Consider the following 72,089-nt stretch of genomic DNA (forward strand, 5'->3'; position numbering starts at 1 on the left):
ATTCCAGATGTTATAAACTATATTAAATTATTGTAGCTAAGCCTCAAGTCTTTATTTACTTCCATTTACCAATGGTTGATTTTCCAATGAAACACTACTGATTTCTAATCCAAGTTATATGTAGTAGGGGGCTGTCAAACTTGCGGCCCAAGGGCCAGATGTATCATATTCTGGCCATGCCCACGACTGGTTTAGCAAAGGGAAAAATGTCCCGATACATGACGATGCCATTATGATGCGAGTTTGACACCCCTGATGTAGTGGATGCTCTGAAATATCAGCACAGGAGTCCAACTGTAATTAAACATTTCTAGAATGACAATACTTAGCTCTACAGAAATCAAGGGGGTAGCTGTAACTTATTTGCATACTTAGGACTTCATAAAACACATTCTGAACACATATCCATAAATGTGAAGTGAATTTCAAGTGAAACAATCAAATGTATGTCTTCCTTGCAATGTCCTCATGCACAGAGAATGTCAGGCCAACAGATAGGATGTAACATTTTTTTAATCTAAATTTGAAATTAAAATGTTTGAAATGAATCTATAATAGTATGGAATCTCCTTTCATTAAAACATGACAAATGATACCAGTGAAAAAGTAACAACAGTATTCATTAAAAAATAGCAAACAGATTTAAGACATTTTTACTGTAAAAAGAGACACGCACAAATTAAATACCTTCCCCCTCTACAATCTTGAAACTTTCCCCCCATTGTTAGCATACAAAGTTGGTTTCCAGTCAGGTAAAAACTTTGCTCTTGTAAAAGTAGGAAAAATGTTTGCAATTATGTAATTCTAGTTTATTTGGGGAGATGGAACAGAATCTTTTGCACACTCACTCAGGATTCCTGGACATGTGGACATCTTTCCACATAAATGCACAACAATTATTTGGATAATTAGTTATGCTGAGTAGATGGCGATAAATTGGCCACAAGAATTCCTTGTTGTCCCAATATAAGAACCGCACAGTGGACAGCAGGAGAGGAAGACAGGCCAGTTTTTGTTTCAGCTTGCCATGAGCATCCACTGAGATCACCTGTTTTCCTTCTCCCTGTCTCTTGACCAGTGCTGTATGGTTGCATAGTTCCCACAGCCATAGCATTTGATGTCTAACTTTTGCAATTTTTGAGTGACCTCTTTGGTGATTGAGCTGCAAGGAAGAGGGGATTTCAAGAAACTGTAGTTATGACAGCTACAAATTCAGTAGGTCAAGAGAAGCAGGCAGATGGGCATTATGTATTGAGACTGTTTGCAGGGAATGGGCTAATAAAATATACATAACTGCATCTGCAAGCTTCATGATCAAAAAGTCTGCACAACTCAATTTCAAATTACGATATGCTGGGGAAGAAGAGGGGTAGAGCTATGTCATTATCATTAGAATATTGCTCTGGGAATGGGTAATATAAAGATTTAAAAATTACTCCACCTGTAAAGTAGTGATTTACATGAGGAGTAAAAGCTAATATTGTCAGAGAGATTTAAAAATCCCTTCACCATGGTCTTAATTCTAACTCTGTCTTCTTCCAGGAAGTGGAAACACACATTCATATACAAACATGTATACAAATAAGGCCAAACCATGGATTAATGTTTCTTTAAGTGTGATCGTCAAACAAAGTTGCTAAAAACAGCAAGGAAGACCAATAAATTACAGAGGTTTAAACTTTTTAGGTAGCTGGATCACAGGTTTATTTTGCTTGGTGAGAAGAAAACCAGTCTTTCAAATGTTTCAGTTAATTGAAGGACTTAGAGCCATCCTCTGTTCTTGATTTCCAAAAGGACCGATTCATAGCACTGTCTGACAGTATGTTCCAGTTGAATTAGTTGGCCACATCCAACTGATAGCCGTGTTCTGGGGAGGAAATGAGAAAATGTAGGATTGAAGAAAAAATGCAATCTGCTAAGTCTAGCCCAGTCCCCTCTGTTATGACTTTCTGTAGCAGTTTTTCAAAATGCACAAGATTATTTTCTTCTAAGGGTTGGACTAGCTTCCATTGTGGGTATTGATTTAAAGTACTCTTTATAGCCTTTAAAGCTCTAAGCAGCATGTTATATCTGGAGGAATGTCACTTTCAATATGAAGGTATCTGTACCTTTCAAGAAACCTTGTTCTACAGATCTTGACAACTTCGGCAGTGCATCGAGTGAAGATATAGGAAAAGGATTTACAACGCAGTACTCCCTCCTAAGGAAGGACCGACATATAAACTGTCAGCTGGTTGCCAAGTGGCAATCACCATTTTACTTTCAGCAGGCTTCCAGCTTGCTGGGGAGATAAATTTTGATCAAGGCTGTCTTACTATTTGGCATAATGTATTGGTCTTTATCGGTGGCTATTAGTTACCTCAATGTATGTTTTTGGGGAGAGACCAGGGGCGGGTTTCAAAACCTGTTGCTACTGGTTCACTCGTGGGTGTGCGCGCGCTCAAGCACATGCGTGACGCTTCTGTGCATTGGGCAGGTGGGCAGAGCCTCCCACTGCCGCCACTATTTGTTCGCCCGATTCGGTGTAAACCAGTAGCAACCCACCACTGGGAGAGACTAACTTTTATGAGGACTTTTTGTTAAGATTCTTTGGAATTTATTATCACATAAATGAATATTGAAACTTGGAATAAAGAAATCATGCTTAATCACACTCTTTTATTAGAAACTGCATCAAGTATATCTTGTATGCTTTGGAATTGGAATTTCTCAAAATTGCAATTTAAAGGTATTTGTAGAGAAAGCAATAATGACAAGATATATTAAACAAACTGTTATAGGGGTGTCATAGTACCTTTCCTTTTTAAATACTGCTGACATCCGTTTAGCATTCCATCAGATTAGGTAAAAATGTACATCTGGGCATATAAAAATGCAAATCTCACCAGTGAGCCATTATTTCTACATACCGTACTTATTACTTCCTTTTCCAAAAATAGCACATCCCCACTTTTTTAGAATTGTTAATGTAATGTTAGAATTAGTTATATAGCAAACTATTTTCTTCTCTCAGAATGCATTATTTTGGATCTCTTAGATTAGACTGTCATTTTTTCAGAAGTGTTCCTTCTAGAACTGGAAGTAATTCATAGTATTTTAGATGTGATACTACTGTTCCTTAAATAAATGCATGCACTCAACATGATTTAATAATGTTAAAGGGGGATTATCAATCCATTTTAAAGATCTTGTCTAGAAAATGAATTAAACTTCTAGTTCTTTCATTTGATACACCCTCCCTTCCCATCAAAAAGTCACTTTTTCATCAATGGAAAACCAATCTCTTTATATCAGGTGAATGACCACAATTCACAAATACTACTTACCTTCCAGTTTCCTTAGCATATGAAACTACCTTAGCATATTCATTCATGTTATCAGTATAGAAGTCACTGTCATATAAGACATAGGGTACAGTCTCTGCTACATTCCAGTGATTATTAGAACAAAATTATAAACCCATGACAAATTTAAAATTATCCCAGAATCTGGAAGTTACTATTGAATAATTATGTCCTGGACTAGACAATTATTTCCTCAGATCTTCATCTCAGTAAGGATCAAGATTCAGCCCTACAGATATGCCATCAAATTAAACTAGATAATTATCTATGTTGTAGCCAGACCTCTGATGAAAACATGGGATGGGGAGATTCATTCAAGAATTATATGACTGTATTTGATTTCTGCCCAGAATCCTCAAAATTGATTTCAGACATCATTAAGAAAATAATTACATTTTTAGGATGAAATTAATTACCTTGGTCACCAGTGGCAGGATTCAAATTTTTTTACTACTGGTTCTGTGGGCATGGCTTGGTGGATGTGGCTTGGTGGGCATGGCAGGGGAAGGATACTGTAAAATCGCCATTCCCACCCCACTCCAGGGGAAGGTTACTGCAAAATCCCCATTCCCACCCCACACCAGGGGAAGGTTACTGCAAAATTCCCACTTCCTCCTGATCAGCTGGGACTCAGGAGGCAGAGAATAGATGGGGGCGGGGCCAGTCAGAGGTGGTATTTATCGGTTCTCTGAACTACTCAAAATTTCTGCTACCGGTTGTCCAGAACTGGTCAGAACCTGCTGAAACCCACCTCTGTTGGTCACCCAAAATATGCACTAGCCTTATCTATATTAGGAAATCGTGCGAGGCACTTTTGAAAACAGCACTAGCAAAAAATCAGCCTTCCCAAATATAACGATCTCAAGGCACCGTGAAATCCAAAAAGGTGACATATGCATAGTGTACATATATCCTTTTTACCTTTGGGCTTGCTATTATTGCAACAATAACTTTTATGAGCTTTTTTAATTTAAAAAGGTACCGTCTGACAATTGCTAACACAGGATGTCATGTAATGCCTCTTGGTCTGAAACATTCTGTGCTCTTCTGATTTCATTCTTTGCTTTTATATATTTTTGGACAGTTTTCCTATGTTGTTATATTTTAATTATGGGTTGTTTTATTGTTGTATTTGATTTCATTAAGTCTAACAAACTAGAATTAGAATTGGCCAAGTGTGATTAGACACACAAGGAATTTGACTCTGATACATAAGCTCTCAGTGTACATACAATAGATCCTTAAAATAATGATAATCATCAAAACAATTGGAAAAGAAAAAATATTCTTCCTAATATATTTACTTTCTTCAAGCTACACTGATACTCTTTTTTTCTCTTAATGATTTAATATTAAAAAGTTATATAGGTAGTCCTCACCTTACGATTGGTAGCTTAGCTACTGATCAAAGTTACGATCCATCCAAAAAAGGAAAATTACAACCTGGATTCGTACTTTGGAATGTTGGGCTCCCTCCTCTATCATGTGATCGGACTTGGGTACTTAGCATCACGGCCACATTTATCACGACCATTTGCATCATCCTGAAGTCACATGACGGCATATTACAACTGTTTTGCTAAAAACCAGCACTTATTTCTGGATTTTGGTTTGTTTTTATTATTTTTTTTTGCAAAACTACACTCATAGTGAACCATTGGATCATTTAACACTCAGGGGATTTGCTTACCATATTTTTCGGAGTATAAGACACACCTTTTCCCCCCCAAAAAAGAGGGTGAAAATCTGGGTGCGTCTTATACTCCGAATGTAGCCCCGCCCAGCTTGTCAAACGGAGGTTTCAGAGGCTGAAAAAAGCATCAGAAACGAAGCTTCAGTAAAGAAGTCCCCAAACAGAGCTTTAGAAAAGAAGCCCCCAAACAGAGCTTCAGAGGCTTTTTTCCTGAAGCTCTGTTTCGGAGGCTTTCAGAGGCAGGGAAAAAAGTTTTTTCTGAAACGGAGTTTCAGAGGCAGAAAAAAAAAAAAGCAAAAAAAAAAAAGCAAGGCCAGAGCTCACAACCAAGGAACCTGTTGCTAAAATTCACCTCTGGGAACAGCTGATTGGGGGTATTCCGGGAGGCCAATCCACCTGCCAATCAGCTTTTTTCTTATTTTCCTCTCCAAAAACTAAGGTGCGTCTTATACTCCGGTGTGTCTTATACTCTGAAAAATAAGGTAATACCCATGTTCACTTAATGCCCAAGAAGTCTGCTTATTGCCTATGGCATTTGCTTAATATCTGTGAAGCAGGTTCCATTACAGTTTTATGTCGAGGCTACTTCTAATGCTCCAAAGTAGCTGCACAGAAAAAAATATAGCTGCTAATTGTTTGCTAATTTAGGCCAATATACCATCATGAATTTGGAAAAGGAATCAGATTATTTGATAAGCATAAGAAACTTCTCTGAAACAGTCTTGGGAAATTTATATAAATTTAATAAACAAACAAGCAAACAAATATGCAACAGGTAGTTACAAGAGTATATAATATTCATATTTAATTATAGCCTTTTAAATGTTTGTTAAAATGCTACTTTACCCTCTAAGTAATAGGATTAACAAAAACAGATTTTGCATAGACTGTTGCATGGGAAGGTTATGAAAAACATTTAATATTGATTTATTTTTGTTCCTTTTTTAAAAAAGCTTACCTGTATATTTCTTGGGAAATACAGTCATAAAGTTCCTCAGCAGTAAATTTTGTACTATTATTTACCTATGAATTAAAAAGACACCAACTTACTAATGTAGGAAAACTCATTCTCAAATACTAATGTTATATACTGGAAACTGTTTGTTGTTGCAATAAAAACAAATAAAAGCTTCAAATTCGTTAAAAAATTAACTCTTATGAATTGCCCCACAAATCTTATACCAGTATTAACACTGTAGACAGCAACATCTGCAGCAAAAGAATTTGATGGAAGACAATTTTAGCGAACCCTGAGAGTTTGAAAAAGCTTCCCCTTTCTGATAATCTTAATGCATGTGCAAATGCTGTTTGCAGTGGGAAAAGAATGGTTTAATCAAGATTGTGGGAGGATCTTATATAAGCTTTTGTCAGGTGTGAAGGATCAGGGCCATATGTTAAGTTGCAGCACAGATTTATTCAAGCCTATACAGAAGAATCTAGTCTAGTAACAGTCAGCACTAAATTGATGCTAGATAAGAGTCAACAGAATTCAAAAGGGCCTCGACTTGGATTTTTTGTGCAAGAACTTTAAACTGATGACGAGTTTAACTGCCTATTCTTCGTCTACAGTTTTGACTAGTATATCAGTGCTAAGCCAGACATGCATTTTATTAGTTACTATGTAACTATGTAACTTCCTCCCCATATATTTTTGCTCTGTTTGAACCAGAGCAATTCTTTTGTACCCAAGGGACATTGGGGGAGAACTTTTTAAGGCCTGATTTGAACACAGAGGATATGGCCTGTCATGATATGAACTCATAAGAGGGAATTTAATTTAATCATTCAGAGCAAAATGGGTGCCCTAAGTTTTGCATATTTAAAATACTTGTTTTTCTGCTTAACCTTGCCCAAATGATTAATAATTTTGTCTTGTCAAATTTGAGGATACTTTGTACAGCCAATGAGTCACCAACCCTGACCCATTTATGACTTGATAACCAAAATGGCATTTTCATTTGACTACAATTCAACAGGTACAATATATCTCTATACATTATGAATTCAACAAATTCATAATACATAGTGAAGTGCATTTAAATAATTGTGTAGGCCTTTCCAAAGTACATACATAAACCTTTATATTTTTAAAAAATATGTACCAGACTGCTTTGAAATCTTTATCCAAAATTTCTGTCTTTTCTATCATAGACAATTTAACAACAACAAACGTACCAAATACTTGAAAGTTAAATAACTCACCTCATTATTAGTTAAGAATCTATACAAGGCCCAAACATCTTGAAAGCTACTATTTGGCACTAAGATTCTGGAAAAAAAGAAACAGATATAGAAAATTAAAGGATTTTTAACACACTAATGTTAACAATGTTATGGCATACCCCCTTTCTCGACAATTTTATACACATATAAAAATAGATATGAGATTTAAATTCTAAACCTAACCTGATCCCAGAAAACACTAGTAAGAAGATGAAAAGGTAACTTTGTACATATTTATACTGGTCTACCCTTATGTTGCTTCTGTTGGGCAAGAAATAAATATATCACTTTTATTATATTTTAATCTCTGTATCATCTATGTGTCAAACTGGGTGATCTGCCATTGACACTAGACTTGTGCAGACAAACTAAGTAGCACAGCTCAGAGCAGCCCAGAGTGGTTTCACTCTGCCAGTGCAAAGCTAATCAGTATTATTTTCACAATTATCATCTCTAATTGTTTGTGTCTTACTTGAGGACACCAAACCACAAACTGAACTTGGCCCAGGCTCTGTGCAATGTAAAAATTGGATAGCCTGTTCAGTAACTATTAACAAGCAGAACCACTAATTATATTTGTAGGGGGCTGATCAATCCTAAAAAGAAGGAAGTTAAAAAGCAGTTGTCTGTTTGAGGGCAAAAGGGGGATTTAGGAAATAGCTGATGGAGAGGCAGGATCTAGTTAAAACAAGCAGTCCTGGATTGCTGTTTAAGAGCTAATTCCTTAAATGCTGCAAATTGGTCTTAAGTAACAGTCTCAACATCTTTTTTACATCATGGTGACCAAAACTGGATGCAGTATTCCAAGTGTGGCTTTACCAAGGCATTATAAACTGGTATTAACACTTCACATGATCTTGATTCTATCCCTCTGTTTATGCAGCCTAGAACTATGTTGGCTTTTTTGGGAGCTACTACACACTGCTGGCTCATATTTAAACGGTTGTCCACTAGGATTCCAAGATCCCTCTCACAGTTACTACTATTGAGCAAGGTACCACATATACTGTACCTGTGCATTTTGTTTTTCTTGCCTAAATGCCTAAAAACCTTACTTTTTTCACCATTGAATTTCATTTTGTTAGATAGCACCCAATGTTCAAGTCTGTCAAGATCCTTTTGTATCTTAAACCTATCTTCTGGAGTGTTGGCTATTCCTGCCAGCTTGGTGTCATCTGCAAATTTGATGAGTTCCCCATCTATCTCCTCGTCCAAGTCATTGATGAAGATGTTGACGAGTACTGGGCCTAAAACAGAGCCTTGGGGTACTCCACTGCATACTTCCTTCCATGTAGATGCAGTTCCATTGAGGACTACATGTTGAGGAATTGAAAGCTGTTTGAATGTAAGTTGTGCATGTGAGATAAGGAAGCTAAAAGCCAAGTTAACTTGACAGGGTAATAGAAGGCAAGTGGTGAAGATTAATTCAAACTACCTCCTTCTGGAAAAGACAGAGCAATTATCCCCACAAATGGTTATAAATAAGAGAGGGATGTGGATCAGGATGCTAAAGCAAAGCATGTTGGATTGCAAAAATGGCTGGACTGGGAAATGAAGCCCAGGAAAAAAGACTGGCATTATAGAAACTGCTTGGAAGTGTCTAAGAATTGTAAACAATTGTGGAAAGTAGTACCGTAGACAACTTCAAGATGCTTCCTCCCAAAATCAGGACAATGGAAGGACAAAGCCACATATATATTAGATCAGGGGTTCCCAACCCACGGCCCACTACCAGGCCGTGGCCTATTCACGTGAGCGATGGACCAGTGTGCACACTACTCAACTTGCTCTAGCAGTGGGCCTTGTGCAAGTTGAGCTGCACATGCATGCACCTGCCAGCCGCTCATGTGGCCTGGTTCTCCCCCCCCCCAACTGGACAGCCAAGACTTAATCCTAAAAATCCTCACCATTGCTTCACATTCATTATGTGATCAGTTACTGCTCTCTAATGGCTATTCATGTTTTTCAAATGGCTGAGAAAACACTAGGTTATATCAGAGCCACACACACTATTCAGTTCATGGATACTCACTGCTGAATTCCAGCAAGAATTTCATTCACTGTGCTCATTAATTTCTGCAGACCCATAAAAGCTTCTTGAAATGAAGACATATCCGAAGTTGGGGGTATTGCACTAAGGTCTACTTTTTGGAAAATTTCAAAACTATAAAAAAAAAAGAGTAATGTTAAAAAAATAATTACAAATTAACATGGACTCATTTTCCCCCACTGCAATCCAATCCCACCAAATTTGCCAAAAACTAACATATACAGACATGAGATTTGTTCATAACTGATGATCCCTAACCCAACACTATCACCTCTGTCTAAACCACAGCAATCAAGAGACTTCCTTCCAAAGTATTAAGGCCTAAATGATATCACACACTTTAAGATTTCAGTCAAAACAAAGTGTCTAGGGGAAGGAAAATATTTTAATGATGGCATGTTGCCAGGGCATGTTTGTGCTATAGTAGATACAAGTGGGGGAAAGCCCCAATGGCTGGTTAAAAAGGAAAAAAAATCATTCTTGGAATGATGAGTTCATTATGTGTGAAATCATTTGCAAAATTATAGAAAGCAAACCACTCTTTCCAATAATTAAATAGCAATTTTGTGGCAGAGACCCTTGTAGGCAGTGAGTTGGACCAGAAACACAAAAAGACAGAAACACAAACACAATGAGGTAGACTGTAATGGAAAGCAAATACTGGACTCTCCAATATGTAAAGGACCTGCTGAAGTTTATTCTTCCCAGTCCCCTGTGTAGTCAGGGATGGGGATTGAAAAAAAAGAGAGAGAACTTAGAGTTTCACCAGTCTAAGCCCAAAATTCAAAGTAAAACTCAAAATATCTAACCAAGAAGTAAATGAACCTGGAAGCAGTGGTTTTAGACTCAGCTGTGAACATATAAGTAAATCCTTAGTTGAGAACTCACCAGCCCCTTTCTAAGAAAGGCTTTCCAGCATGAGAAACCAGCTCCCTTCTCTGCCTGGGTAATGAGATGAGTCCTAGTCAGTTCAGAAGAATAAGGGGGTTGGTATACAGGGCCCTAATAAGGGTAATTTAGCAAGTGTTTTCTCTGTAAGCTTATTTTTGTCATTCTCCGACATATCCTTCAACCATCTTCTCCAATATCCCACCCCACCATCTTGCCCTTTTTTAAGAACAGCCTTTATGTTTAGTAGGTCTGAATCTGCAGACACAGGACCTACTAAGTCCTATGTCATACTTTGGTGTAGAGACTTACTCAGAAGGAAGCAGCTGCTTTCAAGACAGTTTCTAAAACTACAGTAGTTAATATTACATGAATCAATATGCAGTCTATTGGTGGCAACACGATATGCAGAAATATTATTGATACAGTGTCATTCCTGTACCTGGCACTTTACTAAATTACACAAGAAAATATTAGGCAGGTCCCACCCACAAAGAATTCACAGTTCATGCTCAGCAGTGGAACATGTTTGCAAGAAGACATGACATACACGAACTTCTTAAATCCTGTAAGGAAAGTTTTATATTAGACTTTATTTAAAAGGATACTGATTTGTTTTAGTAAACATTGTTTTAGCAAATGGTACCTGAACACATTGATTCTGTTCCATACATTTTCAAGGACGGACCAAATTTCCATATGCCTATTTTCTTGTGCTGGAGGCTCTGTTAATGGAGACTTAGCTCCTGTCTGAGTGTGTTCTGACAAAATCACATCTTCCATTTTTTCACACGTATCATTTCCCAAATTAGATTTCAGGGCATCTTTAGAATTTTCTCCTGTACTTGACTCCATCTTAGGAAAACACAACAAAGAAGCAGTAAGAGTACTGCACATAGTAAATGTGCAGCTGTCAATTACAAATATTTGAGGAATGCCACATAATAATCATCATGAAGTTTTGTTTCTTCCTGCCTTCACAAAAAATATGTAGCTCAGTTTTTCTTCACTGGTGATTTGAAATAGTTATATATAATTTCATAAATTATACATGGGCAGTTCATAATGCAATTTAACATTTAAAAATAATAAAACATAACAGAGAAAAAATGCTAATAGCAATTTTTTCAAATCCTAAAGATAAAATAATTTTATAAACTCACAATAGTGATTTTCTAAGACTGAATATTTTCCAGCCAGGTTCTTGCTCAGTATGCAAGCTTTTCCACCTGCTCTATTTCCAGGGCCATAAATAGAGTTCTCCTGGAGATATTCAAAAATATCTCCTGCAAATATTTCGAAATAAGGAACTCTTTACCATACATACTTTGGTAGTGATTTGGAGGAAAGATAATTTAGGGGCCTATTGTTTTCTGGCTGAAGCAACTATGGTTGAGAGGGAGCCACTTTTCTCATTGCAGTAGCAGACCCAAACCTATAAAAATATTTTTTCTCTCTGTCCTCTCAGACAATGCAAGATACCCCTTTCTTCCTCTGCTCAACTCTTAAATTTAGAATATACTTGTGGATGCAAGATACTTTCCATCAGAACAACTCTAAATTTGGCTGCTTTTCTCCTTTTCCTTATTTTTTCACAACCAGAACAGAGAAAGAGGCAAGAAGAGAAAGAAGGCACTAGAGAATGAATACAAGAGAAGCCAGTAGGCTATCTAACTGAAGAAAGGAAGAAGAAAAGATTGATGGTGGTAGTGGGGTTGTGTTGCCATAAGTGATACCTGACTTAGGAGTGGAAGCAGAGGGAAAGATGGTATATTAGAAGCATCTATGTCTCTTCCCTCTCTCCCTTCATGCTGTTATTCCAATCTGTCTTCTATTGGGAACCCACAAGGCATGAAGCAAAGGAGTCAGAGCCTGGAGCCTCTATGCCTGGAGGTTCCTTCCATATCTTCAGAGTTTGTACATCACTGCTACTACAGAAGCCAATCCTTTTTATTCAGCAGTGAAATTTGGTTCTTGTTTTATCCACAGCAAATGCAATACTAATTTCCATTTAAAAGGAAACAATTCAGACACAACTAACTTTTTTCTCTGAATGATGATAAATGTGAATGCCATCAATCTTGTAACCAGATTTATGCACTCAAAAGGAACTATGGTTGTTAAAACTTAGCCTGACTTACCTCTTCAACAGTCTTGAGTAATTTATTCACTTGAGCTAAAGCCTGTGAAAGAAAACCATCATAGGTGGATCTTGAACTGAACATTTCCAATAACATTTTTGACTCCCGGAGGACATTCCTCAGGGTTGAATATCCAATTATTTTACCTGAGAAAGGAAGTAGAAAAGAATGTTGTTGAGATCCAAAATCCTTGCTGCTTTATTATTAAATCCCTATGAAAATGTATACTAAAATCATACGGTTATTCAAGTGTAATTGACTTTTTAAAATATGAGATGCACTTTTATAAGGCTCGAAACTGGATTAATTTCTATTATTCTGCCTTGAGTTATACAAAACTGTAGAGGACGAGAAAGAGAAAGAAGAGGAAGAGGAAGAGGAAGAGGAAGAAAGTTTCACGGCCTCATAGTATTGCCAAAGGATGCCATCATAGCATACTAATATTGTAATAACAGCAGAAACAGAAGAGAAAAGGGCAAGGAAGATCAAAAATTGGTCAGCACAAGGTTAAAATGAATACATGGGGCTATTCTGGTGCAGAGTGCGGTGGTGCGGGCAGTCTTGGGGCCCCCTACAATGGCCCATGTTACTGCACTGGCTGCCAGTCTGCTTCTGGGTGCACTTCAAGGTGTTGGTTATTATTTATAGTCTTGCATGATGTGGATCCAGGTTATTTGAGGAATTGTGTTACCTGTATGGGACATGCCCATTCCACCCATACAAGTAGAAAAGGTATAGTGTGGATCCTGTCCATCAAGGAATTCCTGCTGGCAGGGTCCAGGAGAAGAGCCTTTTATGCTGTAGCCATGGCCTTTTAATATCTCTTGAGGTGAGATTGGCTCTCACCCTCCTGACCTTCTGCAAGAGCCTGAAGACCTGGCTCTGCCAGTTGGCCAGGGGCCTTAAGGGGGGACTATCATGCTGGAGGTGGTTGATGGACTAAGAGTAAATCCCACCTCCCTGTGCATCTTGCTCCTTCCCTTGTCATGTTTTAGTTATAATTTTGTATTCTTTTAATCATAATTTTGTATTGGTGTTGTTATGGTTTTGCCACTTTTGATGTTATAGGTCAGTGGTCCCCAATCTTTGTAGCTTGGTGGCCCAGATTGGGGGAGGAGAGGGGAACCAGGCCACGCAAGCGGATGGTCAGCACATGCATATGCAACTCAACTTGCACAAGTTGAGCTGTGTGTGCATGTCCATCAGCCTGCTGCTTCTGCAAGGAGACCTGTGCGCCCATGCATACAGGTCCACTGCTCAGGCAGCCTGGTTCCGAATAGGCCAAGGCCCAGGGGTTGGGGACCCAGAATCACCTTGTGAAAAGATGGGCTGCAATTAAATTTAATAAATAAATAATAAATAAATAAAAATAGGTGGGCATCCTTCAGGCTAACAATATCAAGTACACCGAAATCAAGAAAACATTTTAGTAGTGAATATATCAGATGAATGAAGAAAATTTTAAAGTTCAAACACTCTGGTGGAAATACCACCAAGGCAATTAACACCTGGGTAATTCCAGTAATTAGATATACAACTGGAATAATAGATTGGACTCAAGCTGAAGGAGCTCTAGAGAGGAAGAGCAGAAAAATAATGACGATAAATCATGCCCTTCTTTCAGGCAGCAAAGTTGACTCTATTTACCAAGAAACATAGATGGGTGTGGAATGTTGCAAGTACACCAGATACTGTAGCTGAAGAAGAAAAAAGGGCATTGGAAAAAAATATCTGAAGGACAGGGCAGAAGATTTATCGAAGCTAATATACCATGAAGGCTTACCGAGTAGGGAAGAGTCCAAACTGGCCTAAAAAAGACCAAATGAAAAATAGAAAAGATACATGAAGGCAAAGTATTACATGGCCAGGATATCAAATGGCTAGGCCAGGGGTGGGCAAATGTGGCTCTTTTATAACCTGTGGACTTCAACTCCCAGAATTCCTGAGCCAGCTTGTCTGTCTCAGGAATTCTGGGAGTTGAAGTCCACAGGTTGTAAAAGAGCCACATTTGCCCACCCCTGGGCTAGACCACAAAATAGACAAAGTATTAGAAAGTGAAGAAGCTAAAATACTCTGGAATTTTAGTATTCAAATAGATAAGCATAATGTCACATAACACCCCAGACTTAATAACTGTCAATAAAACAGACAAAAAAGTCTGGATTGTGGTTATTGCAACACCTGGAGATAAAAAAAAGAGAAGAGAAATATCTGGAAAAATAATAAAACACAAAGACCTGCAAATAGAAGTAGAACAACCATGGCAAAAAGAAGAAAAGGCAGTACCAATGGTGACAGGCACCTTGGATGCAATTCCAAAACATATGGAGCACCACTTGAATACCATTGGCATTAACAAAACCATCATCAATCAAGTGTAAAAAGCAACTTTACTCGGAACAGCTTACATCCTGAGGCAGTATCTTTGATATTGTTAAATTATAACATCCACCTATCCCAAGTTCTTAAGAGGGATTTAATGGGTGCACAAAAATGCGAAATCCAGACTAGACATCTGGCAGATTGTGCAACCAACCATAATCAATAATAAAAATAAAATAAAATGATACACAATCAACCGGGTTTACTCAATATACCATTGCACAAATATTAATGAGTCCCAATGCCTGGAATGGTATGGCCACAGCCAAAACTAGTGTGAATCATATGTTTGTTTAGTTTGTTATAATCAATGCAACTGATTGCTCTTAAAGAAATGGATTGTAAATTGTAAGAGCCCTCCTATGGATTACTGATAGAATTTACACTTTGCTAGAAGCCACAATATGGTTTTTCTTGGTCTTAGTTTAGTGGTTACATTTGCCAATCACACTAGACTATAATGTGGTTGAGTAGCTCATGGTTCAAGGAGGCCATGAGGTCAATTCAGCTTGTCACCGGTTTATTTTGGATGGTAAACATACAAGAAGGAACATGTTTCACCTTCACAGGCTTTGTTTATTGTTCAACAGTACAGTACATAAGTAGAGCTTTAGTTTTACTAACAGAAAGTCCAAAAACTAGTTATTTTATGACATACAAGCAAGCTTTTCCTGCTAAGCCAGCTGCATTGTTTACAGAGTCCTTAAGTAAGCGAATTAAACTATTACATCATTGCTATTAATATTTGGACTGCTGCAACCATTATATTTTGTAGTACTGATGACTGTGCCCTTTTGATCTAAGTAATTTTGCAAATTAATGTAAACACTCCTACCTTTACAAAGATGTGCATAGAGATATTCAATAGTTGAAAAAAGGCTTCTTGATATAAATTGTCCAAAAACAGCCATCCAATGTTTTTTGTAACATTCCAACACATTTGCTAATGTCCAAGGGGGTTTATGATATACTACCTAAGAAAGAAAAATAATTTACTAGTCAGATTTCAGTATCTTTTCTAGAAACATGCCACCTATACCAGCTGGGATACTAGTAATTATACAACTCCTCCCTATTCTGACAGACAGACAGACATATAAAATAAATGATAGAATCTGAGTTTGGAATGGGGTTAATAATACCACCTAATAGAGTCTCTTCTGATACTTTATTTTCTTCTTTAAAGACAAATTGTATCAGAGGGCCTTAATTTCATCCCTAGAGTATTTTACAATAGCTTGTAACCCCTCATTATATCACTATTGTGAAGCTATGAATGGTCAACAAAATGTCAAGATTTTACAAAACATGTATTATTATCAAAGACAAGATCCGAGTATGTTAAGATAAGACTATTTGTATGCCATCACACCATGTAATGCGAAAGGCAAAAATGTGGAATTGAGGATAAAATTCATCTTCCTGAGCTCTTCAGATTTTATTTAAGCTATGAAGGTGCCATTTACAAAAAATACTGACCTAAATCAGTTGTCACAGATGGCTAAAAGAAGCTGGCAGAATTTTGCCAGTCATGGAGAATCAGGAAATCTGAAGAGCATTAAACAACAAGCAAATCCAGCATTAAGAATGCAAATTTGAAATAGATGTTAAGCGATTTGCTCATTTTGCTTACGTAAACCATGGGATTCAGTTTTTCTTGGCACCCTAATTTGATAAATTTCAGATTATCCAAAATCCAAAATACATTAAGCATGAAGACAGATTTTTGAGGAAGGTTTCAAAGGTATTACTTTGCACAGCTGTTAGACCTTAGCATTTTAATTATTTTTAAACACATCTTTTTTAATGGCGTATGACCTTCACAGCATTTCTATGGTCATGTGATCAAAAGTCGGGCACTTGGCAACTGACATGTATTTATGACAGTTGTACTGTCCCAGAATCATGTGAATCTCCAGACTTCCAGTAAGGCACTCTAGCATCATTTCTTGTCTTCTGTTTTTCCTAATTCTTTGCAACAACCATGATCACTACTAAGCATATTAGGGCTGGCCTAATATGAATTTTATAATGGGTGTATGTTAGTTTTTAATTTGTGGGCCAAATTTTTTATATATTCAATTTTAAATTGTTTTTAAATTTTGTAAATTTATATGTGTTTTAATATGGCTGTACACCGCCCTGAGTCCTTCGGGAGAAGAGCGGTATAGAAGTCCAATAAACAAACAAACAAAACAACAACTACATTTACTATCCCCCTTGACAGAGTTTCAGGTATTGTCTTGTTTTGGCCCCCAAATTTTCCCCCTCTCTACCCTACACCCAGGAAGTGAGGTTCAAAAAAATTAATAACATCTTATAGGGTGCTCTTTAATATATGCAAATCTGAAAATTATGTGCATGCATCCAAGCTGTATCAAAGATAGATGACCAGGGCTTGGGTCATGTCTTGATATCCTATGAAAAGGGGAATTTACTTTAGAAAAACAGAAGGAACAGGTCAGAAAGCAACTATTAGCCTGACCATGCTCCTTATTCCTCTCCAGATTCACACCTAATTTAGGGAATTGTATACTGGAGAAAAACAAGCAATGACAGCTAGAGCAAGAATGCAGTTAAAGATTCTTCTTCTGGTGGACAGAGCTGGCATAAATGAATCAGGCTGTGGACGGTAATTGTTCTCATTCTGCACCCACCTTGAGAAATGGATTTTGAATTAACAGCCCCAAGCTGTATAGCAACAATGGCTTATATGTGCAAAAATTCTGCTGCAAAATGGAAGCATTCTAAAGGAACTTTCAGAAGGAGCTCTTAAAGTGACTTGAGGATAGTGTACTAGAGCCTTACATGGTAAACATGCCAACAAGATGCATTTCATACTAAGAGATCTACTAGAGGGAAACAGCATTTAAATATAAAATATACAATCTAAAAATATTAAACAATTTGCTGTATGCCATCAAGTGAAAATAATGTTGTGAAGTTGTTATCACAAAAAAAAAGGTGGGGGGGAGGGAAGGAACCTATCAGTCTTGTGGCTAGCAGAAACAGCCCTATCAAATGATTCTTGCCTTTTCTGCTTATAGAAGAAGCAGGATCCCTAGCTGCCCCAAAATGCCACAGGAATTCCTAATAATATATAATAGGCTATAACTAAAATTGTAGTCAGAATGTACATAAGTACCTAAGAATATGTAAGAAGCACTGATGCATTACACATGACTTCCCTAATTGGAAGATCTATATTTCTTTTGAACATTGGAAAATATTCACCTCAATCCATAGATCTCCAAAAGCAATCTTCAATTCTGTTTCTAAAATAGAAGATAACACATCTCCCAAGCTTTTTTCCATATCAAAAATAATTTCTGAAAAACGATTAGTAGAACTCTTTTCAGTCTTCTTGGGGTATTTATCTGTTTGTGAGCAAAACCAAGTTTAATGTTTCAATTCAATTACAGTTCCAGTGCATTAGGGATAAACATAATGAGGCCATAAGCATCCTTTGTACATGATCCTGAGAAAAGATTCATGTGGTGAAAGGAGGTGCAGGCAGGTGCTGTTCAGACTGTTTTGTATACCAACACAACTTTTTGCTTTGAAAACTGAAATGCTTCCCAGTCCTTTTGTATGATACCCTGATAATCACACTGTACAAGCTCTTCCAAATTGAAATTAGAATTAGAATTCTTTATTGGCCAAGTGTGATTAGACACACAAGGAATTTGTCTCCGGTGCATAAGCTCTAGGTGTACATACAACAATAGTGATAGATCATTATCATAGAAAACTACTATATTCAAATGATCTCTGATACTCTCCCTATTTGCATATCAAAACTCTTCAGTTAAGTTCCTCAACTTAACTGACACCAAAATATAAATTATTTCTCCAGCCAATTCATTGCAACTAGTCTGATAAACTTTCAAATTATTTCTTCCCTATACATAACAACTACCATTTCTTTAGTGCCTAACAGTCATTTGAAACAGTGGACTCCAACCTTTCCAGCTTTGCGGACTGGCAGCGGAGGTGGGGGGTTAAAGGGATGGTTCCACCATGCATCTGCCATTTCTGAAGCTTGATTCTGAATGGGCCGCAGCCCGGGGGGTTAGGGACCTGATTTAGAGGTACAAAAACATTAAGTCAATTAAGTCAAGAATTTTCATCCAGCTGGAGGTAGATTTTAATGTGGCATATTCTTTAGGGTAATGTTGGCATTTCATCCGTGATGATGATTTGGAAATAGTTACTCTTTTTTAAAAAAAAGCTATTTTTCAGTTTTAGATTGCAAAATCGTACATTTGCAGTACCTGGAAAAAAACCACATGTGACTAACTCTAACTGTCTGTGAAGTTTCCGAAAGATGCCCTAATTAATTCATGAGACATGAGCCAAACTTCAAAAGAAATATAATCATTTATTAGGAGCACCATTTCGGCAATATTCGGATGCAGTTAGAACTAATCCCACGTAGATTTACGTTCCCCTATGACCCTGTCTCTCCCCTCCTCCCTGGCGATGTCATAAATCACATTCTCCAATTAACCATTTTGGCTGGCTGTGAAATCCAACACCCTCTTTCAGATTGCAGTCAGGAAGAATGTATGGAATGTAGCTTCAGTTAGTGAAATCAATCAGCTCTATCAGTTCTCCCTCCCTCCTTCTCATGGCAACTTGAAAGCTTTGCAAGCTGACACAGAATTCAGAGGCACTTAATTGTCTTGTAAGGCAGTAGTGTTATGCAAATATATAAAGAAAAACCAACCTTTTTCCCACTTGTTATTGGAAGTATCTTCACTAATAATTGTGCCCTTTGGAGTCATTTCCTGGAATGCAGCAACAAAATCTGCTTTACCATATGCCTTTATTTCACTCACTAGGGCTTTGTTGCACAAATTTTTATCATCCCTATTAAAGAAATACAAATAAACATACCTAGTTTTGCTTTCCTGGGAAAAGGAAGACAGTTCAATGTATCCATAACGCTGAGCTATGATATAATGAATATGATTTTGGCTTAGATGATGGGTGAACATTAAATACATATATTCAATAAACTATGACTTAAAATATCTTATCTCTGTGTTACATGAGCTGGTGAATCTCTCAATACCTGTATGAAGCTATTTTAAAATAAACTTTCCACAAGCAATTGTAGAAGTTGAACTTGCAAAATTCTGTTTTCAAAGAGTTAGGATTCTGGAGGCTCTAATTGGAAAAAACTCCTCCCCCTTTACTTAGAATCCCCCAAATTCCTACATAAGCGTATACGTATCTATATGTTTGGATTGTTTGAAACAGCAATGTAGTACTTGCTCTTCAGTGAAATAGATTAGATTAACAGAGTTGGAAGGGTCCGTAAAGGTCATCTAGTCCAACTGCCCACTCAAGCAGGAGACCCTACACCATTTCTGACAAATGGCAATCCAATCTTTTCTTTAAAGTCTCAAGTGATGAAGCTCCCACAACTTCCGAAGGCAAGCTGTTCCATTGGTTGATTGTTCTCACTGTCAGAAAATTCCTCCTCATTTCTAGGTTGAATCTCTCCTTGGTCAGTTTCTATCCATTATTCCTTGTCTGGCCTCCAGGTCCTTTGGAAAATAACTTGACCCCCTCCTCTCTGTGGCAGCCCCTCAAATATTGGAACACTATCATGTCTTCCCTGGTGCTTCTCTTCACTAGACTAGCCATGCCCAGTTCTTGTAATCATTCTTCATATGTTTTATTCTCCAGTCCCCTAATCATCCTGGTTGCTCTCCTCTGCACTTTTTCTAGAGTCTCAACATCTTTTTTATCGTGACTTTTTATGGTGACCAAAACTGGATGCAGTACTCTAGGTGTGGTCTTACTAGGGCTTTATATAGTGATATTAGTACCTCACTTGATCTTGATTGTATCCCTCTGTTAATGCGATTTAGGATTGCACTGGCTTTTTTAGCTGCCGCTGCACACTGCTGGCTCATAATTAGCTGATTGTCCATTAAGACTCCAAGATCCCTCTCACAGTCACTGCTATTAAGCCTGGTTTCCCCCAGTTTATATGTGTACTTTTGGTTTTTCTTGCCTAAATGTAAGACTTTATTTTTCTCTACACTGAATTTCATTTTGTTAGATAGGGCCCAGTGTTCAAGTCTGTCAACATCCATCTGGACCTTGAGCCTATCTTTAGGGCAATGATGGCTAACCTTTTTGCTGTCGCGTGCCAAAAGCGGAGGATCACGGGGGGGTTGCACGCACGTGTGCCCACACCTATAATTCAATGCGACCCGCATGTGTGCGCGACACCCCCCCCGGCTTTTGGCACACGATGGCCCGATGGGCCCGGTAGACCCATTTTTTGCCTTCCCCAGGCTCCAAAGCCTTTCTAGGAGTTTGGGGAGGGCGAAAACGGCCTTCTCCACCACCCCCAGAGGCCCTCGGGAAGCCGGAAACAGCCTGTTTCCCGGCTTCTGGTGAGCATAAAAGGCCTGAAAATCAGCTGGCCGGCACGCGCATGCGTGCTGGAGCTGAGCTAGGGCAACACTCGCGTGCCCACAGATATGGTTCTGCGTACCACCTGTGGCACGCGTGCCATAGGTTCGCCATCATGGTTCTAGGGTGTTAGCTATTTCTGCCAGCTTAGTATCATCTGCAAATTTGGTGAGTTCCCCTTCTATTCCCTCATCTAAGTCATTTATGAAGATATTGAAGAGTACTGGGCCTAAGACGGAACCTTGTGGCACCCCACTGCTTACTTCACTCCATGTAGACTTAGACCCATTAAGGACTACTCATTGAGTATGGTTTGTCAGCCAGTTGTGAATCCATCTGGTGGTGAAGCTATCTATCCCACTTTTTTCTAGCTTATGAAGAAGTAGGTTGTGGTCTACTTTGTCGAATGCCTTACTGAAGTCTAAGTATATTATGTCCACAATATTTCTCTGGTCTACTATTTTAGTCACTATGTTGAAGAATGAATGAAATAAAAGACAAAAGTTCTAAAAGAAAGTATTATTTCTAACAACAATCTGCTAACTTCTTTGTCTGAGAAATAGTCATCTCCAATTAAAGAGTGTATATGACAACTTGCCACTATGACACTGATCTACATACAGGTAGTCCTTGACTTACCGCCATAATTACAGCCAGAATGTTCATTCCTAAGGAAATTGTTAAGCAAACAACTACAGTTAAATGACTCACATGGTTGACTTTGCTTGTCAGAAGCCAGTGGGGAAGGCCACAACTGGCAATCACATGACTCTGGGATACTGTAAATATCATAAATACATGCTGATCTCCAAACACCCAAATTTTGACTATGAGTTCATGGAGATGCTACCATGGTTATAATAACTGCGAGGACCAATCATAGGTCACTTTTTTTTCAGTGCCATAACTTTGAATGGTTGCTAAATGACTGGCTGTGAGTTGAGGGCTACCTGTAGTTCCCAAGGTGTTTTTAAAAAGGGATACTGCTGAGAAAAATCAGTAACTGCATTACTTTTTTTGAAAAAAATGTATTTAAAATGATTGTGCTCTTATTGCCCTGTCAATGAAATTTAGATCCTTCATTGGAAAGCCACACCAAAAACGTACGTCAGCAAGATTACTTCAGCTTGAGGATAGAGATTCTGATACTGAAGGCAGCATTGTAACACACGATCATCATTGTTCTCAGTACTGAAACTTTCTGAAAATTCAGAAACAAGAGATTACAGTGTCACGTTCTAAAAGGATTGGCTGATGAACAAACAGCAATAGCACATCAAGAGGCAAGAAAAATATTTTATATTTGTGGCATTCTCCATTTACAATTATCCTCTGTGCTTCTGATGTTCAGTATTTATTAAAAGTTTGCTTCAGCTCTCTTGGGAATAATGTAACGTAATGTAACGTTACACAATGCAGTGCAAGAGTGAAGCGCCAATACTCTGAAGGAAACGTTACTCAAAAGAGAACACAAACTTGATCAGAATAGAGGTTACCTTCTCAATTAATTCCACCAATTATAGCTGGTAATTATGATTGTTATATTGTATTTGAAATAGACAGCAGCTCATTTTGATTAATAAACCATGATTCACAATAATAACAGACAAAATTAAAACCATTACACAAAATCCAGGCAGCGTAACACTCCTACCCCAAATGCACATTCACTCAACTCTCATCCTGGTTCAATGTCTGGAGAAAAGTCAGATCTTCAAGGCCTTCCGGAAAGCTAAGAAGATAGCGGCCTTCCAAATCTCAGGGGATAAACCTCCTGGTCATATGTTGATTATTTCAAAGACACATTGCCTTAAAGCAGGGGTGTCAAACTCATGGCCCATGGGCTAAATGCGTCACACACTGGCCATGCCTACCCCCGGTTTAGCGAAGGGGGAAAAAGTTGCAATGTCACATGACGATGTGACGTCATGAGTTTGACACCCATGCTGTAAAGCATCCAAAAACTTCAAATGGTGCAAAAATGTAGCAACAACCCCATTGCATGGTACCATGATCCTGTTATGTCTATACAGAAAGATGGTGCTGCTTCTTACTATGCTTAATTTAAGGTATTGGTTTAAAGCACTAAGCAATTTAGGGCCAAGCTATTGGAAAGACTGATATTACATATGTTGAAAGTTGTACTACTTTCAGCCTTCTCTTGATGTGACAGCACGTATTTACTGTAGAACTGATCCAGTTTCTATGTTTCTTTAAAAAAAGCATTAAGATACATCTATTTCACATAGTTTCTTTTATTATTTTGAATAATAATATTCTTACTGTCTTATGTATTTTACCTATCTTTTAAATTATCTCTTTTTAAAATTTAATTCTCTTCTTTCAGCCACCATAAGGTGGAGAAATCATAAAATGCTGCTGCTGTTGCTGACGACAATGATAAACTAATAAAAATAAATTGCTTCCCCTGAACCAATTTATACCTGTGATTTATATTATTTAGAATTTGGCTGGGAGAACTTTATAATGAGCAGTAAACTCCAAGACACTTGCTACTTGTGTTTCACTGTTTCTTAAGTCTTTGGGACCCACAAACATTCTTAGGAGGAAATTATAGTAGGTCTAGGAAACTAATCCTTTACTTTGAGTCTTTCCTTGCTGGTTGATGGGGAGAATTAATCATTTTGTAGATATATCCATACATTGCAACTAAGAAGGCGGGTGGCCAAGGGATGGTCTTGGGAATTGCATCACTGACTTCATAGCAAGCAGCCAATATTTGGCATTATTTTAGACAAGAAAAATAGGCATAAAAAATTCATTCTCAATATTTTCATTTCTGATAGAATAATTTCTATTGGAATGAGGTTTATTATCAAGTAGGTGCACTTACTGAAGGTTTTAGAGATCTAAGATTAAGAATAAAATTGTGACTATTTCTACAATGACTTACGTGTTTTTTGAGAAGCAAGCTGCATTGATTGACCCCACAACTTCGGATCTTGATTTTTCAGGCACGTATAGATGAAGTGAACTGCAGGGATTGCTTTTTGCCTAACGTTTGCCAATATCTTCCCTCGCTTTAAGTTGTCCAGTTCTTGCAGAACTACCCAGGGAATTAACAGCAAAAATCTGCCTATGCCTAATTAGGAGAAAAATAGCATTTTTTGTCAAAAATTATCAAAGTTCTTAAAAGAAAAAAAATGCATTTGTGAAATCCATGTGGTTGCATCTCAATATTCCTATGCAAAATATCCCCTTAATTCTCTTGTTTTCTATCTTTATTCTCTAATTTCCAAATCCCTGTCTTATCTGTTGATTCCCATAATTATAATTTCCAGAGAAGGGGGGGGGAACTGTTTAGCTCCAAACTATTTTCTTTGTGTGTGTTTGGGGTTGTTGTTTTTTGACAGTTGCCAGATGCTTTTTGTTTCCTTGAAAGTCTGGGAACAAAATGAAAACAAACTAACAGGTAATCATTATACTTAAAACAATCTTTCTCAGATACAAAGCCAAATAGATGAAAAAATTAGCATCATTAATATGAATATATAATTTAGAAAAATTCATTCTCAATTTTGTCTACTGCTAAATTTCCTTTATTCAAAACTCAGACCACTATAATATTTTGCTAAATTAGATTTTTAACTAGTTCAGTAACCTGTTATTTCTCTTTAATTTTACCAAAAAAGAAAAAGTAATTTTCTTAACATGTTAAATAAACGCACTTACACTGATTATTTTCAACCTAGAATGGATAGTGTTATGATCACAAACTACAAGTTTTCCACAACTCAGTATCTTTCTTACAGTTCATTCAGTGACCGTTCAAAGTTACAACAGCACTGAAGAAAGTGACTTATGACCGTTTTTCAGAGTTACGACCTTTGCAGTATCCCCATGATCATGTTATCAAAATTCAGATGTTTGGCAACTGGTTCATATTTATCACCATTGCAGCGTCCCAGGGTTAGTATGTGATCACTTTTTGAGACTTTCTGACAAGCAAAGTCAATGGGGTGGCCAGATTCACTTAACAACTGGGTTAGTAAATTATCAATTGCAGTGATTCACTTAACAACTGCAGCAAGAAAGGTCGAAAGATGAGGCAAAACTAACTTAACAAATGTCTCACTTAATAGAAATTTTGGGCTCAATTGTGGTTGTAAGTCGAGGACTACGTGTATTGGCATATAATTCCCATTGCTAAGATGACACCGATAATGATTATCAGAGAATGAAAGTTAAAGTAAAATACTTCTTGACTACAAGATCACAGAGCGTTTACAGAATGAGCTTTGCAATATTATTTGTGCAAGTTAAATATTTCATGATTTACTTTGCTGGCACACAACAGGTGGAAATGTCTGTGCATGGACCTACAAATTACCAGAGAAAGTTCTGATAAGCAGCTACACAAGCCTTCCAAATGACATGCCTGTTTTCAATGTTTTGAAGAGGGCTGATCCTAACAAGCTTTATGAATCTTGTTTTAAATGACTGCACAATCATTTGTTGAATCATAATACACAACAGATATTCTCCAAGCATATGAGACACGTAGTAAGCACAGTTATGAAAGTAAGTAAGCCAATAAAAATGCTAGCTCTTTTTGTTTGAAATCAAACTAATCCGCCATCTTTTAACTTTGTGCGCTATCTGCTACTTCAGTACATTTTGTACCATGAGTGGTTAATAAGCAAAATAATAAAATTTACACCTGCTTACATCGTATCATGTTCTATTGCTTTACTAAAGGTAATTTAAAAGAAAAAAAGTCTGTTCATGAAATGAAACTATCTGCTATAAGATTTGGGGCTGAAGTTTAGCTCTGAAAAAAGATGTGGCAGGTAATAGAGAAGCAACATCTTTCAGGTAAGATGTACTTGATCAAGGCTTGTTACCGAGATAAATCCACACATACCTGGGATATTTGCATTCTTCAAAGATTGGATGAATGTCAAATGGCTGATCATTATATTAGTATCAATCACAATCAAAGTATTCAACCCAGAGAAAATATCTATTGGAAAAGAAGAAGAAAAATGTAATTCAATAAGTGGCTCTATCTTTCATTTATTTCCTTCTTCCCATTGCCCTGTCAATGGAGAGACAGCAGAAAACACCAGACACAGATAAGCTTACTAGAGGATATATGTGATTCATCATCTGCAAGATCTATTTCCATGCAAGTTAACTCTCCACAAGCCTGCACAACAGGCAGATCCATCTTCTTCTCAATACGAGCTGCATGTAAGTCTTCTACAATCTGCATCTATAAAAATAATTGTAAAATCATGAGTTGATATCTTAAACAGGAGATAAGGAAGCACTCCCAGTTCTTGCTGCTTTTCCTTCTCTTTATTACTGTCTATCCATTGCTCCAAGTGTGTGGGTGGGTAGGAGAGAGGGAAAATACTACTCCTTGTCTTACACTTTCCACCTAGGTGGTAGATAAATATGATACAGAAGGGAAAATAAATGTATAATACTAATGGCAATGAGTAAAAATTGTTTTCATTGAAAAGATTTTTCAAAAAGGTCTAACAAATCTGCATGAAACCTGTCTATATATCTTGATACATTGAGGTAAGATACTTTCTTTTCCCTAATTTTCATTTCCCTCTCCAAGAATTCTAATTTGCACACATTTAAGAAGGGAATTAGCCAATTCAAATCCTGATTCTGTTTGACTGGAATCAAACTAGTACAACTTCTCTTAACTCTGTAGTATTTATATTGCTTAAATAAACATGGTGGCAAGAACTTATACAGGTTTCACTATCAAGTTCAAAATGTTATGTTGGGACTTTTCATCCATTTTCTATCTAGCTTCAGATAGAAGTATGAAGAAGTATGTTCATTCTTCATTACTTTTAGATACTGTACCTTGACCAATGAATATGTTCAGTCCCCATTAGGCTACAGAACTTTTGGATTCCTCCCAGTTATCCATTCCACCCTCCCACTCCATCCCGAGGTACATATATGTCTGTGAACATCTGCAATGATCTCATAAGAGGTATAGAAGTTTCATGCATTTCTTCTGCAGTGGAAATTTTAATTTGTTTCTGCTACCGCTGCTTTTGCTGTTTACTTGCTTTATATTTTTATATACTGTTTCCATTTTAAAGCTTTAATTGTGATTGTAAAGTAGCTGCAAGCATCCAAAGGTTCTCTAAGTATGCGTTATTAGTATACATTAGAATGGATAAGAGCAAACAAAATCAATATGAGCAAAACAACAACAACAACAATGTAAACTTTGGCTAATATGAACTAAAAACTGCATTTAGGGAATGCTGTTAAACAATCTCTAACCTCTTGGTCCACATCTGTATTTTCGATGTTTTCAAGGGAAGAACATGAGGATTTGGAACTCTGTAACAAAGATATATATATATATATACTTAGCTGTTAATTTAAGAGTTATAATTTTACTTGGAATCTGAAACAATTTTGAAAGGAAGAAAAATAATGCCAGAGGAACTAGGAAAACTATTACACTTTTAGAAAATGTTTTTGGTTTTTCATTTCATATTTTAAATTATTGAAGTATTATTAATTTCTTCTCATATTTAACCCACACTAGTCTGCTTGCATTTCTCCTTTAAAATTTGTCTTTATTCATCACTTTTAAGCAACCCTAGGCTAACTTAATCTGCTTTCCAATATTTACTATAGTATACATCCTCTGCTCATTGAATCTTTGTTATATTTGGTCAATCTAAATTTCAGTAGTGTTTGGAAGTTAGAATCCTCCTCACTGGTTTATGAAGTGAAAGAATGAACCACTTTTATTGATACACTGTCTAAGCAAAAACTCCTTGACTATTTAAGGAGCTATTCCCTATATTCTTATATTATCAGCCCATAGAAATTATTTAAAAACTCATAAGAGATCTCAACTAAAGCAAAAGTACTGCTTCATATCTCATGATAATTTTTTTTTTTACTTTACCCAACTTGAATGAAATGTGACAGGTTCAAATTTATTTCCTTGAATCCTTGAAGTACAAATATTCTTCTCTGAATCAGTAGGTGTTGGTTCTTCATTTTTATACTTCCAACATTTGGGCAGCTTTGCCAGGTGATATGAGAGTGTGCATTTGACTTCTTTACCATTTTTGCTGGAAAGTTCTAAAGAAAGATGCTTCTTTTTTTCAATATTATCTTTTTTGCATGCCTGCATATGCACTTTAGAATCTGTAAAAGTAAACGGTAAACTTGGAATATTCTGGGTTTTGGTACAGTTCATTTTCTGGGTGAATTCACTCAATTTTAGTGTTTTTTTCTTACGAAGTAAAGAACATTCTGCAGGTTTTGTGGTTTCCTTGAATTCCTCCATTATATGTTTTATAATTACTTTTTTCAACTTGGTGCTCTCCATCTTATCTTTTTTTTTATCCTTCTCTTTGATGTTTATGATCCCCAAATCATGTGACAACTTCTTCCTTTTTTTGTCATCAGGATCACTGCCACTCATGCCAGACTGTTCTTTACGAGAGAAGACAACTATAGGCTCCGTAATGCTTCTTTTCTCACCAAGATTAGCTGTGGCTTTAAATTGCATGGTGATCTTTTCACGCTCTTCAAGAGGTATTAAAGCACTATTAATGGGTTGTGAGTCTTTTGATATCTTTCCTCCGAGTCCTGTACTAGAATTTTTGAGATCCAAACTCATTTTTGCTTTCACATATCCAGCACCACTCTCTCTGTGAAAACATCATTAAAAATCACTTTAAAGAAAGTTAAGACTGTAGAAGGTAAATTGTGGATTTTTAAAAGTATAATCCAATCTTTTATTTAACAAGAAATGTTAAGAGAAAATCTGAACTTATCAATAGATTATTGATACAAACAGAAAATGTGACAGGTAGCATGTTATAAAATTATTAGTCCCCTCAAAATGAAATACTTAATCTAATTCTAAAAATTAATTTTAATTTAGAAGCATCCTCCAGTTGTTTTAAACTATTATCCCATATGAGAGTTTGATCTTGTAAGAACTAAAATTGAAAACATCCAAAGAATATAATGTTGCTACATTAGGAATAAGAATTCTCATTTGTAAGTTACAAATGACATAAGTATTATCATATAGCTGAACATATGCAATGGATGTCATTTCTATTAGCCATGGCATCTAGAAAGAGCATTCCATAGGTTATTTTCTTTGCTTATGGCAACGTAACAACACATCGCAAATATAATGAGTTACAAATAAAACTAAAAACAGTAGGCAATTTTCCCCAATAATGGAACAATAGTACAAGTAAAGTTCAGTTAGGCAAAGTAATAAAAGAAAGAGTTAAAAAAACTATAAAATTGGTGCATTGTGGATTATCATTTTCTCCAAAGTTTAATTGATTAAAAGTCAGGCAATTAATATGATCCAATCAAAGATTCCAAATTAATCAACAGATATCAAACAGTGATGTTCTTTGTACTATAGCCCATTTAGATTTTTCAACCTCCAAAATATCAAGTTTCATTTTTCCTATCAAAGAAAAATATTACCTTTGGTCCAGCTGTTCTTTTGCATGTCTGTTCCCAATTTCTGCTGATTCTGGTTTCTGAAAGAAATATTTATTTATAAGGTGTGTGTTTTCTTATATTAAATAAATAATCTTTCACAATAAAAAGAGCAAAATTGCATGGAATTTCACTATATTGTATGCATCATTCTTTCCTCAAAGTCAGATACAGGATACAATCTCTAAATTAGGTTATTATTGCTTCTATAATCTTCTCTTTCACTTTGTTCTTACTGTACCATATTAACAATAATCTCCATTAATCTCCATGGGCCTGCACAAACCACTTCATAAAATTTCCATTAAGATTCAGCAATAACTACTTCTTGATCATTGTTATTTATATTATTCTAGATACGTTTTGGTAACTTTTTCTTTGCACAATCTGCATTTGTGATGTAAATTTCTGCAGACGTAAAATGTATGGTAGAAATAAGTATTATTTTGTAGCCTAAACACTGAGCAAGTCTTCAAATCTTGCTGTCCTTGAGTTTCTGCAAAAGCTTAACTAGTATGACTCACTGTTACAATTTAACATTAAAAACTTAAGTTTGATACTCTTTGTCTATCTAGAGTATTAGATCAAATGTTTCATGGTCCTCATATAGTATGCATAAACATACTGCTTCAAACAGTTAGAACTTCTGTCTTCTTTGTTTTGTCAAGTGTCAGGGCAGTGATCAGATTCCAGGTATTTGGATTTTGTTTTTGTTTTTTTTGGAGATCCAGAGACAGTAAGCATACCAGTGAATAAAGGGATTTTAAGCTTTATTATTAACTCAAGCAAACAGATTTAAAAGTATAACATAAAAATCATACGTACCAAGTAAGATCACTCTCTGATCTATTACAAGCTGACAGGAGCTTCTTAATAATGACTGCAGAGATAACTAAGGGGTGGCAAATTTCCACAGTACCCAATGCAAAGTTCTGTGCAGAAGCTCCCAATAAACAAAAAAAATCCCAAGGTTTTTTATCAAAACTTGGTCAGGGGACTGCAAAACCTGACCTTGACTGGATGGCATGTGACTCTGGGATGGAAAGCAAGAATCTTTCATAGTGAGAAAATCTTTGAAGCTACTGTATGTGAAACTCCCCCACTTTCTCCTTTATTCAGCAACAAGAGTAACAAAACAAAGCATGCTTGCTCAGAACAAACTACAAAATTCTAGACTTTTCTTAATATGAAGGAGAAATCAAAATGAGTCAGTAAACTCCTTGAAATTTCAATGGCTTCTCCATTGCCACTACAAACTGCTGCTTTGCAAATTTTGCATTTGTTATGAACAAAAGCTCACCAGCACTCAAAAATAATTTTCAATTCTCCTGACTTTCCACATTTGCTCTATCCTATATACCTATTTACATCATGAATCCACTATGGGAAATAGAAAAATTAGATGCTTATGCTTCAATTTTATTTTTTTTTACCTATTTGGCTTTATAAATTCCCTCTCCTTGGCAGAATCTGAGAACCTAATGGTACTTTTCTTGTATTTTTATTCAAGCATACTCAAAAAATAAGATGCAATCTAAATTCTGTTCTGCATCTGAAAAGCCTGGTTTGGAACTAAAATAAATATTTAAAAATAAAAATGTTCTAGGAAAAGTCCTTTATTCCTCTACAACTGTTACCTAAACACTGTACTACATCATGTCTTCTGCAGCTTTCTGGCCTGCAGTGTTTTATGTATATAAACTGTTTTATGTATATAAACTGGCTACTCTTACATAAAGCTTCTCTGTTCAGCTTTAAAGCATTAACTGATGTGGGGAAAAAGCACAAAGCATAACACTTCAGGTGGGTTATGTTTAATTCTGTTATGTAATAAAATGCTTATCGACTTCAGTTACATCCAAGATACATAGAACAAAAGCAGATTATCCGTATTTTTAATACTGCAAACATGGTATTAAGACTGAATATTATCATTAATCATTTATCATATATCATATCATTAATCATTTATCATGTACCATTCATGGTACCATCCTAGCATTTTCATTCTTTTTTTGCAATGAAAATTCTAATCCTTGTTGTTATTATTTATTAAATTTATTTGCTGCCCATCTCGCTGTTACACAAATCTGGATGGCTTACAATCCAATAAAATCATAGTATCAAAGATTGAAACAGCAAACAATAAATACATTAACAAGAAATAGTAAGGCAGCAGGATATATACAATAAAGTGAAGGTCAGATCTTCTATTAATCCAGTAATCACCTCCAGGCTAACACACCCCTCTCTGGACCCCAGGCCAACTGACAGAACCAGGTTTAAGACCTTTATAAAGGGTCAAGAGAGTGAGATCTCACTTTGAGGGGAATGAAGTTTCTGATGGCAGCTTCCATTGCAGAAAAGGCTCTTCTCCTGGAACCAAATTCCTTGGTTGACAGGATCCACAGCACGCCAGTCGCACTGGGGTTGAGACAGTTCCTCAGCTAATATAAAGTAATAGCTATATTTTCTTACCTTTTTATCCAAGGTGTCATCCTTTTGACTGGATTTCTTTTTGTGTTTTTTTGACATGCTTAGGTCTGAAAATCTGAAAAAAAGTATTATAGTCTTAATTACAAATATGTTTAAATGTCTATGGAGATTCTCAGTCATTCAGGTCATGGTGGTCCCAAAGAGTGCTTTTTCAAGAGGCAACTGGACTTTCTGGTTTTTCTTTGAAGATGTTTTGCTTTTCATCCAAGAAGTCCAGTGGTCTCTTGAAAAAGCACCTTTGGGACCAAGTATGTTTAGATATTTTTCCAAGGAGTTATGTAAAGTACAAAAGCTCCAGATAGATTGGATATTCCTAATTTAAGCAGTGAATGCTGTAGTGGAATATCTCTGACTTTTATCTTAGATTTAATTTGAAATTTAATGTAATACAAATGAATCAATGACAGATTATAAGGAAAGGAAATAGTGAAGGAGAGAAAATAAAGATATAATCTTTTGTATGCTCATGTGTTAAACCCTGGTTTACTGAATTTCAAAAGGAGGCATAGGTGGTGCCATGCTGAAATGCTAATACCACCTTTATTAAAAGGCTATTAATGAAAACATTACCACGTTGCAATTTAAAAAGAAACCAACATGAAAATCTTTTTTTTTTTAAACTGTTTTAATCGTGACCTGTAACGTTTCTACTGTTTATGTTTCTATGTGTGATGTTAAAGTTATACTAGGAGGGGAAATAGTGGACATTAATGCTTTCTTACCATGATTGTGGACGTTTGCTCTTTTCTTTAAAAAAATAGCTATTAAAAATAAAAGAGCGAACATCCTGTCTTTGTTAAAATGAATAAAGAAGTACTGGAAAGTGGTGTCAATAAAAGATCACCGCAACTAGTATCAAACCGATTACCACAGCACAGGGTGGTACCCAGGGAAGGCTGGTTTTCAGTTTCTAGGTTTCACTGTATCCATTTTAAAATACTTTTCTCCTCTCGTCTGCTTGTCAACTTAACCACACGCAGGCTGTATAAGTAAATGAGCACCATTCCATTGTTCAGCCAGTCTCGCTTTGACCCGGAGTTCGTTAAAGAAACCGTAAAGCTGGATTCAAACAACACCACGTCAAACCTAACTGAAACTAACCTTACCTTGTAGCTTTTGAGGAAGTGGAGGCGACTTACACACGCACACCCGAATCAAGATTCCCAGTAGATCCACGACCTTTCAGAGGGATCGTTTTGAATTCCTTAAAAGGTTTCCTTTCTCGCCCCCTCACGTTTGTACGACTCTTTCTCGGTAACTTAAAAGACACCTCAGGGCCAAAAAGTATTGGACATTCGTCGAGGCTTGTTTTCCTCTGACGTCTCAGGCACCCACAGATTCTCCGCCCTCTTGCAATAAGAAGAGAAAAAAAAAAAGAAAAGAAAAGAGGCCTCTTCAGCAGCCAATCGGCTCCTCTTTTACGTTCTATTCCTCTACTGTAACCGGTCAATTTGCGGTCTCCTATTAGAGCATAAAAACACCACCCCTGTCGAGTTGCACGCTGGGTACTGTAGTTCACCAACTGCCAAACGGAGGCTGTACACCGGCAGAAAAGGCGGCCTTATTGCCTTCAGTGGGGCGGCATTTTGGGAATTGTAGTTCACGAGCCGCGTTGGATTTTGGGTGCTGTGGGGAGTAGGGGTGGGTGGGTTCAAAATGTCACGGAGGCGTAGCCTCGCCTTTGCCGTCCCGAAGTACAGCAGCGGTTTGGCCAGCGAGGGAGCCCTTTTGAACAGCGTGAGAGGTTTTTGGAGAGCAGACTGAGGAGGAGGAGGAGGGCAAAGCAATCCTTGCCTCTTCAACTTCGCTCTGTGGGGGGAAAAAATGGCGGCCGAGGAGGCCCCGCTGCCGTTGTTACAGTTACCGCCGTCGCCCCCCAACGACGAGAGACTTCGGGAAAGCAGGGAGGATGAAGAAGATAAGGAGGCCGCGGAAGAGCTAAGTGAGTAAAAGGGAAGGGACAGGAACCGCTTTGCAGGCTGAGGGGTTTTGCCATGAGGAGAAGGAGGTAGAGAAACTGGTTTTTTTTGTTGTTGTTGTTGTTGCCGCCGCCGGCCTTTCTTCTCCTTACACACGCCGCTTGAGAGGAACCTTTTCAGACGGTTAGAAGGCGCTTTCATATGTTAGGCACGTCGGTCAGAGGTTTCCTGATTTCCAAGCGGTGCCTTTCTTTTCTTGGACGACCTGGAGGGGCATCAGCGGGAACTGATTTGGGGTGGGAGGAAAACGATGCCGCTGTTTGCAGGGATGCAACCGTTAGTCTCCTCTAAGGGGGGTGGCGGAGAGAGAGAAATGCTGCGGGCCCTCAACCAATTGTTCCTTCTAGAGGACTAGTTGTTGCAAAAAAACCAACCAACCAACCATTTCTTTCATTATCATTTAATGGCACATTAAATGTTCTTTAGTGTGTAGAGGATGTCCTTTTCAGGTGGGAAGAGAGGAAAGAGATGGCTTCCCCATGTTTCTGGCAGAGGAATTATTTCTCTTTAGGTTGGAAGAAAGCGTTGTCAGGAGGTGCCTATTTCCAGATTTCTCTCTTTTCCCATTGTAGTAAAGCAGTGGTTCTCAACCTTTTCTTCACCAGGGATCCCCTTTAAATACCTTTTGTGGCCATAGACCCCCAAGAGTTAATTCAAGATTTAAATCATATTTATTCAAGCCTCCGAGCACTCCCCGCCCCCCGGGGTTCGTGGTCCACAGGTTAAGAACCACTGCAGTTAAGGATAGAATAGGTAAATTGCAATTCAATAGTAGAATTGTATGGTGTATTCCTTCATGCATGATTCTCTGTCAAAAAGAGAATCCGGATAGTGCCAAATGCTATTTATTAGAAGGGACATCTGGCTTGATTAGGAGTCAAGGCCCCTAGGAAAAGCCCATTGAACATCAACTGCCAGCATTTCTGTTCCTCAACTGCAGTCATCAAGTCTAGGAACATCATTGTTCTAGTCTGATGCTTTCTTTCTGGGGAGTTTTAGTGCTCACGATTCTATTGTTTAAACAGATCTTGCCCCTAAGCAAACAAATCCTGTATTAGTAATTCATTTGGGAAGCTTAGTACTTCATTGTTCAAGCAGTGCCAGATTGAAATCTCCTTATTCAATGTCAGCTGTTTTTCAGTCACTTGCCAATTGACTCTGGAGGGATATGCAGCACATGGAAGCTAAATCTGGATCCATGGAAACAAAGCTTTGTTAATTAAGCCTTATCTATTCCTCCTCCTTTCGCCTTATTTCTGAAGTTGAACGTTTGTCTGAATCATTTTTTGAAATGTCTGCAAGCAAAACAAGCTCAGAGAGCATCAAGTACTTCACATTTCATATACTGTAGTCAGAAGAGGGGAATCACAAAATCACTCTTTTCAAGCTAAATTCCAACTTTCTATGGGTAATCAAAGCCCAAGGAAATGGAAGAATTCTTTATCCAAGCAAAAACTTTTTTAAATAATTGCTTTTCTTTTTTTCTGGATATATATATATGCCGCCCTGAGTCTCTGGAGAAGGGTGGCATATAAATATAAATATATATATATATATATTTGATTTATATGCCACCCTTCTCCAGAGACTCAGGGCGGCTTACAATGCGTTAAGCAATAGCAATATATATATAATAATAATATGTTTGTAAATTCTTTTATCCTTTAGATTTTATTTTTTTCACGTAGGTAAGTGGTATCTCTGTTAACAAGTTATCATACTATACATTACTGCATTTGTGCATCTGCCTGTAGTCCATAAAATCAATTTCTGCCTACACATCTTCTAAATTTATGTTGTCCTGCTGTATGTCTAGACAAGTACCATGTTTCCCTGAAAATAAGACCCACCCTGAAAAGCCCTAGCCTGATTTTTGGGATGGGCCTAATATAAGCCCTACCCCAAAAATAAGCCTTAGTGAAGGGGGTGGGCGTGGCTAGCACAGGAGACAGCCCTTCCCTTTCCCAGTCACCTCATGGAGGCTCGGCCCCTTAAATGCAGCCCTGCTGATCAGCTGAGCCAGTGAAGGCCATGAGCTGCCTCTCGTTCTGTGTCTCTGGGCGCCTGGAGGTGTTTCCGGCATACACTTGCCAGCCCCAGCCCTGCCTGTGGTGCGAGGCAACTTCACAGCCAAGGACCCCTCTATTCCACAGCTCACCTTGTGGCTCTGGAGCAGGCAGCGACCACAGTTTGCCCTCTGCCAGGGTTGGAGCTCTGGTCGTGCTCAGGCTGCTGTTACAATGAGGAAAAAGGCCATGTGGCACGTCAGAATCGGCTCCCTCCCACCCCCGCCCTGACCTTGCAGGGGCTCTTCACCCTGCTTGGGCTGCTGCCGGGCTGCTCCTGCCTGGCGTGAGGCAACTCAGATCTATGACCTCCAGGGTACCTCCCCTGCCGCCGGCCTGCCAGGGCCCCTTTATCGGTGGTCACAGTGCCCTGTGCAAGCTCCATGGCAGCCCTACAGTGAGAGGAAGGGGGAGATTGCCTTTCTCCTTTGTACCCCAAAACCTCATCTTCCCTGCACCCCTCTCGCTGGAGCAAGACACGCAAACTCAATGTTACCTGTGGAGGCCTCCCAGTGTGATCCTCTGCCGCAGCTTTGGAGCAAATCTCCACCTTCCCTGCACAGGATTCCAAGGCTGGAGGTGAGGGGAGCCCTGCACAGATGCACATACAAAAATGCCACCTCCGTGACTTTGGAGCCTCCGGCCTTGGAATCCTAAAATAGATTTCATTACTGCTTTAAGGTTTTTCAAGAGAAATAAAACATATATGTATAAATGATTGTATATTCCCATTTTAGCAGAATTCGCAAGCATACTTTTGCTGAACTGAAACTTGTTAAGGGGCACAATGCCCAAAAAGACTATGCTTCAAATAGAAGAGAATATATGTAGCTCAGGGTTCAATTATGGAGAACTTGGTGTTCTATGAGTTTGGTGGTTTGTTTGCAGACATTTTTTCACATAATGTCATCAGTGCAAGTAAGTGTGGGATCTGCTACCTGATCTTACAGATAGTCCTCAACCTACAACTATTCAGTGACCTTTCAGAATTACAACAGTGCTGAAAATATGGCTTATGAATGGTCCACAAAGTTACTAACATCTCAGCACTCCTGTGGTCACATGAAAAAAAAAGGCCTTTTCCTCACAATAACCATGTTTCTCCGAAAATAAGACCCTGATTTGAACCCTGAAATAAGCACTTGGCCTTATTGCCATGCGCTCAAAAGCCCAATTGGGCCTATTATCAGGGGATGTCTTATTTTGGGGGAAACAGGGTATAGAGGCGCTTCAACTCCCCTTATTCACCTAACCCCCCATCTATGCCCTTTTTGGTGTACTACAATCCTAACCCTAACATTTTAGGTTATACTCATTTTGAATGCTTTGTCTATACTAGAATACATTACAGGTAGTCCTCAACTTACAACTACAATTGAGCTCAAAATTTATGTTAAGTGAGAAATTTGTTAAGTGAGTTTTGCCTCATTTTATGACTTTTCTTGCCACATTTGTTAAGTGAATTACTGCAGATTTATTACTAAGATTAATCTTAATAACATGGTTGTTAAATTTATTTATTTATTCAATTTGTATCCCGCCCTTCTCCTAGTGGACTCAGGGCGGTGCTTCTAGTTTCCCCATTGACTTTGTTAGAAGGTCACAAAAGGGGATCACATGACTCCGGGACATTGCAACCATCCTAAATGTGAGTCAGTTGTCAAGCATCCGAACGTAAATCATGTGACCATGGGGATGCTGCAATGGTCATAAGTGTGAAAAGTGGTCATAAGTCATTTTTTTCAATACTGTTGTAACTTTGAATGGTCACTAAATGAACTTTTGTAAGTCGAGGACTACCTGTATTCCTTTGGTTTTTTAAAAAAAAACAGACTTGGGCATTTTATGGCCCACAAGCACATCCAGTCCTTTGGTCATTCCTATCTGGCCTGCAGCGGGGGAGGGGAGGTAATCATGATGGGGCAGCAGCCCTCCACAACAGTCCCAATTTCTCATGTTGCTCCTTGGGAAAATTAATTGCTTAATCCTGTTCCCTTTGGTCTTCAATATTGCACAAGTGTTATTTTTAGTAAATCTGACAATAGATATGCTACTTGTTTGGAAAAAACCAACTAAATTCTATGGGACTTATTTTTGAAATCCTGTTGATTGTAATGGGCCTAATTTATCTTTTATCTCACACTTTTTGCATTCCAAATATACTAATTAGAATACTGTAGTAGATTTACACATAAAATATTGAGGTTAATTAACGTGTATTGTTTTGCCTTACAATCTTGTTTCTTTATTAATTTCTGTAGATGGGATGGATGTCCCCAAAGAACCTGATAGCCCTGGGCAAGATACAGAAATCATTAATGAAGATATAAATGCCAAAATGAAAAAATCAGAGCAAAATTCCATTGAAGATCTTAACAGTAATCTCCTAGATGCATCATCTAAAACGCCACAAGGTTTGCTAGCATAATACAGAAACCTTTGCTTTATTTGGGGTGATTTACAAGAATTGAAATATTCTGTCCATCTATCTTTTTAAAATTAGTAAAGATATACAGTTAAAGAGTATAAGATGAGGTACATCTTCTAATTTATTATTTTGAAAGCTATTACATCTTCAAGGAAAGATGTGAATTCTTGGTACAGTATGATCATATTTATTTCTCTCAATATTTATAAATCAAATCTCACTTATCACTGCTTATCACTTTTTGAAGTAGTGTAATACCATTGTCACAAAATCTTATAATGTTAGCCAGGCATGTGTTATCTACACTTATTGGTTCCTAAACCCTGTTTAAGTTTATTAAAATATATATGCAATCCTCTAGCGCCACTGCCAAAGTTCAACAGCATAGAATTCTTCTATGCATCATAAAATTACCCCAAATTTCTAGAAAGGAATTTATGTCACCAGCCAGTCAAATGAAATTTAACATGTAATCAGAATACAGTTAGTAATGAGGAAGCCCATTGAATACACTGGGATTTTTCCCTAATTAAGTATATGCACTAAAGTAAATATTCAATACCAGGAATTCCTATAATATAATTATATATCCGGAGATATATAAAAGCAAAATACACTTTTTATTCTTTGTCACTGACAACTGAGCCAAAAATATAGGAAATAGTTAACCTTTTTATAGCTAGAAATCAGAGTTTAAGATTTATTCTAATTCTGTGGAGAAAATTCTTTGCTTTCAGTGCAACCTATGGACATGTATGAATTTACAAATAGCATAAACATTTTTGATACTACAAATAGTTCTCATTTAACTACCACTGATTGAGTGACCATTCAAACTTGCAAACCAAACACACTCAGTTGGTCAGATAATCCTGAAATGTAGTTGATGAGATCCACAGATATTCCAGTTACAAGCCTATGTACTATGTAAATATGTTGTCAGTGTATGAGCTGTTGTAGAAATTTATTATGAAGTTTTTAATGATTTTTTTAGTTTTTTGGATTTGTTTGGGGAATACAAAGAGTACAACAGTACTATTACATAACTATGATATAATAGGCAAGATTATTAGATAAGCATGGGCCATTATAAAAACAGAGGAGCTTGAGAATTATAGTGCACAAAGACTCCAAACTTTTTTAAAGTTTTTGAAAGATTGAAGTTAAATAGCATTTGATTATGTATAGTGCATATATACATGCACAGACTTTGCTAAAAAGTAATTTTAATTATTTATTTTAGAGAAACATATTTCAATTCAGCGGACCCTTGATGATTTAGAAAAACTGACTGATTTGCAGGAAGGCTGCCAAATTTCCTCCGATTCCAAGAGTGAAGACCAACAACTAGCAGGTATTTAAAATATTTCCAGAAGAAACAACAAATAATGGAAATGCAATGCTTGTGGCATTCAGTTCTTAGGCAAGTACTTTGCTTGGTAGGTATGGAAAACTGAGATAATCTGATGAAACTATGTTACTTATCTTAAAATAGGAACCAAATAAGGAATCATGCATCAGTGATTGTTATAAGTCTAGCAATCTGTGTAAAGAATTACCAAAATTAGTAGTAAATAAAAGATTTTTAAGAAAACCCAGAAGTATCATTTTACTTATTTAGGGCTATACTTGCAGTTCTATCCTTGTCACGTCCAAGTAAGAAGATGCAGTAGAATTAATTTCACAGAGACTTGGGGCAAAATTATCCCTAATGGATGGAAAGGAACAAAGAAAAGAATGTCTGTTCAGAAGGCAATGATGTGCTACTTTTTTCTAGTAACCTTTGATTATTATTTTAATCGTATGAAAAAAAAATCAAATATTTCTATTTCTGTCTTGGATTGCAGATATTTCAACACTAGTTCAACTAAACCTTAAACCATAGCTTTTAAAGAAAATAAATTTCTTAGATAGTTCAGCTATTAATGATTTGATTACAAGTTGTTCAGTTGAGATGCAAATATTACTTCCGTATATTGACAAAAAACCTTCAATACTGAAAGATTGGGTTATTGCATATTTTTTTCTTATTTTGGTTTAATTTAAAATATCAGCTGACAAGAGGTCCTGCCCATTATGTCCTGAAGAGAGGTTCAAAGCTTGCAATAGTCACAAGCTCCGTCGCCACCTTCAGAATCTTCATTGGAAAGTATCTGTTGAATTTGAAGGTAAATGTAGCTAAATCACCATTATTAATGCTAATGCAGTTAGATGACAACTGTTAGGTTTTCTCTGTAATTAATGTTGTAACTAAACATCATGATTACAGGGGCATTCTTTAATTTATAATAGCCAGAGTTCAAGAGAAGAAAACAGTTGGCTTTTGCCCAGGGGTGAAATGTAAAATCTGTTACTACCGGTTCTGTGGGCATGGCTTGGTGGGGTGGGGTTAATGTGACTGGGTGGGTGTGGCCAACTTTTTTTTTAAAAACTTTTCAAAGCATTTTTTCTAATGCTTTGAAAAGCCTCTCTGCCGATCAGGAACTCAGCTGGGATCATCAGAGAGGCTCTTTTAAAAAATGCCTCTCTGCCGATTAGGGAACTCAGCTGGGATGTCAGAGACTTTTCAAAGCATTTTTTTTACCACCTCTTCAGCCAAGAGGCTGCAGAAAAAAATGCTTTGAAAAGCCTCTGATGATCCCAGCTGAACTGTGCAGTCATCAGAGGCTTTTTTTTTTTTACTTTTAAAAGCATTTTTTCATCGGAAGAGGTTGTAGAAAAAATGCTTTTAAAAGTAAAAAAAAAAAAAGCCTCTGATGATCGTGCAGCTCAGCTAGGCGTTGTGGGGGCGCGCAGGGATTTTTGTTATCGGTTCTCGAAACCACCCGCCACCATCACTACCGGATCAGGTGATCCGGTCCGAACCGGGAGCATTTCACCTCTGCTTTTGCCCCAAGGTTTAGGACAATAAGGTTGGAGACCAGGAGATAATATAGATGAATGGATGTGGAAGATGGATTTTGAGATTAGTTGATGTTGCCTTATTTTTCTTGATTTTTCTTGTATTGTTTTGTGTGCGTGTTTATTGCTGTTAGCTTGGTTGTGTGCCAAAAGATGGATGGCCATATAACTCTTTTAAATAAATAAATATAATCTGCAAAAAAACCCAAGAAAAAAAATTATTACTTCTGAATACGGAAAGTGTACTTCAATAATGGAAGAGATAAAATTCAACAAAACTTCAGGACATTTTTTTTCCTAGGATATATATTATAAGACTTGCCAAGAAAGATAGATTTAATCATTAATTCAGATAAAGAATGAAATATTTAGCAATGTGAAGTATTCGCCCTTCTTGGCAAGAAGCTTTTATTTTCTTTGATTTACAAAAGACTTTCCATCTCACCTAGAGTTGTACAGACTTCTCTATTGAATGAGCTGCAAGCTTTTTATGCAATACTGTGAAAAAGTCATTTTTCAATGACTGAAAAAGAGCTATGGTTGAGAGATTTTTATGGGGTACAGAAGTTATTATTTAATAAATTGATAAGTCGGTGACTCTCAGTTTTTTACAAATTTTTAAATACATTTGAAACAACACGTAACAAAAAAGAACAAAGATGACAGAGATAACAAACCCACAAGGGAACAGGGAAAAAGAGGCTTCAGCCACACTGGGTGAAGAGCTAGGCTTCAGGGCCAAAATATCCAATTTTTGTTCTTGGATAAGGGTGACGCTTCTCCATTCAAAGGTCTTCCTAGACTTAACAGCTCCTGCTTGATGACCAGGTTGCAGCTGTGACCAGCAAGGCCGTTGCATAGCTTCATCTGGTATTTTATTTTTCTCACTTTCTGTTTTTCTTCTTTATTTTTTCTAAATGCCTACTAAAATGAATTCAACATCCATCTATGCCACAAAAATGGGAATATGAAATGTACATCTTAGTATCCGAGCAACATAAATGCTAAAGACTGTTCAGTTGTGTATCTTATGCTTGTTTCACATGTCCATATAAATTTTATTTTTCTTCAAATCCAGAATGAGATTCCTTAGACAATGTGTGAGTTAGAATGTTTATTGAATATTGTAGCAATATATAAATCAAACCCTAATTCCAATCAGTTTGTCCTTATATATAAATATCTTTAATGTTTTGATTTTTTTTATTAATACTGCTGGCTTTAATTTCTAATTTATTTTAATTGTTAATCTATTAATCTGAGTTTTCTACCTTTGTCCTATTAGAATGAGATAAAAAGAAAGCCCTACTTGAGCTGTCTTTTCTTTTTTCCTCCTACCCCATCAAATATGATTTCTTTAAAAAGTGTCATGAGCTCTTCCCCACATCCTAAAAGAACTTTGCATCATTTCCAACTACTTATAGCTGGAAAAATTTTTTTTCTTTAGACCACTTGATTGACCAAAAGAGATATTGATGAAATCTTTAATAGCATTGATGGTATTTATGAGAAAAACGTAGTGTTAAAATAGGCCTCTCACTCATCAGCTTTATTTAATTTATATAATTAGGCACTTGCTTTAAAAATATGGATGCACAATCCTTGGAGATCATTTGAAGTTCCTCTGTCCACATCTCATATTATGAAATTTACATCACTAGTGGTGGTGACACTTTATTTCAAGAAGTTAAAAGTTAAACAGTTTGACAAGATAGAACTTCAGAACATGAATGAATTCAGTGTTGAAAACTAAATAATCATTTAGAGGTGTCCAATGTCTTTTTTGAATTTCAGGCTACAAAATGTGCATCTGTGACTTGCCATGCCGGCCTGTGAAACCAAATGTTGTAGGAGACCAGGTAACAGCTATTCAGCTATGTGAATTGTTGCTATGATCAGTTCCATTTTAGTTATTTATGAAGTACATTCATCTCAATTTTGAACTTGAGTTCTCTAATAAACTGGGGGGCGGATAAGCTTTCCTTTCAGACATTATATTTCTCACCTATATATATTCTGTCCAATATTTGCTATAAAGAATGTTTAGTTTACAATATAAACTTTTTACCTCAATTTTGTATCCTCTCATGCATAATAGGTAATAATGACATGTAAGAAAAGAGGAAGTACATTATTAAGTTTCTCATATCTTTTTTGTCTTTAAGTACTATAGCGAATAATTAGATTGCACCAGGGGTGGGTTCTACTTACCTTTACTACCGGTTCGCAATGGGATCGCCGATGATGACATCCGGGGCGGTGGGTGGAGCCTCCCGCCGGTTTTACTACCGGTTCTTTCAAACCAGTCCGAACTGGGGACAACCCACCATTGGATTGCACCCAGAAACAAGTTGAGAATGAATGTAATCCTTTAAACAGATAGTGTATTCTTGCTTTACTCATTAGTTTATTGGCTACTGAAATTACCATTTAAACTATTTTGAAAAGCATCTTACCATATATATATAGATTGCATTGCAGTATTCTAGCAGTAGCACTTTTGATTTAAAAAAATGCTGATCTAAACTTTATTATGTTTTTTGAGTTTAATAAATTAAAATCTCAGTGTTAATACCTTGGTGAATTAAAGATTAAAATATAATTTATCTATGGCTCTTTTACAGGCACCGTATAACTTTAATAAAAGCATTTTTGAATTTTAAATTTGTATGTGGTGTGTGTTACAGATATCCATAAAAATGGGATCGCATTATCACTGTATTATCTGTTCAGCAACGATCAGCCGAAGAAGTGACATGGTAGGACATATTAAACGACATGTAAATAAAGGAGAAACTGAATCAAGATTTACTTCAAGTAAGTAGTTAATATAGCTCTGTTTTTTCTTCATAAAGCTCTCATTATTTTGAACATTCAGTGTCATAGACTGAATAAATTATAAATTTAGAATAGTGAAACTTTATGATTTTATATTTCTGTCTAGGAACTCAGAACATCTTAAAAGGACAAGGTTTCTGTAATTTCTAGGTACAATTTTTATGTATCTTTATTTGACCTTATTTGTTTAAAGAGGGTAAGCTGAGTTATTAATAATGTTACATAGTAAAAGTGTTGTTTTATTGTATCTTTGGATTTAGTTGTCGGGGAAATAACTTATTCAAGGATTATATTTTGTAGTTGTTTCCTTCCTCTAGAAAAGCATATGTCTTTAAGTAGTCATTGTTCTTTTTTAATTGTACAGTTTTAAAATGTTGATTATGAAATACATCTAAGACATAAGTGAACTTGTGGCTCCCAAACGTTTCTGAATTACAATGCCACCATTGCTGAAGCTGCTGAAAATTGATATTGGGAAACAAACAAAATAGTGATATATATCTGGTGGTTTTGATGTGTTCTTAATTACAACTCCTATCAGTTCTAGCTGGCATGGTTGATGTAAAACAGTTGTGGAAGATGCCATTAGAAATAATCCCTGACCAAGAAGTTTCCTCTCTTCTGCTCTAGGTTTTCTATAAAAACTATCATATATTTTATCACATGATTAAATCCTTTTTTTCTAATAAGGATATCTTTTAAGGATTGTGACCGAATCCAAGCATAGCTTAAATTCTCTTTAATATGATGGCATAGTGGTGACATTTCACCATAAAATAGTTTTAAGTAAGATCAGAATCCTGTTTTACTTCTTCCAATGTCTTTCATATATTTCAGTTTGAATTGAATTATCATGGTAGTTTTAAACTTTATACACCATGCAGGTATCATCAGTAGGGCCCTTTCATTCACTCATTTCTTTATTAACCAAGGTTAAAGGAGTCAGGAACAATAATCTTAACCAGATAGTTGTTCCTAGAACCATCTCTCTATTCATATGGACATTTTGGAACTCACTTTCTAGCTTTTATACGGTCTCAATGTGAAAACTCTGGTTAGTATCATTTAGCAAGTTAGGAGAATAGGATAGATTCTGATCTGTGATTTGTGGAACTTTGAATGATCCTCTGAAATGGGCTGTAACACTCTTTCATCTGAAAATAATCCTTAGCCCTTGTTCCTAAATATGAAGTACTGAAGGAAGCGGACACAGATGTACAAGTCCTTCCTAACTATTCGACACCTCAGAAAACCGATTCCTATTTTAACCCCAAAATGAAACTTAACAGGTAAAAAATGATACCATTGTTTGGAGAAGAATTATAAATAAATATTGTGAATTTTCTTATTAACAGAAGCCAGTAATTGTATACATTTTTGCTGTATTGTGGGTTATAAAGGGTTAAAGAGAACCCTTTATAACCTAATTATTAGAAACCTAGTCAGTCAACCAAGAATTCAAGTGAGGTTTGAACTAAAATAATAGCATCTCATCATTAAACCAGGGCTGCAATTAGTCCTCGATTTACAATCATAATTGGGACCAGAATTTCCACTGCTAAGCAAATCAGTTGTTAACTGATTTGCACCCAATTTTGCAACCTTTTTTGCCCTGGTTATTAAATGAATCATATTATAGAATTGGGCTTCCCCCATTGACTTTGCTTCTCAGAAGCCAGCTGGGAAAGTTTTGCAAATGGCGATCCCATGATACCAGGATGCTGCTACCATCATAAATAGATACTGGTTGGCAGGCACCTGAATTTTGATCATTTTAATTAAGCTATGTCTTAGCATTGTACATGAAGTGGACTATTCTTTCTCTTCAATTGAAGCCCTATCAAAAATCTCAGTACTTTAGATTGGCCAAAATAATAAGAATAATTACAACTATGTTATATATGTTCAATAGTTTATTTTTTTCAGACATTGTCCTTTAAACAAGATATAAGAATAATAAATGCATGGTTTACATGTGTTTTCAGTATACTTTCTTCTTTTTCTTTTAGACAACTTATAGTCTGTGCTTTAACAGTTCTAACTGAGGAAAGGAAACCTTTGGAATGTCTGGATGCATTTGGAGCCACTGGTAGATTCCTGTTATACATTTTGATTTATCATTTGTAAAGAGGATTTGTATATCTAGGTGCAATTTGGGGGAATAAGTCTTATTAATAGAATTTATTTCTGAATAAAGATGCTTAGGAATGCACCTTTTTTTTAAAGCTTGCCCTGCCATTGAATTTTATAAGTGCATATATATTTGTAATAGAATTGGAGAAAAGTTGTATTGATTTCATGGTTTTTATTAAATGTACTATTTAGTGACTGCCTTATGTAGCAGCGATTCAGTAACGAGAATGATGAAAAGTAACTTTTCTACCAATCCATACACTTATGAGTTCATAGGTCTGCAGAGCAAAGAAAAACTGAAGTAAAATCATAAGCGCAGATATGGTTTCACTTATTGACCATTTTGCTTAATAACTAAGTTTTGATCCTAATTATGGTAATTAAACAAGGACTACCTGTATATGTATTCCACGTAGAGGTCACAAGTCTGTTGGCATGCCTTTTGCTGAATTCATTATGTATATATCATCTGCCTTCCAGGTATAATGGGATTACAGTGGGCAAAGCATCTCGGAAATTCAGTAAAAGTCACAATTAATGATTATAATGAAAATTCAGTGACCATGATACAAGAAAATTGTCATTTAAATAAGATGAAAGTTGTGATGAATTTTGAGGAAGATGACTGTGATGAAGCAATTGAAGAAGGGGAAGAAAACTTGCCTACCATTGAGGTGACAAAAATGGATGCCAATGTCATCATGCATTTGAGAGCATTTGATTTTATGTAAGTGTCTAGTCTTACTTCAATCCCACTTTCCCCAATTGTGCTTTCCAATATCTAGATGGAGAATAATATAGATATAGAACACAAAAAGATTGGTATGCAGGTTCAAGGTTTACCTCTTTAAGTCAACTAAAATACATAATTCACAGGATTTTCTATTACGGTTTAGTATTCTGTGATCTAGGTCACAAACTGATTGATTGAAGAAGGACATCAGTGCTTGCTGAAGGAATTATAATTATGTTCTGGAATCTTTATTGAAAAAGTTTTTCAAATACAAATTTTCCCCCCCTTTCCCCCCCCCTCCTCCCTAACCCCCCCTCGCCCTCCCCTCCCCCTGTGGCTTCTTCAAGATACAACCCAAATTCATAACAGATTATATAATACTTTACCATCCCCTTGCTCCATCCCCCATATGCTGACCCTTTCTTTCTAATAATATTATTATATCCCCCTTATACTATACATTTTGAAATAACATTCTACTATAACATTATATAATAACTCCTAATTTAGCATATTAATATTATTATATCCCCCAATTTAACAATTTCTACCCATAATCTACTCTTTTACTCCTCCCCCATACATATATCTCTTAAATCTCTTAAATCAAATCTTTTTTTGTATATTAATATGATATTTCAAAGCAACCTTCCACTATAAAACTATATAATAAATCCTAATTTAACATTTATTCAACTCATAGTCTGCCCATTTCCTCCACCCCCATAGATATATCTCTTAACTCAAATCTTTTACATATATTCATATCTAAACATAATATCCCTTTTCTTCAACTAAACAATAAGCTAACCTATCTCCACCCACTTTCCTACAGAACTATCATACATAATAGTTCTTGATATCTTTATTCTTCTGCCCACACCACTAAGAAGTATTCCCTTATATAAATAAAATCCTCAAATGACTTTAAGCTTGTAATCCATATAATATCTTCTGTAGTGTCTTTCAGATGGATTGTTAACTCCATCACCCATGTTAGGGTAACATCACATCCTATTTCCAACAGTATGTTCGGTATCTTCAATTACCATCTGCCCCCATCAACAATAGATGTCTTGATATATAAAAAACAACCACCCGAGTGACTTTATATTTGTATTCCATATAGTGTCTATAGTAGTGTCTTTCATCTAAATTATTAATTCCAACCACCGTAATAGGGTAACAACCAGATCTTCTGCGTGCCCCAATCCCATAACTCTTGCCTTGTAGCTCAACATAAACGTAATACATTTATCAAAGAATCCAAAACAGATAATTCCGATCCATTCAGTTTAAGGCCCTTTTCACATCCCAAAAGTAGAGCACTGCAGAGGTCTGTCACTCTCCTCAGGATAATATAAATCAATACTTTGCCTCAGCTATCTTTTCATATATTCAATCATCTCTTAGATAACTGGCATTGCACTGTTGTTTAGTTTAAAAGTTTTTGTTTTTGTAAGACCGGCTTCTTCTTTTCTTGACTTTTTGTGGGTTAGATCTCCATCCTGATTTCCTTTCTATAAATTGTGTATCAACTATTTGGTTTTCATGCTGATCTATAACTTGATCTTGTTGGTTTTGCTTTTGTGGCTTAAGTCTCCATTCTGGTTTCTTTTCTTTGAGTTTTATGTCAACTGATTGATTTCTATGCTGGTCTGTAACTTGATGAATCATCACATTAGAATCCAAAGCTGCCTCTCTTGTATTTATAAATAGTCCAGCTGTAACCTCTGAAGGAGAATCCAGAAGCTGCTCATCTACAGAGTCCTCTATAACTTGTTGTTTTTCCATTACTTCCATCTCTTTCTGCTTATCCTGAATTTCTATCTCTTGTTGATTTTGCTTTTCTTTATTCCACTCATGTATTATACATGAAGATGTTGAACCCATTTTAAGAACCTTATAGTAAAATTCTTCCGCTTTTTCAACAGAATTTAGTTGGTATCTTTCTCCTTGATATCTCAATATTATGCCAACTGGGACATCCCACCTGAATGAGATGTTTTGTTTGTTTAGCTCAGTCACCAAAAATACGAATTTCTTTCTATATTTTAATATCTTGGGCGGCAACTCTTTATATATCCAGATCTTTCTTCCATACAATTGTAGAGTGGAATTAAAAGATTTTTGCACAATATCATTTCTTATTTCTTTATCTGTAAAATAAATCACCACATCTCTAGGCAATTGCCTTTGCTTTGCAATCCAAGAATTTACTCTATAGGCCTTGTCGATCTTACAAGATACCTCCTCTGGATGAATCTTTAAAATCCCAGCCAGAACTTCAGCAGATATTTTTCTTAAATCATCTCTATTATTTTCCTGTAACCCTCTCATTCAAACCGCAAATTCTGTGAGCCTGTATTGCATCATTGTAACTTCTTTTTCAATCCCTTGTTTTATATTCTCTGCATTGTAAGTCTCATGATCAGCTTGCTTTTTAAACTTTACTTCAGAGCTATTGTCTTGAATATTTATCAAATCATTTTCCATTCTTTGTATTTTATTGTTCAAATTATCCTCCATTTTAGACTCTAATAACTTGATATTTGTATCCATCTTTATAACTATTTCTGAAAAAGCATTAGTCACTGTTACAATCTTTCTTTGTAAGTTATCATACTTTAATTGTATGAATTCTTTAATTTCCTGCTTAAATTTTTCAAAATTCTGGTTCACAATCTCGTCATGTCTTGCCATTTCCTTCAAAACAAATTCTTTTAAATTAAAACCATTCTTCTGAGTCTGTAAACTCGAAACTTGTTCACATAATTGTAAATGGGGGAAACCCCCCCCCCCGCTGCTTGTTTGTCTGGCTTTGTTAGTTTTAACACCATCCTGCCACACAGACAAACTCTTTTTGAAGAAAGAGGACTTCTCTCCAACAAGATCAATATCAGATCTCCAAGAAAAAAAAGAAACTTAGAATAGAAATTTTTTCTTTTCTCTATTCTAGACAGCACTGTTTGCTCCGCTACTTTGTAGCTTGTTACGGAAGGACTTTCACTTTCGGTTACTTCTCAAGCCTCAGCGGTCGCCATTTTAAGCTTTTTTTTCCCTTCACTTAGAAACGCTTATAAAATCATTAAAAATACTTGCAATTTAGGGTCCCAAGTCCAGATCTCATCCTCTTTAATTAAGCAATCTGTTGTTTTCATTTAAAGGTTTGATCTCGTCTCCTGGCTCTGCAAAAGGCAGAGGTCTCCCGAAGCTCGGAGCAGCGGCGAAGGAAATAGGGAGCCTCATCCTGCTTCGTCCCCAAGAGTAAAAGAAAAACTCTGGGGACTTCGCAGAGGGCTCTACCTGCCCTCGCCTGCTCTATCTCACACTTCCTTATGGAAATGGAGTTTTTCGAGCCGCCTTTCAGATGTAAAGGCGGCTCTTTACGAGCGACGGGGCTGGCGGTCTCAAAGGACCGTCTGATGGCGACGGAAGTCAAACCGGAAGCCATGTTCTGGAATCTTTGATTTGGAAAATTAAGATTGCTTAAAAATATCTCTTAAGAATCATTGTTGCGCTTTGGTTTCATGCTGCTTTCTTCTGCCTACAATGTCTGTTAAATCCCAAGAAATCTGTTTGCATTCTTCATCTGGGTTCAGATAGTTAATTGGGCTTACTGCATACTTTTCTATCTATATAGCTCTGACAATCAGCTTATATTGTCAACGTTTTGTTTTACTTTAGATTTGAATAGGCACTAGATTTTTTTAAAAACGTGACAATATAATATATAAAATTACAACCTTAGGCAGACAGTACTCTTTTGAAAGGAATTCCTGTTGAAGTGTATGGCATTTTAGTAAGCAAGATACAGGTTGTGCATACATTTTCTTATTTGTGTAATTTTTACTGTGCTATATTCTGTCTCCTACATTATCATACAGCCACCTGGACCCATTTGGATCATCAGTAAACTACTTGGATGCAGCTTTCAGAAATATAAGAAATCTTGGAATTGTTTCAGTGACATCAACAGATACAAGTTCTCTCTATTCAAAGGCGCAGCATGTGACCCAACGTCATTATGGTTGCAACATTATCAGGACCGAATACTATAAGGAGCTGGCTGCTAGGATGGTACTTGCTGCTGTGGCAAGGTGCAGTTGCATTTCCCGAATAGTTCTTTCAAATTCTAATATTAGATGCCTGCAGTCTTTACCTTGTTGCTTACTTTTATACAAGGGACTAAGCAAAGTTGATTTTTATATCCTGTTTCTCAGTAACCTTCAGCAATTAAATCAAGAATTATGAATGTGTAAACTGAAAACTTCTTCAGAGCCTCTGTACAAAAGGTTTGATCCACAAAGCTGAATGTTGTATTTTTGAGCCTCTACATCCTTTTTACAGTCTTTGAATGTGAACAAAAAAAAGCAGAAACTGAATTTCTAGTAATTATTATAGGACTGATGGTTTGCAGATCTAAGGAATAACTGCAAAAGTTTGGGACCTTGCTGAAATAGATTTCTTTCAAGAAAACACATCCAGATAATTACTAAAGAGCCATTTCAATAAAGGGAGAACAAACAATTATGCTACATAAGAATAATCACCAGATAGAATATTCCAGGATTAAACAGAGTATGAAAATGGTTCCTTAATCAAGTTGATTTAGGAAGCCTCAACAGCAATCCCATTATGTATAGATTTTTGAAATGCCAAAAAATTATTCTGAAATAGTATCCAACTGTTGGCATAAAAAACACTATCATAACAGGGAAGGAACTCTTGTCCAGTTGGGTGCCTGCCCTCTAGAACGACACCCTTTTTTACATTATGTGGGTGCACAAGTCAGTTGTACAATATGAATAGACACATTTTAAAACACCAATTTGAATTACACTTTTGAGTTCATCTTTATTAAGGCTCATTTCATGCAGGAACTAATTTGATGGAATTATGATTTTTTTTTAAAAATTAGCTATGATGAGTTCTCCCTGAGATTCAGTCAACCTCCACTCTGATGGGAGCCTTGACTCTTTGCCAAGTGTGATTGAAGTTTTTCTTCTTTTTCTTTGGTTTTACCTGGGCTAGCTATCTTTGCCATCTTTGTTCTTTTTTGTTTTCTCGCTTTACATGGTTTTTAAAAATATAATACCTTCTCTCCCTCCCCAAAGTAACTAGGAGTTGGGCAGTATATAAATGTTGGGCAATATATAAATACATTACTGAAGCAATCAATGGATTGAATTTGCTATATTTGTCTTGAATGCATTCAGAAATTCAAAAAAATGTCCATTGAAGACAAGCCTCTATATGAAGTTAGGAGTACGGACATTTGGGAAGACTTAGCCTTTGCTAGATTCTATTCTTAATAGTCTCTCTTTCTACAGAGCTGCTGCTAGATGCAACAAAGGCATTGAAGTTTTGTTTGCTGTGGCTCTTGAACATTTTGTACTAGTACAAGTGAGAGTGTTGAGAGGTCCTTCTTCTGCAGATGATACTGTCAAGAAAATTCGATATCTGATTCACTGTCAATGGTGTGAAGAGAGGATATTCAAAAGAGAGGGCAACATGATAGAAGGTAATCCTATTTTGTAATTTCAGCTAGTTCTCAGGGTGGTTCAGTTAATGAAAACAAAATCACCACAGCACCTGTCTTTTGTGTGGCTTGTTTGTTCAATAGTAATCTATTCTCAAATTAACTTTTGTGCAGCAGACTATTTCAGTACAGTGCTGAATTAAAACCTAGATGATAGTCCTGCATCATTTTATTTGTACCCTTCCTCTTTTTGCAACAGAAAGCTCTTAATGAGAGCAATAGCATAAAGAAGAATAAAATTAATGAGCTAATAATTGAAAACAATATTGGAATTGTTTTCATGAGAAATGAGAACTACTTATTGTACAGGAAGGTTGCAATCATGCACACAATTACTTTGGACTTAACTTCAGGTGATATTTGTAAAACATACTAAGTGGGCATATAGTTGATTAATGATTCCCCATGATCTGAATTTGCCTGTTCCATGGAACGCTTCTTAGGGAAAAGCATCTGCCTTAAATTTACTGCAATAAACTAGTATCTCGTAGTGCCATGAGGTAGGTTAAATCAAATTACAATGATCGGATCAAAATCAAAACCTAAGCTTTTTACTCTCATTGTTCAAGTGTTAATGCTATTATTACACTTGAACTTCAGCTCTCCATCAAGTTTAGGAAGTATAATCAGAGGAAGTAAGCTGTAATATAAACTCATGTTTTATGCATGCCTACAGGGATTAATTCACCCATTTCTGAAATTATAGTGTTTAGTTAAACAGCCAGAACAAATTACTTTTGTAATTATAATGGCTTTTAATTTATTAGCATTTCAATTTCCATAACATTCATAAATTATGTATCACTCAGATATTGGTCTAGAAGAAATATGTTTTACTGTTTCTTTTTCACAGACAATCCTTACTGGCAGCTTCCATGTGACTGCCATAACCAAATGACTGGGAAGACAGCAGTTGAACTGGGACCGTTGTGGTAAGTATTCTTTTTGAGTCTCTTCTCACTTCAGAATAAGAATGAAAATTAGATTGAGAAAGTTGTGTAATACATTAATAAAATACTCTTTCCTATACCTAGCATCTAAAGTGCAATCCTTTTTTTACTTACTTGGAAGTAAATGTAGTTAATGTCTCCTCTAATTAGATAGAGGCAAGGTCTTTTAATAAAGGACATAAAAAAAATTGAAATCATCTCACATTTACCTTTCTTTGTTGGATATTGTATTGTATTTTTCATTGTGCAATTAAATATTTGCACTATCAAGTTGCAAAAAAAGTCCTTTAGGGGACTATTTTTTCATTGGCTTCAACTGAACACTGCAGTGCATTCTAAATATATGTAATGTATCCATTTTCAGTTACAAGTGGTCCTTGATGTGCAACAATTCATTTGGTGACTGTTCAAAGTTACAATGACACTTATAACGGTTGCAGCATCTCTGTGGTCACATGATTTACATTTGGATGCTTGACATGTTCATGTTTATGATGGTGGCAGGGTCGCAGGTTCATGTGATTATCTTTTGTGAACTTCTGGCAAGGAAAGTTAATGGGGAAGCCAGATTCACCAACAACCGTGTTACTAATTTTACAAATGCAGTGATTCAGTTAACAAATGTGGCAAGAAGGGTCATAAAATGGGGCAAAACTCATTTAACAAATTTCTTATTTAGCAGCATAATTTCTGGGGTCAATTGTGGTCGTAAATCGAGGACTACCTGTATGCATCTGAATGTTCCTGGTTTCTTTTCTATTGTTAATTCAGATTTTCACCCATGTGCCTCTTTGTTTCTCCTCCATGGCTACCTCATAGCCCAATAAGGCATTAACACTGAGGTTTAATGAACATTTCTGCTTGATGTCTGTTACTATTACATTCTAATTTACTGCTATATTAGAATCAGTCTGAAATCAGGCAATTTATTTTTACCTAAAATGTTACCCATTGCACTCCAGAAGAGATTTGTGCTGTTTGAAAAAGTTGTGCGCTTATTAGAAACAAAAGAGGAAATAAATAAAAACATTTGCTTGATCATTGTAAGGTAAATTTCTGGTTACAGTTTGGATTTTTATAAAAAATAAGTGCAAACATATATTTGTTATATAATTTTGAATATGCATAACTAGAATATAGTTTTCCTAATTAATAGGTTCCATCCTTTTTTAAAAAAATTTACTAGGCGAAATAGGCTGAGTACACTTTTTTAATACAGTTCTAATTTTTGTTGGGAACAATAAAATTTTGTGGTTTAGGAAACAGGCCAAGATTTTTACCTCCACTAATTAACCATCTGAATATGTTGTTTGCAAAAGAGAAATCCAAATACATTTCAGATTCTTTAAATCCCTTAAAATCTAGGAAATAAACACTAGCAATATCATCCCGTGACATTTTTTTCTAACATAAATACTCTTTTTAAAATAAATTTCTCCATTAACATTCTATAGTTTTGTTGTACTGTAGGTCAGGATCCATCTTCAATACAGGTTTTCTTAGAAGAATGCTGTTTGAATCAGTTCAGTACGGCTTAGAAGATATCCAGGCACTTCTAAAAACACTGATCTGTGAGGCAGAATGCACAACACTGAAACAGTTTTCAATTCATGCTCCTAGCAGTCAGAGTAAACAAGGTGAGAAGGCATGATGATGGTAAAAAAATGTTTAGTAATTTTTAAAAAGTCCAATTTAATACATAAAGCCAACAAGGGGCTGTAAATCAAGCTTGTGTTCTGGTTGTTGTGATGTTAATTTTTGCAAAAAGGTAAAACATCCATGAAGTGGTATGTTATCGAGTAGGAATAGAAATAAAATAAAACTTTATTTGGACAAGTGTAATTAGACATACAAGGAATTTGTCTCTGGTGCATAAGCTTTCAGTGTACATGCAAAATAATACTCACATTAATGATACCAATAATAGAAGGTAGTAGAAAAGATTAGAAGTAATACAGCTATACTGCATGGGTAAAATATACAGAAGACAGAAAATAGTACTTCAGCAGAGTGATGGCACAAGGGAAAAAATGGTCTCTTGTGTCTGATTGTTTTGGCATGCAATGTCCTGTAGCGGTGTCCTGAAGAGAGGAATTGAAACAGCTTATGTCCAGGATGTGAGGGGTGTGTAGGTATTTTCTCAGCCCTCCTTATTGAGTAGTAAGATATGTAGGTTAGGGATTTGATTTCTTAAAAGTGCTTTGAACTGCATGCGAAATAGCACCTCCATGCACCTCCTTAAAATGGCAACTTTTAATGATTGTAAGTCTTGGCATATAGCAAAGAATAACTTGCCCTCAGAAGACTTATTTTTTATTATATAGTTCCAGAATTAAAAAATGGATTTTCCTCATTGTTTATTAGAGATTACTTTCAACTGCAGTTTCATTTACAAAGAACAATTTTAAATAGCTATGATGGCTTTATCAGAACAGTGATTCATAGCATTAGCAAAATCTAATTTACTGCATATTTTATCCAAATGAAAATGCAATGATTATGTGAAAATACATTCAACGCCAGCCCACACTCAGTATGAGCTGTTTAAATTAGTGCATACTGTTCTAAGCAAGTCCTTTAACTATAAAGATACTATTTCAGTTATTTAGAGTGTTTTTCTAACTCAACCTTTTCATCTGACCGTGTTTCCCTGAAAATAAGACCCTATCTTATATTGTTTTGAACCCTGAAATAATCGCTTGGCATTATTGAAATGCACTCCAAAGCCCAATTGGGGTTATTATCAGGGGATGTTTTATTTTGGGGGAAACAGGGTATCAAGTATATATACTTGTTCCTTATAATGACCGAATTATCATTGTTTTCCTTACATTTTAGAAGAATGTGGTGTATTTATTAAGACATCAGATGCTGCAGCTGATTACTACATCGTGCATGGTAGGTAGTTATTAATCTAAAATAATATCCGGAAACAGGAATAATTATCTAGGATATTCTAGTTTAGAAAGTCAGTGAAACAAAAACTTTCACTGAACAATAACACTGGAATATCATCCTTAATTTTAGTTTGCACAAGATATCCATGAAACCATCTCTTTGTGAAGCAAACATTTTGTGACTTTTCAGCTCATTTGATCAATCCAGGCAGATCATGCAATGCTGCTGCATACCTCTCCAGCCCATCCATCCCCCTTTGCCATTTTCCTAGTTCTTTGTCTTTTCCTACTCCCATCTAGAACAATTCTGCCAAAAAAATCTGTCTGGACCAACATATGCTTCAGCATACTTATGGAGCAGTAATTGCTGGCTGAAGCACGCACTTAAATGTTTTCCATATTTCCTACACCATTTCCCTTGCTAAGCAAATACTAAGATATTAAAAAGTTCTGATGCTTGATCTCTGTTGCAGAGAAAAGGAAAAGTGTTGACATCAACCAAAATGGAGCAAAGCGCCAGAAGTTAGAAAGTAATGCAGAGCATCCTGCTTTTTATTATAATGTCCACAGGCACAGCATTAAAGGAATGAACATGCCAAAGTAAGTGTAATTTTAAAATATCTCAATGGTGTAAATATGGAAACTCGGGTCCTAGCCTCTCTCACTGGGTATCTTGGAGCCAGTCATATTCTCTTGCTACCTGTCAGGATTGGGATTATGGGGAAAATACGAAGAGCAAGCGCTAAAGGCACTTACCTTATGCCTATACTTTCCCCCCCAGGTTAAATAAGTTCTTGCACTCTCTGTTTGAAGCTGGATATCGTGTAAGCCGAACTCATTTTGACCCTATGGGTGTCCGCACCAATGCCCCCTTGATGCAGTTTAAATCTATCCTTGTAAAGTACAGCCTTCCTACATATACAGGAGGACAAGGAGATGGCTCTTTGCAGGCAATTGAGGATGTCCAAGCAGGAACCGAAGGTGACTTTGCAGAAGAGAGCATTTGAAAGGGTCCTTCTGGGACCTGCTGTCTTTTATTGAAGATTTACGTTGAGAACACCTACTGAGCCCACGTCTCAACTTTTGTGGCTGTTCGACTATTTTAACATTTCAAATTTTTCAGGAAAAAATAGTGATGAGGAATCACAAATGTACAGTTAATTTCACAGCTCAGCAGGAAACTTTTTCATGTAATGCTTGCATTTAAACTTGGTAAATGCCGTTTTTCCTGACTTGTAATTCTTTGTTCAGGTGTATATTTTTAAGATAATGTGGAATTGAAAGACGTTAAGCATGTGTGTAAGCACAGCTAGTACCTACCAATAAAGTGTTTTCGTTTGTTTTGATTCTCAAGTCATTAGTGGTTTTCAAATGATTTGGAGGGATAAGAGGAAGGAAGTTGGCGAGCCTCACCTAGGGATTATATTTAAGAATCTAGTCCTGCCACCAATTTCTTTCTGTAGTTAAAAGTATCAGAAGTCAGAATGTTAATATTTTTATTGCTTGTAAAATACCCATTACGCATATACTGTAGTTTCTAAACAATTTGGATAAAATTCAAAATGGATTTTTAATTTCTTCCCCTTCCCCAACATACACAGATTTGCTTCTGAAACTTGTATTCCATGACTGAAATATGGTCCTTGATGTTAGATGTAATTTAGGGTCAAATATTCAACAGTTTTTATCAGTGTTTTTAATATAAACGTGTACCCTTCAAACCCTATACATCTTCCTGAAATTCAGTTACCTTCCTTGGGTAGTTGTATAATAACAAAAAAATAAATAAGAAAGAACATAGTAAAAACAGTTTCTTTTTCCACTGTTCACAATTAATTGAATAGCTAGAGGGCCAAAGGACCGAGCTATGAGGAAACAAACAGAGCAAACTAAAGTTCTACTGCTATGTGTGGTCCTCCTGTCATAATTCATTTAAAAAAAAAAAAAAACTGGAAAACTTGGCTTAAAAATTCCAAGCTTAAGCTTGTAGGGAAAGATAAAAAAAGATACCATATTTCAAAGAGAATTAAAATCCCTAAAGGAGAGGATTTTTACTAGAAAGTTTAAGGCCCTTATGGGAAGGGAAGAGGGAATTCTCATTTTTTCCCAACAGATAAATATATCTAGCTAGCGCTGAAATGTGTGGCTGATCAGAACTGTAACCTACCCAAATAGTGCTTATGTTGGTAGCCATATAAGCATGCTGGCTATAAAACAGGATTTCTTAAATTGATGAACTCTTTAAAATATTCTGCTAGGAAAATCTGAAGAAACCTCTCTGGATTACACTGTGATCCCTGCCATAAATCATCTTATTTTAAAGAAAGCACTAAAGACTTTAAAAAATAAAATAGGAAAATATTGCAAGAATGCAGCAGGAAAAATCCAAATTTTGTTCATTTAGTGCAGAAACGTATCTGCAGTAAACTTAGCCCTTTTGGCTAAAACTGCAAACATACTTCTAATCATATTCCTAATCATTTTTAAGCAGTTCAGAAAGTTTCCCAAGTAGCTGTTTTTAAATAGGCAAAATAGCACACATCAGACTTGTTGACATTGCCACTATCAAGCATGATTGTTATTGATTAGCTAATCGCCATAGGGACAAAAGCAATCACTTAAGCTTGCAGTCATATTCATACAGGTATTCAATATACTAAGGGCAGTTAGTTTATACTGTAATGAGGAATCTCTTCCTCCAAATCCTACACCTTTACAGGAAGAATAACCAGCTGCTTTGATCAGTATGTAGTTGTTGGATGATTCAATGATCCAAGGTGGTCTCCCTTTACTGCTTCTATTGCTCAGATAGGGAATCTCAAAAAGGGATAATCAAAGACAACCGTCTTCTGTAGTACTTGTTTCACAATATACTATAGTAAAGAAAAGAAAAACTGTTGTGGAGAAAACAGTGAGATTTGTTAAGGCTGGGCGGAAAGTTGAGAGGGGCACTAAATGGACAAGTTGCTGCTTCAGAATTATTCTCATCTCCTTCAGAGCTCATAGCATTACTGTAAATGGATATGAATCACATCAGATCTTAGTTAGTCACAGAGGATGTATTATTATCTGTTCGGGCTCTTATTTCTCTTTGGGATTTCTTACATATACCCATGATCTCTGAACTTCAGGAATGAGAGATGTAACATTTAATGACAGGACTGTCACTTTTCCAAAATAGCTTGCTTGTGAAAATGTGGCAGTAAGGCAACGTCTCAAAGCTGCCAATAGTTAATCCATTAAAAAGTCACAGTGCAATTTATTGATTAAAACAGCTACTTTATATATTTAAGTAAATATAAATACTTATAGAATTCACCATAACAGAAGTTAAAAATTCACATTCTTTCCCACCAACTTGGGACCAATGTACCTTCCCCCTAGACAGATAAATCTTTTCAGAATGCTATATTTGATCTGCATCTAGGGCTAAACAATTTCTTGGATAGGTCATAAAGCAAGTTTTTTTTGCACCTGATGTTTGCTTATACAAAACCATTTTTTCACATAAAAAGAAATGTGATTATATTTAGTGGACATGCACTAGCAAGCTATATAGTTTGTACATTACACCAAAAATACTGAACAAAACTGAATAAGCATGATACATCTTCCCCATCCCACCCCCAACCCAGCTTGGACTTATTAACTGTCATGGCACAAACTGGTAAAAAAATTCAGGAACCTCTAACATTGAACCGAGTACTATAAACCATTTTCTTTCAGTATGATCATCAGATCTTTTGAATTAGTAGGCATCTTCTCAGCTTTGAATTGCAGTAATTGATTTTTTGACTTTTACACTAGATCATAATTTTAAGACCAATAACCATAAGAAGTTGGTAAATATTGAAGTTAATCCCCTACAAATCCACACTTTTCTGTAACATTTCCTTTCTTAGCATATTCAAAACTCAAGAGTACTGGGGAACATTTCAGTGAAAAGAAGGGTGTTTTTTTTTAACATCAGACATACAGAAGGATAAGTCTTCTGCTATGTCATGGATGATAACTGATTTACAGAAATTTAGATGCTACGATATGTAAGAATAGTTTTGATCCTATCAAAATTAAAGATCATTACAATCCACATTGCATTTACTTATATCACAAGTGCCAAGTATAATTGACGTGGGAAAGTTTGTTCAAAGAAATCTGTCAACATTTGCATCATTGATTACTATTTTTAAGTAGCATCAGTACAAATCAGTAAATTTTCCCCCTTTTTTCTGGGAATGTTAATATGATTGTAGCATCATGAGGAACTGTGATTAATAAAATTTGGAACTTGTCTCAGAAATGTATGCTCATTCTGTAAAGTCTTTTCCCAGAGCTAGTTCTATGTCACTCTTTAAACTGCAATTAAGCAATGCAACAGTATTAGAGTTAGTGCTCTCTTAGCTATAATGTGAAGTTGGAAAGAATAATTTACCTTTAATATGATGAAAACAGGAAAAGGAGTAGCTTGCATTCCCATGGACACTGGGAATGAAGACAATGTTGTATATGGGCTGGCTTTTTATTTACAAAGCAGAATGACATTACAGGGCATTGCATAAGAATTCAGATACCGCTGTGAACAATCTATCTTCCAGCCCGTTATTTCTTTAGCATCTGAATTATTTATTAGCAGACCTATTCTTAATCATATATAACTAACAGAATTATCGCATCTTTGTTCGTCAATGTACATAAAGGTGCTAGTGAGTCTGCTCATCTAAAGCCTTCCAACATTCCATGTTCCGAAGAAATTTTGCTGCCACTAACTTCACGCACATGAACCAAGAGCCACCAAAATGAAAAGAACACATACGACAGTAACAATGGAATGTTCTGATCATTCAGTTCTTCAGAAAGAAAAATATAAGTTAAATATCACACAAAATACTGTCTAAAGATACTCATTGGGGAATCCAAGTCTATGTGCAGTTGTCCATGATGCAGAGGATGGTACTTCAACTTAAAGCAAAGATATAAAAGCAATTATTGTTCCAACTCAAAGCCTTTTTATAAGGCTTATTTGTGTTCCTTCGTTGGTGCATAGTAGAGCTCCATCGGCTTATTCACTTTCCAGTACTTTTCACTGACCAACTCCAAGGAAAAAGAACCGTTTAATACCTAGAGTGGAAGCCAAAAATAGGGCCAAAGTTAAAAATAGAAAAGTGTTTATTGCCATTTGAAAATGAATAATAAAAGAACAACCAGTAACTAGAAAATTACCAAACACTGACAAATCACAGCTGGTCAACAACATTCGCTCCTGTCTATGAATAGCCTAATATAAACCAGATGTTTCAGTTCCAAAGGAAAAGCAGCTGCACAGCAAATGAGCGTGTTATAGTATATTTCCATAAAAAAGGCTACAGATCTTTTTAAATATGTCCCTCCCATTGTAAAATAGAGCTCGGTGCTTTAGTAAACAGTATGATCGTTTATAGTAAGCACGCTTGAAATTTCTGCACTCTGCCATCAAGGTAAATAAAGCTACTTTGTTCGAATACAGCAATGTCAAAAGCCACTCCACTTTGCAAACTGAAATTAAAAAATATTATACCAATTCTGATCTTTGAACACTGAATATGACAGAAGAGCAAATATCTTTAGATTTTCAAACATTTAACATTTTGAAAAAAATCGATCAACATTTAAATTTTTGGGTTTAAGTAATAACAAAGCTTTTAGCTGTCTGTATTTTTGTCCAGTATCTTTCATCAAGAACACCTTGTCAATCACAATCAAAAACTATTTACATTTCCCCATCAAATATGCTAGCAATATCATGGGACATAGTCCTGGTTGCTTGTTAAAAGCATGGAATGAAATCACAGTAACACAACTGCCTGGTATAGGAGTCAGTAAGTAGAACATGACAACAGCAATTAATATCAGCATCATGAGCTCAGGTACAGATAGTTATCAAGATATGACAGGCCATTTAATGAACATTTGAAGTTACAAGAGACCCCTCCTACAAAAACTACATTCAAAGTTATGACGGGGCAGTGACCCTATGATCATTCACCTTACTTGACAGCACCCTGTCTCACTCCCTATTCCACCCCACCAGAACCCTGTAGCACTTGGGCCTGTTCCCACACGCTCATCATGTACGACACTCTCCAAATCTCATGTGGAAGGAGGACAGGCCATGTATCCCCAGGATGCACAGCAGTGATCCAAATGTGGCCATTTTGTCCCACCCACTTATGGTAATTATAATTACAAATGGGCAGGACATAATTGTGCATATAGTACTGCATCCAGCACATATTTAGTAACACCTAAACACTTTTTATTCAAACACCTAAATAGACTGAACTCTAAGTGCAGGCCTAGCTCCCAAAATTACTTGCTACTAACAATGCACAATTCTATTCAGTGGATCAAATAGCTCTTTTCAACTAGATCAAGAACAGATGGCTAAATTTAATTTAGACCATATACTGGTACATTTAAGTTTACACTAAAAGCCTCAAATCCTTTAAGATTGATACAATGTGTATGGGAGGCTAGGTCTAATTTAGTTCTTTTAAGTACACAATTCAATAACGAATAAATATATCAGACAGCTAGATTCCCTACAATATCCTTTTTATTATATGCTCCCACAATTTGTGAGCTTCACCACAGTGAACACTAATTCTGAAAAAATGAGGGTGTGTCATGTAGTAGGCCAGTCAGTAGGGAGCTGCAGCCATTAAAGACTGCAGACTCTTTTTTAGGCACTGTAAAAACAGCAGTAAGTTCCCATTAGTTTCCAGGATGTTGGAAGAAGCACACTTTATATTTAAATCGTGCCCAAAATTAAAAGACCGTTCATCCTTCTTATACATCATGTAAGAGATCAAAATCCCAGATATACAAATAGAAGTTTCCTAGTATATTCATAGGTTAGCCATATTAGTAAGAGTTTTATGGAATCTTAAAGACTAATCCATTTATTATAATAATCACATAAACTTTTGTACAGTCAACTTCCTCAAATGCATGGAGTCCAGGCAACAAGCAGCTATTGTAGGAGGTGGAAGGAGAAGAGGGAATAGTGAGAAGGGAATGGAGAGGCAAGAGAGTGACTATTAACAAAGCAGAAGCTTAAATGAAACACAACCTTGCACTGAAAAATAGTGTAAAATCCTATACTATAAGAAATCTTAGTTTATTCTGAGAGTATTAGTATTAAATCTTTTGGTTCAACTGGTGCAGGATAAAATGTGTCTTTAAAATTGATCTGTTCAAGAATAATTATCTTGGGCACAATGATAAGAATATTTTCAGAGTCTGAAATTATTCCATTGCCATTTTTAGTGTTCATGTATCAGTGAATTGCATGCCTTCCCTCTCAAAAAAAAAACAAAAAAAAAAAAACAAAATGTTTCTGCTTCGTTAATGGTCAACATCTCTCACAATTCTTCATTTCCCTTCTTTTTAAATTTTTTTTTAAATTTTTTAATTTGATTTATATGCCGCCCTTCTCCGAAGACTCAGGGCGGCTTACAATGCGTTAAGCAATAGCCTTCATACTTTTGTATATTTTATATAAAGTCAGCTTATTTCCCCCACAATCTGGGTCCTTTGCCCACCTGACAAGAATACATTTTGCCCTTTTTGCCAGGACTCTACTCCCTTCTGTTGAAACAGGACTGTTCTTTGCAAAGGCTTATGAGATAATAAATGGTAAGGCTTTAATGTACAACAAAGCACTTGGTTGTTTGCATTATATTTTTGGAAATTCCTCCCTCTACATGTTTACCTTTCATGGTAGGGGATAAATAATTCTGCTAGGTTTGTATAAGAAAATGAGATGAACAGGAAAGGCTCAGAAACAAATCAACAATGGTCTGAAACTAGATTTTCCTCACCTCTTTTTAGAAACATATGCACACATGTGCTTTTTTCCCTCTTAGTTCATATTGTAATGCATACATGTTACCACAAGTGAAATTAAACAGAAAAAAAAATCCTTTTCAGAAAATTTCCACAGAGGCTTAAATCTGGATATATAGATCATACCTTTTAGACACATTGTCAACATCACACATCCTGACAGCATACCCTATTTACTCTGCCTCTGTATGTTTAGCCCTGGGCATAATGACATTCTAAATAGAATTCAAATTTATTTTGAAACAATGCCTTTTCCCAACTGCATTTTTGCTCAGTTACTCACGGTGAATTGGCCATTAGCTGTAGCAATATAAATTGTGTATTGCTTCTCACTGGCTGTTTCAAGATTCATCTGATTAGACTCTCCTTTGCTCCGAAGTTCTTCTAAGGCTAGCCTCACAGCTAGGTACTTGGACAAGTGATCAACAGTGGCATTGCCTGAGGTCTTAATATACCTGTACAAAAGCAAAGATGGTTTATGTGCCTACAGGTTACAAGAAGGAAGACTGACAGATATAGAAAGGCTTGCAAGGAAAACAATCCCACAGATATGTAAAAGCAATCCAGTATTTTCTATTGTTTATTCTATATGAAGTCATTCAGAGCCTACCATATTCAGTATTCCTTCTAAAATAAAAATGAACCATTGCTTACCTTGTCTGTGCACTGTCATCATTTTCCATAAGCGTAGGATGGGGTCTGAAAACTAATTCTATTTCACTTGCACCATCCAATACTGGGTCTATGGCAACTGTTGTATTGTTATTGTCAAGTTCAAGCCCAGAATCATCAGAGGTTTTGGTCCTTTTGTTACTTGGTCCAGCCTCCTGATTACTGTGGGTTGAAGCATTACTACAATGCGAACTGTCACCATTGTCTTCTGCTCCGCTGCCATTCTCTATTTGTTGCTTCTTTCCTCTCTGTAATCTAGTTAGAAAAATCAAGAAACAATCCAAATTCTTTAATTTCAGAGTCTTTGTGTCAACTAGCAAATTTTGCCCAATCCAAGCTATGATTATTTTTTCACTAAATACACATATCCAACGTACAACCCATCACCCACCATTTAGTCTATATAAAATAGATACTATGCTACATAATATAAAAAACTGCCCAACATCTGTACATAATATTCAGCATTCTAGTTCTACTGCTGTTTTGAATTCAGTTCTGAAATGTAATAACAATATGTCCTATTATGGATGCACAGTTGTGAAATTCTCTGTTAATAATCAACAACTTCCAGATGAATTAAAACTATATCAAAGCTGATTCTCTAAATTTTAAAATACTTGGGGGGGGGGGAAGCAGTAAGTCAGCTCATAATGTAGAAAAGAACAAGTGTGGAAGCTGATGCCAAGGTAGCATATACAATCAACCCTGTTTTTCCTTTTATTTGTGCAGGCATATTAAAAGGCTATAGATATAAGGGCTACAACAGCTTTTAATATATGATACACTTAAAGACAAGTTGGCTAAGATTCAAAACATATTACCTTAAATTATTAAGAAATTGCAATATTTCCCCCATAAAGGAGGGTGTTTTTCAATTCAGTAAAAAGAAAATGTGGATTAATGATTGATTCTAAAGCACACAGAGATAGAATAAAATAATTTTTCAAATTTGGGAGAGGGCTATGTAAAATACATCAAATAGATCTCCCATGAATGTAAGTGGTAAGAAAAATACAATAGTTTCATGAAATAGCAGTTTAACTTCAAGGAGATAAGTAGCAGGCAAATAAATTCTATAGCTGTAGTTTTAAAACAGTAGTAGTATTAATCCTGAATACCAATGCATTACATTCTTCTTCTGCCATGAGGAAATTCATTATGTAAAATAATTCACATATTACAAATATATTTAATATTTATAGTATTTAGTAGACATGTCATTTGAAATATAGATTTTGAACAAAAATTAGGATATGGATAGATATAATGTTGCTGGATACAATGAAGCACTGGAATTTAGGCTGTTGTTGTCAATTTTGTATGATCCACAGTTTACAAATTAAAGAAAAAAAAAAGCAGGAATTTATTTAAAAATGTAAACTTTTCAATTATTTCAAATAAATATACATTTGACACTACCCAATATAGATTCAGAGCACTGATCTATTCAATCCAGTAATGTGTATTTCAAATAGAAGTGATTATCTAGCTTTCTGGTACGCAACATTTTCTTTCTATTCTTTTTTATGTTGGGGTCTGAAGACGGAGATTGATCGTCATACAAATAAGCATGCGGACAATCATTCAACTAGAGAACACCGTATATACATCTTTTCACTGCATATAATTTTTTACCTGTTCAAGGCTTGGATTTTCAAGCCCTCCTCAATGCTGTGGCTCAAAGCTTGTTGATTATTGTGCTTGCTGATCCTTGCTAAAACTCTCTCCTGGTGAGCCTCATATTCATCTCGACTTGGGTAAATTTTACTGATAAGGGCATCAAAATTTGGATCCGGCCTCAAAGATCTTTTGGAAACAAGCTTTTTACGACAAGTAGGGCATTCTTTGTTTCTGAGAATAAAAAAAAAAAGAATTCAAAAAATATGTTCTTACCTAATTCAAAAAAATTGTATAATTATTGCATTGTTGGCATATCTTTGCCATTTCTTTTGAAATACTTAACTATTAGTCAGACTGGCAACAGTTATTTGTTAATTTTGCACATCTCAGAATCTGAATCCTTGAAGGTTAACGAATTTGTTACACTCATACTGACATTATAAGGTTTGTACATAATTGACAAAGACTTAGCAGTTAAAAAGCATGAGGCAGTACAGACTTCAATAGAGTGATTTGATCAATCCTCACTGACCTTCATTGCTTAGTCCTGTACATTATTTGATGACAACTTTAACAGTACAAGGAACCTCAAATTCTTTATCTATACACTTTTTCAAAGGCTGAAAAAAAGTAAATCATTACTTGGAGTCAGTGTAATATACTGGATGCAAATCTTGATTTGAACTCCAAATTGAAGTACCTGCTTGGATATAAGATGCTCCGGATGACCTTGGATCAGGTATTGCTCCAGCAAACCTATCTCACAAGCCGAAAAGGAAAATATTTGTGGCTCAGGGCTGAAATGAAGGGTCCTTGGTGCTCTCCGAGCTTGGTTTTCTTGCAAATGCTTCATTACCCAAGCTAGGTAACATCATCAGTGCTGATGATGTTAACTAGTTTAGCTAATGAAACGTCTGCAAGAAAACCAAGCTCGGAGTGCACCAAGGACCTCCATCTCACAAGAATAAGTAGGATAGCAAAAAATACTCATCCCATCCTGATTGCAAATTCTTTATAACCTTCTTTGGGTCTCAAATGTGGCCAGCCACATATAATAGGTGATAGAAGACAATTTCAGAGGAGAAAGAAGACAAAAATATTTTTATAGGTCCTTTGTGGTAGAGCTGTGACAGCAACAAGCAGACAATAGACACCCTTCTGAGGTCAGTAAAATGAGGATCCAGATTTTTGGGAGCAATATGCTGACTCTGTAAACAGCTTAGAGGGGGCTATAAAGCACTATGAAGAGATATATTAGTCATATTGCTATAATCCCATATATTATTAAATGTTGGCAGCAATCTGCTTTTTCCCCCCTTTCCTATCCACCCCCCTTTCTTGTTGAAATAAGAAGCACCTAGGTTTATTTATAATTACTCTAAAAATTTCCACGCCAAATCACATGCTCCAGCATGGGGCAAAAAACAGTGACCTTATCCATATCTGAAACATTTGTGCATCACTGGCTGTATCCCATGAGGTTTCAACTCCAAAAAACCTTTTGAATCACTGGTTTACACTATGAACAGAATTCCAAGATATAATTCAGTACTGTAACAGTGGTGATGTGTTGTTGTTGTTTTGGTCAACCGACTTACCCACTTCTAAGGGCTGTGATAATGCAATCAGCACAAAATCGATGTAGACATTCCTTAGTAGTCATGGTATTTTTCAGCATATCCAAACAAATGGGACACATTAGCTCACTGTGGAGACTTCGGGGTGACACCACTATCTCCAGGCCATCTGTTATAGCTTCCTAACAATCAAAATAGTTTTTTCAAGAAATTATTTCCTTGCTCCATTGAAATTAATATTTACAAATGCTACATTTTTATTACTCTTATAACTGCATTACTTTTCTTAGTACCTAATTTCTTTTAGTACAAACTATTTGTGGTGTGGAAGATCACATTCAATACAATGATACAAGCTACATACCACTATATAAAGATGGAGAAGAAAGTAACTATAGTACCTGAGGTGTTCTTTGAAGTTCATATAAGCTGAGTTCCCATGTTTTGCTCAATGGTTGTGTGCCATTTGTCTGTACAGCCTGAGACATGGCTAAAAAAAAATAGAATCATCATCATCATCATTTTATCCAACTTTTTTTATATAAATAAAATTCAAGATGGCAAATATCCCCAATATTCCTGCTTATTTTTCCCCACAAGCCTGTGAGGTAAGTTGGGCCTAGAGAGAAAGACCAGCCCAAAATCACCAGGCAATTTTCATAATTTTAATAAATCATGTAGATTGGATAGATTGGACATAACCATAAGAATAATCCTGCTAGAGCAGGATAAGATCCATTCTTATAGTGACTAATGAAATACCTCTAGGGTGCACTCCCAAGTAGGAGACAGATACCACCACAGTTCACCTAAAATTGGTATTTGGAATCAAACTGCCTCCACACAGATAATGATGGGTTATCAAGCTTATACTGGTTTTTAGCTAACTTCTTTTCCATGAATCTAGTCAATCGCTTTTGAAGGCATTCAAGTTAGTGACCATTACCATGTTTTGTGGTGGTTGATTCCATTATTTGGTTAATTATACAAAGTGTGAAGTACTATACTTCTCTTTGTCCCTTCCAAAACTCCTTTCAAGTTTCACTTAGTTCAATTAGTTTCCTTGGATGACTATAGGATGGTGATGGCTAATCTTTTTGCCATCGCATGCCAAAAGCAGGGGGAGCGCGGGGGGGGGGGGGTCGCGCGCGCACATGCCCAGACCCATAATTCTATGAGCCCCACTCCGTGCATGTGTGCATGACACCCCCGTGCTTCCTCCGCTTTTGGCATGCGATGGCACGGTGGGTCCAGTAGGCCCATTTTTCACCCTCCTCAGGCTCCAGAGCCTTTCTCGGAGCCTGGGGAGGGCGAAAACAGCCTCCCCCCCCGAAGGCCCTCTGGAGGCTGGAAATGGCCTGTTTGCCAACTTCCAGGGGGCCCAGAAGGCCCAAAAATCAGCTGGCCAGCACGCGCATATGCACTGGAGCTGAGCTCATGTGCCCACTGATATGGCTCTGCATGCCACCTGTGGCACACATGCCATAGGTTCACCATCACAGCTATAGGACATTAAGTTTTCAAACAGTGTGAAAAATTTCTCTCTACTTCTACACTATCAATCAGACAAGTCAAACACAAGGCCTGTGGGCTGGATCCAGCCCGTGATGGGCCCAGAGATGGCAAGAGGCTGGCCGCCACCACCCTGGTGTGCATACAGGGGTTCTGCAGCCCACGCAAGTGGGTCCCAGCGCTGCGACTGCTGGCCCGGCCTTCCAAGCAGCAGGGAAGCAGAGGTGGGGGTGGGTGCAAAGGGACGTAATCCAGCCTGCTGGACACACATGGCAGCCACACACTCACCATTTGTTTTTGTTTGCCCACAGCCGCCACAGCTGGGTTGGGCAGATGGCTGCCCGAATTGCGTGCCTCCCCCCACATCTCTGCCGGTCCCACCGTTTGTTTTTGTTTATCTGCACTCAGCACAGCTGGGATAGGGCAGGCGACTGCGTGGCCACTTGGCAGGCAAAACTGCATGCCTCCTCCTGTGCCTATGCCACCTGCTGCCGCCACCATGGGACCTGGCCCCCGCCATCCAAACCTCCTCCTCCAGCTCTGCTACACACGTGAGATGAGCTTCTTACCTGCTGCCCCACCCATGATGGCCCCAGCAAATGGGAGGGGTGGAGAGCTCCCATCCTCAAGAGGCAGCCGGGACTCCCTCCCCACTCTTCCCCACCAGATTCCCTTCACATTCCTTTCTATTAAATATATTTGTACAACAGGACAAACTATTGTTGTATTCTAAATTCAAGGAAGACTAGGACTAAGGCTTCCATCGCTGGGTTGCAAAAATCTGGGTGCCTTCTAGATCAGGGGTTCCCACACCAGACTGTAAAGCGGTCCCAGTCCCTGGCCTGTTTGGAATAGGGCCGTGCAAGCAAGCAAAGCATCATCTGCGCATGTGTGGGATTTTGGTAGCACACAAAACTACCTCCATCCCTGATCCATGAAAAAACTGTCTTCCACAAAACTGGTACCTGGTGCCAAAAAGGTTGGGGACCACCACTCTAGATGGCAAAAGATATAGAATCTTCTCTTTGTTGTCACATGGCCTTCTTGATTTCCTCATGCCAAGAGGCTTGTTCTGAGGTCCCACTGCTTCTTATAGTTGAAACTCTTGGGACTGTTTTTGAATTTTATTTTAACAAAACATAGAACACCCAAGCCACTTTTAGTTTTGTTCTATTGCACCAGCCTGATGGAACTTTAAGAATGAATGTTTTGTTTCAAGTTTGGAAAAAACACACTTTCCATTTCATGGTCACTCCAAACTTAAATAATATATTAACTGAAATACACAGACTGGTTAATACAATACCAAGCCTAAGTAAGCCAATCCTGCCATACCATAGGTATAATTAATACATGATTCTAACACATTTTTCCACTGTCCCTTTATTTTTAGAAGCAGATATTTTTGGTTCTTTTAAGTATGATGCTTTCCAGATGTGAAATCTTCAACTACAAGAATTCCCCATCAGCATAGTTACTGTTGAGAATTTTGACTCAAACCTCCACATGTAAGGATGGAATTGAGGTTGGAGACTATTTTATTGTTTGTCACAAACTATTATTAAATATGTTACTGTTAGCCACAAGACTCTTATTATAAACCTCATGAAGTAGGAGGGACAATATTTTAGGATTTATATTTAGTTTTTCTAAAAACTAGAAAAATTAAAATCACATTGATTTTCCACATTTCAGGTATTCAAGCAGCAAAATGGGTGCATTTCTCTATAGTCCCAAATTAGAACAAAAAATTCCAACTCTGTCTTCTTCATTGATATCATGACATCACCATAGTTTTTGTAGTCCTAAGGTAAGATCGCAACATAAAATGGTAGAGGTCAAAAATGATTGTCTATCCTTGAAATGATACTTTAATTTTCACAATGGATGAATGGCGCCAAAGATGATGAAGTTAATAGCGATGGCTAAAACTCAACTTTGTTACTTTTATATGATAATATATACTAGCCACTTATACAACAACAAACCTATCTAATCAACAAAATCCAAAATCAAAGTTTAATTTTTTTTCCACCTCAAAGTTGAAAAGCAGTTTCCAAGTAGAAACAAAAGTAATTGCATTCTTTTCTTTAATCAAAGCAGTCCATTTAGCTATTTCTGCTAACTCCATCAACTTTTGCAGCCATTTGTCTGTTGTGGGAATCAAAGTATCCTTCCATTTTTGTGCAAAAAGTATTCTTGTGCT

The 72,089-nt window shown here is 36.5% G+C and overlaps 3 protein-coding genes across 5 annotated transcripts in view; 1 reads left to right on the forward strand and 2 right to left on the reverse strand.

Annotated features, from left to right (window-relative positions):
* Positions 1-495: 495 nt before the first annotated feature.
* On the reverse strand, positions 496-34,001 carry SWT1 (SWT1 RNA endoribonuclease homolog). Of its 2 annotated transcripts, XR_015733187.1 has the most exons (19): positions 33,255-34,001; positions 32,131-32,203; positions 29,638-29,693; positions 28,079-28,832; positions 27,439-27,498; positions 26,263-26,392; positions 26,042-26,140; positions 24,071-24,259; positions 22,264-22,357; positions 19,451-19,593; positions 17,956-18,098; positions 15,557-15,695; positions 12,340-12,485; positions 10,845-11,053; positions 9,293-9,424; positions 7,240-7,306; positions 5,996-6,060; positions 5,390-5,507; positions 496-1,867 (listed from the first exon to the last, which is right to left on the reverse strand). XR_015733187.1 is itself a non-coding variant. In XM_034409616.3 (18 exons), the coding sequence occupies exons 2-18, from the start codon at positions 32,185-32,187 to the stop codon at positions 1,762-1,764; spliced, it is 2,589 nt and encodes an 862-aa protein (XP_034265507.1). In that variant the 5' UTR covers positions 32,188-32,203; positions 33,255-34,001; the 3' UTR covers positions 496-1,761. The 2 variants fall into 2 exon arrangements, 1 of the variants encoding a protein (XP_034265507.1); XM_034409616.3 differs by lacking the exon at positions 5,390-5,507.
* TRMT1L (tRNA methyltransferase 1L) lies at positions 33,267-57,968 on the forward strand. 2 transcript variants are annotated; one of them, XM_060690108.2, is made up of 16 exons: positions 33,267-34,090; positions 38,455-38,607; positions 39,865-39,975; positions 40,676-40,789; positions 43,317-43,381; positions 44,210-44,339; positions 45,532-45,649; positions 46,370-46,449; positions 46,974-47,220; positions 51,114-51,326; positions 52,560-52,750; positions 53,622-53,700; positions 55,189-55,355; positions 56,557-56,616; positions 57,089-57,215; positions 57,397-57,968. In XM_060690108.2, the coding sequence occupies exons 1-16, from the start codon at positions 33,973-33,975 to the stop codon at positions 57,620-57,622; spliced, it is 2,199 nt and encodes a 732-aa protein (XP_060546091.2). In that variant the 5' UTR covers positions 33,267-33,972; the 3' UTR covers positions 57,623-57,968. The 2 variants fall into 2 exon arrangements, with proteins under 2 accessions (XP_060546091.2, XP_060546092.2); XM_060690109.2 differs by lacking the exon at positions 40,676-40,789 and having other exon boundaries at positions 33,956-34,090.
* Positions 57,969-59,873: 1,905 nt separating this feature from the next.
* Positions 59,874-72,089, reverse strand: part of RNF2 (ring finger protein 2) — a 23,638-nt gene continuing 11,422 nt past the window's right edge. Inside the window, exons 2-7 of the mRNA XM_034409621.3 lie at positions 68,773-68,861; positions 68,393-68,553; positions 66,810-67,025; positions 65,154-65,426; positions 64,783-64,954; positions 59,874-61,733 (exon numbers count right to left, since the gene is read on the reverse strand). Coding sequence (XP_034265512.1) covers positions 61,632-61,733; positions 64,783-64,954; positions 65,154-65,426; positions 66,810-67,025; positions 68,393-68,553; positions 68,773-68,859 — 1,011 coding nt within the window. The 5' untranslated portion in view covers positions 68,860-68,861 and the 3' untranslated portion in view covers positions 59,874-61,631. The remainder of the gene's footprint in view (positions 61,734-64,782; positions 64,955-65,153; positions 65,427-66,809; positions 67,026-68,392; positions 68,554-68,772; positions 68,862-72,089) is intronic.

Source organism: Pantherophis guttatus, chromosome 3 (genome assembly GCF_059756535.1).
Source record: "Pantherophis guttatus breed Tessera chromosome 3, ASM5975653v1, whole genome shotgun sequence".
NCBI classification, from domain to species: Eukaryota; Metazoa; Chordata; class Lepidosauria; order Squamata; family Colubridae; genus Pantherophis; species Pantherophis guttatus.

Bases quoted from the DNA above. Each gene is read 5' to 3' on its own strand.
- SWT1 (XM_034409616.3), bottom strand. From the start codon at position 32,187: ATGTCAAAAAAACACAAAAAGAAATCCAGTCAAAAGGATGACACCTTG. The intron at 11,054-12,339 runs GTAAGTCAGGCT...TGTTTTCCTAAG, and splicing joins TACTCAAGACTGTTGAAGAG to ATGGAGTCAAGTACAGGAGA. The intron at 1,868-5,995 runs GTAAGCTTTTTT...TTTCCTCCCCAG, and splicing joins ATTTCCCAAGAAATATACAG to AACACGGCTATCAGTTGGAT.
- TRMT1L (XM_060690108.2), top strand. From the start codon at position 33,973: ATGGCGGCCGAGGAGGCCCCGCTGCCGTTGTTACAGTTACCGCCGTCG. The intron at 38,608-39,864 runs GTTTGCTAGCAT...TATTTATTTTAG, and splicing joins ATCATCTAAAACGCCACAAG to AGAAACATATTTCAATTCAG. The intron at 55,356-56,556 runs GTGAGAAGGCAT...CTTACATTTTAG, and splicing joins TAGCAGTCAGAGTAAACAAG to AAGAATGTGGTGTATTTATT.